Raw genomic sequence first — 63,030 nt, 5'->3', positions numbered from 1 at the left:
AAAAGCAGGAAGCTTGTCAGTTATAAAAATAAAAGCACATCAGCGATTATCTTAGTGGTTAGGGTTAGGGTTAGGCTTGTTGCTGCCTGCCAATGTTGGAAGTGTATTTTGAGTCCACCACTGAGAAACATTATTCACACCTTGAAGACAGGGCAGGACGATGTAGAAAAAAAAGCACATTGATAAAATAGAAATCATATTGACCGATATCGATAATTATCAACAAAGTCAAAACATATATTTTAAGTGCAGCTCTGGCCATTTTATGCTGTTGCTTAGTGTTATTTTTTGGGTACAGAACACACAAACACTGAATTCAAACTCAACCCTTTATTCAACCAACTTTTTACCAAAAAAGAAAGTTTTTTAAAAAGAAAAAGGACTGTGTGCTCTGAATTCTTTGAAGGGGGCGGAGCTTGATTCCTGGGTCTGCATTTGTGATTGGTTGGGAGGCTGTAATGACTGTGATATTAACCTTCATATCTATGAATGCATAAGAAAGGAAAACTGTTCTTCTATTGAACTTTTTATTTTCCTTTTTTTTCTGTCATTGATATTCGTCTATCGATTGAAATATATTGTTATTGAACTATTGTTCAGCCCTACTAGAAGACATGTAAGACAGTTCCCAATTTTTCCTAGGGACAGACATCCCAGCGTGTGCACGCCCTAAGGTTAAATTATGCAATGCTCAGGGAAAATGGCAAAAACAATACAAAGATAAGAGCTTTGTGCCTTGTGTCAGTGTGCCTGGGGCTGTCTCTGCCTTTTTGAGCCAAATCCACCTGTCCTTTGCTCCTCTTGGTCGCCACTGTTCTTGGCACTCTAACATTTGTGTCCCTCCAGCAGAGGGTCACACACACACACCCACACACACACACACACCCACATAACACAAACAAGGTTATTTCTACACATACGCTCAAACATGGTGGTTCGGCAGCTTGCTGTGACTTGATCATGAAGCCTCCTCATTGAAAAAGAGTCAAAAATCTGCCGAACCACAGAATCATGAAGCGGGTCATAACACATGAAAATTATTCCAAAGGCGGCAACAACGCTGCAACATGACGGCTGAAAAATAAAACAATCAATGTGTTGCAATGACGTAGTCAAAGTCCGAAACTCAGCCTGATGGAAATGTTGAACTAGAGCATGCATGAATTAAAGCAGTCAAAAATAAATACTAAAACAAAGTGTCAAAGATGTAAAGAAGCGATGTTATAAAAAAAAAGACCTGATAATGTGTGAGAGACTGCTGAGGAGAAAATCTGTAGGTTACTTCAGGTAAAGGGGGTTTTATACAAGCTATTAAATCATGGAGTTTAGTTTTTTAAAATTTTTACAATTTTCTCTTCTTTTTTTTTGTTATTTTGTCTTCAGTCTTGTACTAATTGGATTTTTTGTTAATCTAAATCATCTTTTATTTATTATTTATGGGTTTTTTTTAAGCTTTTCAATGTGTTACACTTAAGCTTGATTTGGTGTGGTCTGTTTCACCACTTTATTTTATAAAAAACAAACAACATTTAATCCTGTCCATTTTCACTATTATCTTATGGTATGTGACCAGGAATATTGTCGTGTAAGAGTTGGGAAAGTCTATCAGTTTAACTGTTTAGAATATTGACTGCCTCGGTGTTGACCACTTAAAACCTTTGAAAGCCCTGGTGATTTGGCACAGCCGAATAAATCAGCTGGAGTTTGGACCCTTCATCAGGCTACTGGGGTGAATGTTATGATGCACTGGAACAAATACTACTGGTACAAAACCAGAGTAAATATGCAGCGTGTTACTGTGTGTAAACAGACAGACACGGTGACTACAAGTCAACTTTTTTTTTTTGCTCCAAACATTTATACTGTGTTATCAGTGAAGCAAGAAGAGTCTGTTTCTTTCAGTCAGGTTTAAAGGAGTCAAACATATAATGATTGTATAATTACCTTGTAATAAATTACTTTATACTTAGACTTAGACTCAACTTTATTTATCCCTTGGGATTACTCCTTCAGGGAAATTCTGGTTCCAGTATCTTATATACAATACACAGGGCAGAGTTAAAGCAGGATGTCATTAAAGATAAAATACAACAGATAATAAATTATAAAAAGAGTGTATATAGTACAAAAGAGCATAAGAAAAGTTGTAATGTCCTGGAATATGTTTCCTTTAGATATAAAATATCTGCACAGTAAAGAGCACTTGGATTTTTGCACTTGCACTGCAGAGATGTACTTAAAGATAGATAAAGCAAAGGGAGATTAAAACTAAAAACAAAATGCAAAGAAAAAGAGTAAAATTTGAAAAATAAGAGGGGATTATGTTTACTTTATGTAGCAAGGGGAAGTACATATCAATCGACATGAGTAAATGACTCTGTCATGTGAATATGTCAGATTTAGCCACAAGGGCTGATTTTCATCTGCAGTCCCATGGCAGCTTGATGGTAAAGAAAAAGGACATATTAACTGGAGAGTCTGCACCTGTGGAAGTCCACCACCAGCTCCTTTGTTTTGCCAGCATTTAACCTGAAAAGGTTGTGCTGGCATTACAAAGCTTAGGCAGTCATCCAGGATGAGGGTGTCTGCAGCAAATTAGACTGGGTTGGTGGAGGGGAGGGTGGGCAGATCAAACCTCAGAAAGTACTGAATCAGATTATTCACCCCAAACCACCTACACCCTAAGAGTTGTTTGTGACCTGAAACTGTTTTCAGAAAATTGTTTTTCTTTTTCTTTTTTCTTTTTTTTTGCCTTCTCTGATGTTTTCCCCCTGTTCCTTCTGCATAATAAAAGGGGTACTAACGGATGTGGTCGGATGTATTTTCAAATCATTGAAGAAATAAAAAAGAATGTAAAAATTTAATGAAATTTAAAACTAGCAAAGAGGGTTGTTATGTAGCTTTTAATTTGCTTCCTTAAAGCCTGTTATAACAATGTTAATTGAAGCAATTTAAAGTTTAAAGCTAAAAAAAAAAAAAATCTGCACTGGACGCAGGCTTTGGCCCCTTTTCCCCGCAAAGACTGAGACTACTACACATTACGTCTGACACATTTTGAGTTGCTGGTCAAATTGAAATGCTTGGGTAATTTGCTAAGAGTGCAGCAAAAAGGGATAATGTTGAGGTAAATATCAAAATAAGTAGAAATGAGGTCAAGAATATTAGTAAAATATATTTTAAAAAGAAATGGCAGGAACTATGGGATAGAGAAGAAAAGGCAAGATTTTACTATAACATTCAAAGAAAAGTAGGGGAATGTAGGGAAGGTAATAGGAATAGAAAAGAAGAGGATATTATATCCAGATTAAGGTTTGGGCATACGGGGCTAAATAGTACTTTGAAAATAATTAATAAACATAGTACAGGGTTGTGTAATTATTGTGGAGAGTCAGAAACAGTGCAGCATATTTTTCTAGATTGTGATAAGTACAATCGGGAAAGAGAGATATTAGTCAGAGAGTTAAAAAGAAATAAAGTAATTTTAGATATTAAAAATCTGCTGCAAAGGTCCTCTGAAGATGTAATATTTAATAGCATTTTTAGTTATCTTAGGAAATCAGGTTTTATGGGAAGATTATAGTGATAGGACATCTAATCTATACTCCAGTCTGGAAGGTGGCGGTAATGCACCTATAAGTTGTTTGCCAACCGCCAAAAAAACCTAAAAGAAGAAGAAGAAGAAGAAATGCTTGGGTCATCCTGGCTGCTAGGGGGCGCTAGCGGTGGTACTCTATGGACAGTTGCTCTGTTTATTTCCGGGGTATCTGCGCTGCCTGCTTTACAGCGCTTCTCATACGAATACTTGGACTGGGCACGGGTTTTATTTGCTGAGAAATACGTGAAATCCCGCTTATTCCGCCAACTAACTGTATATTCATTCCCACAATGACCGAGGTAAGACTTTTATGGCCTTAATTCTTGGGGGTTTCTTCACCCCCGCTAAGTTGCTGAGGAAAGGTACACACTGCCGGGCCCGACTAATTGCTGGAACAGTTAACATTTATTATGTACATGTTTGAAATAACTTTGTTCGTTCCAAAAAAGTGTGGCTTTTTTTCGCACCTTCGTTTTCTTAAGCTAGTGTTATGTCTTTTTACAGGAAGTCCAGAAGCACTCTGTCCACACTCTGGTCTTCAGGTCCCTGAAAAGGACTCATGACATGTTTGTGTCTGACCATGCTAAGACCATCGCTCTGGACGAAGAAAGGTGAACTCTCGCCTTAATTTTCCCATCCAGCTGCTCATACAATTTGATTTAATCTTTCTTAAATTTCCTTAGCAAGTGGCGATTGTGTCATTCCGTGTTCTCAGTTCTGCTCATAACATAAAAAAAGTTATTATTTTGGGTTATTTGAGGAACACCTCGGTATGGAATAGATGTCAGGAATAATTTTTATTATGTAACTTAGTTTCTAATTGAACTATCAAGAGAGGCTACTTTTAGAGTAACCTAACTCTTTGCTTAAATTTGAGAAACTTGGGCCATTTTTATGTTTTCATTCCCCTTTACTCCAATAGCCCTCATTGAAGTTCAGAGCAACCATTTGATTTGAGAAGTCACCTGAATATTAAATCGAGGCCTACTTGTTTGTAACACTTTGACCTTCATTTAAAGCTCTGTGTAAGTAACCACACATCACCCTGAACTAGGGCTGGGTGATAAATCAATTTAATCGATTAATTTGAATTTACGATTGTTTTAAGATGCATTTTCTTTTTTGGAAAATCAAGATTTTAGTTTTGGCAATGCACTCATTGGGTTTTCATGAAGAGAACAGCATGCGATGCTGAATGTATGTTTAGGAAATTATACGGTGAAAATATTGTAAAGAGGAAACTTTTTGTACCATAATATACTTTAATTTACTGATTTACTGTTTTTTTTAAGTTAGTTTGAAGTTACACCATTGAAATGAAGCCTGTTCTGCTCATTGCGTAATACCATCAGCAGCTACATTGTTGTTATATTTTCATTGTTTACAATTAGGGCTGGACAATTAATCGGAATTTGCAATATAATTGCGATTTTAAAAACTGCTATTTCCAAACCGCAATAACGGTAACAATTAATGGATCAGACGCATCCTTTAGGTGTCGGTAAATATGTTTAAAGTGGGTTTGCTCCTCATGGAAGGGAAGAGAGTTGCAGCAGTGAGATAATCTAATTTTGTTACTTGTTTTACAGTTTATATAATCAATATTTTTTACCAGAAACTTTCAGGAATCTCACCATAGCATTACGTAGCGGTCAAAGTGTTTAATGCATAGACTTGTTTGTTGGTTACAGTTTATGTTCAACAAGGATTGATGTCCAACTCAACAAGCTATTCTCTTGAATAATACTATTCTGATTAACAAAAAAAAATGTCTTGTTTTGCAAACATCTTTATCTAAAGGCCATTTTTGTTGTTTGTGGTTAATGCAGAGGAAAGTAAAAATTACATTGCAATTATGGTAAAAAAAAATCTCAACTTACATTTTTGGCGAAATCGCACGGCCCTGTTTATAACGGCAGGGCCGCCATCTTGTTTTAGCAGCATGTTTCACAGCTTTAGGTGCACTTTGAATTAGGGTCAACTTCCAGATGAAATGCTTGACATAGAAGCAAATCTTTAAAGTAATTTCTTTTTGTAAGAAAGATTTGATTTTTGAAAACTCATTTATAATCCATATACACACTCAAATTCATGAAAGAAAGTTCAGAATTATTTAAAGTCAACAAAACTCCTCCATTATCCCAGATATTTAGAAAAACATATATCTCCTCCATTTTTTTATGGTAAATATTTATATTCTAACATCACTCTTGCTCTAGTCATACTCTTGAAATTATTTACACAATCAGTATTCTGTTCATTATTAATATTATATTCCCTACTCAAGTAAATTGCCATCTTTGCTTGAGAAAGCAACAAAAAAAATCCTCTTTTTTTTTTACTTCTTTCTCTAGTCATTTCAAAAAACAAAAAAATAAGACTGTTCTTTGAAACTTTCTCAGAAAGAAAGAATGCATTAATTAATTGATTAATCTGATTTGGTGTAATAAAATCTGAGATTTTAAGTCATATCGCTCAGCCCTACCCTGAACGGCATCCAAACTGATTAAGTTTGAGGTATTTTGCTTAGAAGAATGAGCCAAAATGGCACTTTACACACATGCAAAGCTGGTAGAAAAGAAAACTGTTTGCAATTCTTGTGAAACTGGCTTCTCCAAAGAATTAAGTGAGGAGGCTGGATGGATACGAGCCACACCTTTCAGAGTTTTATCTGTGTGTATTTTTCATTCCACGTGACACATGTTTGCTATTTTTTGTTGGTTTATCCAATAATATCCCAATAAAATATTGTGTTTTATAAGTTTGTTGTTGACATTACAATATGTATGAAAGTTGAGTTATGAATACAATACAAGAGTTTGTGTTTGGCTGGTCTTTACTCTTGCAATGCTGCGCAGTCACACTCTGAATGCCAGTAGTTTATTTAACCAGTTTAATGGACATAAAGTGATACAGATATCAGTGTGGTCATTTTTCACCCTGTCAGAACTGTTTCTCAGTTGATGACAAAATCTATATTTAGGTGAAGGAACAAACTTAAATGTCTTAACATTAAAAAGCCTCATTTTGTTCTGAATCTGCAGCCACAAATTAAAGATGGGTGTTAAACTGAAAACAGAGTATGCTCCAGTTTTGCACATGCCCGTTCTGAAGGAGGGGAGAGACCGCGTGCCTGGCTACCAGGAAATGCACCAGGGCTACCCTCATCCAGGTCAGAAAGGAGCTGGCTCCTCAACTCATTAATACTGAAATCAAAGCCCATAATAAAACACAATCTTAAGAATATTTTCTGTTTTATTGAAATATGAAGGTGATGAAGCAGAATATCTGATCACTGGGACCCATGCTTATCCCTCCGGACCGGGTAAATATTCTTCCCTTACTGTAACTTCTGCATTTTTAGTAAATGAATCGATATTATTTCATGGCTTTTATTATCATTTTCTGATCATCAGGAGTGGCTTTGACCGCTGACACAAAGATGCACAGGAATCCCAGTGAGGGAGGAGTTCTGTCCATGGCGCTGGCTTTACCGCCCTCACAAGTCAGGTAACGTCTTCAAACGTGCAGTAAAAGTTGGTTCGGCTGTGCATACGCAAAGTCCTGGATTTAAGTGAATTTGTCGTGAAACTTCAGGCAGGAGGCCAGTCGCACTGCAGCCAGTGTTGCAGAAATCCATCGGCATGCAGGAGGAGCTGAGAGAGTTCACCCCAAGTCCACTGCCGTGGTGAGCCACCTTTTTTCTGACTTTTACCTTTTAAAGTTAGAGAAAAGAGATGAACAGTTTTTGCTTTTTATTAAGGTTCAGTGTTTTATGATGGTTAAACAAACCATGGCAATGTTCAAAAGGCAAATTTATCCCAAAATTTCCTCTTCATATGGATGTAAGGAGCTTTAATTCTTTCTGGTTAATGAAACTGAAGATTGTCCCTGTCCAAAAAACTGATTGTTGTGCAAAACCTCCTGTTTTATAACTCGCACACAGATCAGAGTACACACTGACCTTTTTCTCTTCTTTTAATTAAAAAATCCTGAGGTTTTTTTTTTTTTGTTTATTTTAGTCACTGCTGGAGGGCGGCGGCACCAGAAATTCTGCGCTCATGAGGAGAGCACCAACGATGCCAAAACCACAGTGGCATCCTCCGTGGAAACTGTTCCGGGTATCTGCAGTCCACCTGAACTGCTCAGTTATTTGTGCCTAAGACGCCTATTTGGGTTATTTACTGTGGCGTGTGTCGTCTAACAGGTCATCAGCGGTCACCTCGGCTGGGTCAGGTCCATAGCGGTGGAACCTGGGAACCAGTGGTTTGTCACAGGCTCTGCTGACAGAACTATAAAGGTGAGCTGTGCTGATCCCGACGTCAGATTTTCACACTCCAGAAACATTTGATCGTGCAGTTCAACGAGATATTGAGCAATATTGTCTGGTTTCTGCTCTTTAAACTGCAAATTTATAGTCTTAAACTTTCTGCCAGTGTTGTAACCAGGCTAAAGAACATGAAGTGTGATGTTTCAATGTAGGGGTGGACGAGATATCGAATATACTCAATGTATCTCGAGTTTTCCTTGCCACGATATTGAAAATGGCTTTATCACGACCATCGCGTGCAAATTTCCACGGCAAGACTGAGCCGCTGTATTTAATTCACTGTGAGTTTAGTTTCTCCCACATTCTGTGAACGCATCATTCGTTCCGCCTCCAAGGCAGAAAGCACAAACACGCACACACAACAACAAAGCCGTGCGATTTCTTATGTTGACGAGACAGTGGGAACCATGGCGACAGCGTTTCAGGCAGTGGTTTGGATTTCACAAGAAGGATGTCGAACAAAACGCGGTAATTTACAAAACATGCCGTAACACTATTGCCACAAAAGGTAGCAGCACCTAAAGAGACACGGAAATATTTTTGAGATGCTCTGAATATGTAGCTGCGACTGGTCAGTTGATTTTATAGTCACAATACAAGGTTTTGTTTTTGGGATTGTCACATTTTTTATTATACAGATTTATATGTCTTAAGCACAAAAGAGCACCTTTTTATTTGAGGTTTATTTTGTGTCAGATTTTTTCTTGGTCTTCCTTTTGGCTGCTGGGACGTTCTGTTTTTTAAGGTTCCGTGTTGATCACGAAAGAGCTATAATATGACAATATTGTAATTTGTGAAAAGCTTCTATGTGCAGCTGTGGTTAAAAAAATGGCTAAAATATAACATTTTAAATTAATTTTTATTGTGCAATAAATCTTTCAAACAAAAAAATTTTGACACGTTAATATGAGGTATGCCAATGCAACTTTAGGCACTATTTGGCTAAAAACATTTGTTATTCAGGGTTATTTGAACATATCATGATACATATCGTGTATCGCTATATAGCCCAAAGATATCGTGATATTAGATTTTCTTCATATCGCCCACCCCTATTTTAATGCCTCTTCTACTGTGTTATTGATCCCTTTCCTTATTTAACCAATTTAAGTTTTTGTTGGCATAGTTGTTGTAGAACGATTGATATCAGCGTTAATACGTTTGTGTTAAAATGCCTGCGTCCTACTGCTTCCTGTTCGGGTTTCAGCTAATGTCCAAGCTAATTGCCCAGCTTCTCTGCTGTTGTCTCACCAGATCTGGGACCTGGCCAGTGGAAAACTGAAACTCTCCCTGACGGGACACATCAGCACGGTGCGTGGCGTGGCGGTGAGCAGCCGCAGCCCTTACCTCTTCTCCTGTGGAGAGGATAAGCAAGTCAAATGTTGGGACCTGGAGTATAACAAGGTACACTGCGGTCAGAAACACGTTTTTATGGTGGATGTTTTGGAGTTATTTTAATTCTCTGTTAAATATGTTTTGTTCTGTCTGGATCTTTTAATTGGATTATCCCTTTAATGGTTTGGCGGTGGCATGACGCCGTTATTTTTTAATTTGCAGGTGATCAGGCATTACCACGGACACCTAAGTGCTGTGTACGATTTGGATCTGCATCCGACGATCGATGTGCTTGTGACGTGCAGCAGAGATGCCTCAGCGAGGGTAAGCTCTCATTGAGGACGCCTTTGTTCAGTCTTCAACGTGTTGAAATCCGTCCCCAGGTGTAGCAGTGACACCGGCTCTTTTAGCTTTAGCCCCAAATAAAAGGAACGGTTGGCTTTATCACAGCCCTGTTTATTTTTCAGCCTCACTCCAGTAACATAAGTCAGAACGATGGTTCTGATTGGACTTTGAAAGTTGCAGCACCTCCATAAACGGATGTTGAGCTGATTCAGTGCATCAAGTCTGTCAGTCCTCCAGGATGAGCTTGTAGCCACAGTGGCTGATTGTGACAGCAGAGTTATAAGAAGTTTGATGAATACAATTAAATTAGCAAATGGGTGTGCATCAGTAATCTATAATTAAAATGGCTCAAATAAGAACAGATCTTCAGTCTTTGACGTCATTCTGCCTCGGACTAAACGTCCCATTTGCGCTTAAATGCAAATTAGCATTTGTCTGTTTTTGACCTCTACAGAGGAAATAAGGTGGTGAACCATGTAGGCGGTTCTACCAGGAGTAGGAAAGAGCTTTGTTTTTTTTGGTTTTTTAAATGATGCCAACAGCCAGAGGACCGGCCTGATAAAGATGTTGGCTGATTAATATATTTGCAGGTGTGGGACATCAGGACAAAGGCCAACGTGCACACACTCACCGGTCACACCAACACTGTCGCCACAGTGAGATGTCAGGCTGCAGAACCACAAGTCGTCACAGGTGATCATATTAAACACGCTAAATTGCTGCATACTTAACGTTCTTTCAGTCGTTTGTGTTAATCGGCAGCCTCTGATTTTTGCAGGCAGCCACGATTCAACCATCAGACTGTGGGATCTGGTTGCTGGGAAAACCAGAGCGACTTTGACCAACCATAAAAAGTCTGTCCGGACTCTGGTGCTGCACCCCAGACAGTGAGTCGTTTTTTACACAGCTGCTTAGTGTGCAGCACTCCTGTGGAGTCTGGGAACGTGCAACGTTTGAATTTAATATTCTTAAAATAATAGTCCGATTTTTTTTTTTTTCATTATTACTCTTTTATTTCCTCAATTCCATGGTCTAAAATCTCTTTTCTTCTTTCCTTCTTCCTGGTCCTTTCTTTACATCTGTGCTTGTATCCCAACTTAAATTCTCCCTTCCTCCTTCAGGCCCTTACATCTCACCCTCCTTGTTTCCTTCCTTCCTTCCTCTGTACTTCCATCCTTGTGTCCTACATCTCTTTGGCTACGTTCACACTGCAGGTCTTAATGCTCAATTCCGATTTTTTTTTGTGAAATCGGATTTTTTTGTGTGTCCGTTCACACTTCCAAATATATGCGACTTGTATGTCTCCTGTGTGAACTGCGTTCATTCGCCTGAGTGGTCCTGCATGCGCAGTAGAGGACGCGATGACGTCATACGTAGCAAGCGTGCTCATTGTTTACGGAAGTAAACATGGATCGTAATGCTGCGGCGTATCTTGCGTTCTTTACGTTATTCTCCAACCTGAGCCAGCACTTTACAATGCAATGTTTTTAAGAAGATTGGAAAGGAAGAGAGCCAAATTTTAGCGACGTGAGCGGCTTTACTGATACGGACTTCATTCGTAATTTTAGAATGACAAAGGCAACCTTTATGTGCGTCTGAACGGATCTGTTTAGCGCTCTCACGTAAAGACACACCTCTTCGGCCAAAGCAGCGAGTAAACGCGTTGCCGTAGGGCTGAATGGACTTACAACAGGTGTTTGTTACCGCACAATAATCGACCTCCTTGGCATAGCCAGGTCGACCGTTAGTGACATTTGTCGAGTATCGGTGACGTACAGGTCGGATTAATGCGACCCGGCCGTACAGAGACAGGTCACATTTGAAAAGATCAGATACGTATCGGATTCAGAACCACATATCCAAACGGTCTGGGTCGCATTTGAAAAAATCCAATCTGTGTCATTCAGACTGTCATGAAAAGATCGGATCCAGGTCGCATAGCGGCAAAAAAAATCGGAATTGGGTAACTTCAGGCTGCAGTGTGAACGTAGCTTTTATTTCCTTCTGCCTTCATTGTTGGCCCTCCATCCTTTCTTCCTTTTCTTTTTTTACTTTTAAAGTCTCTAAAATATGACAATCTTTGTGCAACGATTGTGCACAATGAAGGAACTTGACTTTGGTTACAGACTCAAAGCATATATATATATATATATATATATATATATATATATATATATATTATTTTTATCAAGAAAAGAAGAATGGTTTTAGTAAATGGCGCTCTGTAGCGCCGACCAGAGGGTAAAAGGAAGACAGTTTGTCTCCTGAAGTCCTCTGTCATCTCGATGGTGTTGGGCAGGTTTAGCTCCAGGTGGTTCTGACCGCACCAGTGGATCCTCCTCCTCTCTGGCTCAGACCCAGTCATCAGCAAACTTCCAGAGTTTCACAGACGGGTCCACTGAGATGCAGTCATTGTGTACAGAGACAAGAGGAGAGAACACACCCCTAGTGGGCGCTGGTGCTTATGGTGCTTGAGCTCAGTTTGCTGGGATCCCTGTAATGTTTTATCTTTTAAATTGAACTGAAAGAACGGAGAAATCTGGAATATTGATTCCAGTAAAGTCTGAAATCCTGTGAATGATTCACAAAAGCTGCTTTCATACGCCTATTTCTGCGTGATAGTCCATCTCTTTATAAATAACTTTTCTATTATTTTTCACGCAGGTACACATTTGCTTCAGGATCAGCCGACAACATCAAGCAGTGGATGTTCCCAGATGGCAGCTTCATCCAGAATCTCTCTGGCCACAACGCCATCATCAACACGCTGGCCGTCAACTCTGATGGGGTCTTGGTGTCTGGAGGTAATAACAAACCGCTTCTCTGTCATCCTAATATCACGTTTACCTGGTGACGCGGCGTTTGCATTCACATTGCGTTTCACTGTAGCTGACAACGGAACCATGCACATGTGGGACTGGAGGACGGGCTACAACTTCCAGCGGATCCACGCCGCCGTGCAGCCCGGCTCTCTGGACAGCGAGTCGGGAATCTTCGCCTGCATGTTCGACCACTCTGAGAGCCGGCTGATCACTGCCGAGGCTGACAAAACCATTAAGGTTTACAAAGAAGACGACACGGCCGTAAGTTGTTCTGCTGCGCTTAAGTCTGATCCTGTCTCTAAAATCTGTCTCGAGGAAAATCCGCCGACTGTGTTTTTTTTTTTTTCTTCTAGACCGAAGAAAGCCACCCGATCAACTGGAAACCAGAAATCCTCAAGAGAAAAAGATTCTGAAGATTTTTCTTATTATTATTTTTGTTTCTCATCTATCAGTTCATCCATCAGTTTTTATTTTGGTCAGGCAAATTTTTTTTTTTTCATTTGCGAGACTTTAACGCAAGCAATCACATCTTGACTTGCATTATTCTAGCAACCATTACTGAATGTTGTCAGAGCAGTAGAAACACCATGGTGGACTGCCAGATACATTGCTAGCTGTACAGGCGTGAAAACTTTCCTCTGTTCCTGCATAAAATGAGGTTTATTTTGCTCCATTTTAATAAAGACCACATTTTTTCACAAAGGGGTTGGCTTTTTTTTTTTTTTATGGGTTTCTGCCCTTGCTGAGGTATGTGTTGGTGAAAGTGTTCCTGAAGTATTTACAATCAGTAGCTAACTATGTAGCTTCAACAACTTCTCACCTGTGAGGTTCACACAATGCATCTCAACTACAGGAATACTAGTCACTGATCAATCTTTGAATCATTTACTCTAAAGATCTCAAATTCTTCAATTCATGGTTCCTACAAAGTCTGGAATTGTATGGAAACATTTATTTTCAGACTTTGTTCCCTGTGATAGACCGGTTTAGTTGGCCTCTCGCCCATTAAATGCCTGAATGAGCCACCGCTGAATGGATTGTGGGTATAAAAACTGGATGGCCTTTATTCGTCTAAATTATATCCTTCTGTCAGTTTGTCCGTCGATCCTTCATTGTGCATGGTGGTTTCCACAGGTTTTATAAAGCCTTAATCTTCATTTGAATATTTGCAGCAAAATCTAGTGGACTTTTGATGTATTCACAGCTCGGCATTAAGTCGCATAATCTGTCTACTCCAGACACCAAACCACCAAAACTGCTGGTTTTACAGCAGTTTTGTAAAGATTTACAAAAATTATATATATTTTTACATGAGGACATGACACTGTTTTTAACACTAGATTTCTCTAGATTTTGTATTTATAAATTAACAATATTATTTCTTATCACTGCAATTTTTTATTTTTCAGCTGCATATGGGAAAACATTGCATTTACATTTGGCAGTAGTTAAAATAAAGTTAGTAAATGGTTGTTAATTTTTTTATGGGTCAATTTGATAATAAAATCAAAACATCAAATTATTAAATGCAAAATTCAATAACGACAATTTAAAGGCAATTGCTATTGTTATTTCAGGATTGATTTAATATTTGCTGTGATGAGCAATTTGATAATTATTTTATAAGGAGCAATCTGTTGGTTAAAACCTTTTATTGAACAGAATGGTGTGGAGTGACAATAGATTGCTGATGTACTACATTGGGCAGATATTCTATATAGTTAAATAATTATGCGTTTTGCTTGATTAATTAAAAATTTCATAAATTATTTAAGTAATTGTTTTTAGTTTCAGTTAATCTGACATGTTTAGCATAAAATGTATTTAGAGCTGAAATAGCTCTGTGAGATGGGTTTGTGTTGATTTCCTCTTTCACCAGCAGAGGGAGCCACATCCACACTTTATAGTCTCTTGCCAAAGCGAAACATCTCGTTAAAACTTGTTATAATCACTCCAGCTCCTATTATTTAATTTGTAAAAAAGTAATCACCAGTTTTCGTCATTAATTTGCAGGTTTGCATTTTTTTTTTCCACCCTCGGATCTCCAGCTCCTTTTTGGGTGAGAGCAGATCAGAAATAATCACCTGGCAGGAGAGCAGAGCGCAGCGTAATCTGTTCTAATTACATTTGAAGCAATCAGGGCCACAGATTGGCGTGGAGGGAGGGGGGGGGTGTCAGCCTGCGGGGAGGAGCCATCAATGCGCAGATTTGACCTTTGGAGGTGCCGCGTAATGTGAGATGTTCCAGCGCCTTTACGCAGCGTGGCCGTTCAGATTCCCGGATTATCAATTTCCCTACAACTCCCAACACAAATGGATAATTATTGGAGTCTACGAAAACGCGAGATAAGTTTTCCCGTCTTGGTTTTTAGAGCCGCTCCTTAGCGCGACTCACTTTGCGTTGGCTCAAAAAAGATGTAGCCTCTCTTCGCCTTTTACTGAGAAGTATCCGCATGTGAAAGGGCAGTCATGGGTCGGCGGAATGCGTCAGCCGCGCTCCTGCTGCCGCTGCTCCTGCTGCCGCTGCTCGGCACGCAGTCGCTCGGACAGGTGTCCAACCTGACGCTGTCGGTGAAGGAGGGCCTGCCCGCTAGAACCATCGTTGGAGACCTGGGAGCGGTCCTGAGCGCACCGAGCTCCGGCTTCTTCATCTCAGAGAGCAGAGACTCGTACGTGCTCAGAGACCTGGAGGTGGACGCGGACACGGGCATCATCTCCACGGCGCTGGTCCTGGACAGGGAGAGCAGGAGCGGGTACGAGTTTGTGGCGGCCACTCTCACGGGAGAGATGATCAGGGTGAGGATAGAGGTGGAGGACGTGAACGATCACTCGCCCGTGTTCCCCAAGGAGCAAGTGGAGCTGGAGATCTCCGAGCTGAGCCCACCGGGGAGCCGCTTCCAGCTTGAGGGCGCAACAGACCGGGACGAGGGGGAGTTCGGCACCCAGGGATACAGGATCAGAGAGATGGAGATGGGAGAACTGTTCCGCCTGGATGCTCGAATAGGCTCCGAGAAGCACCACAGCCTGGACCTCATCCTGAACGGCAAAGTGGACCGAGAAAGACAGGACTTCTTCAGCCTGACCATCGAGGCCTTTGATGGGGGGGTCCCAGCCAGGACCGGGACAGTCCAGGTGGACATCCGCATCCTGGACGAGAACGACAACCCCCCTGTGTTCAACCAGAGCGAATACCACACCTCGGTACGCGAGGATGCTCCCATCGGGTCTGTGGTGTGTCGGGTGCAGGCCAGTGACCGTGACCTGGGTGCCAACAGCAGGATCACCTACGAGATCAACCGCCGGCAGAGTGACCCAAACCACCTTTTCTCCATAAACGAAACCACGGGGTTCATTCACCTGAGCAAGCCGCTGGATTTCGAAACCCATCCGTATCACGAGCTGGTGGTCAGCGCCACGGACGCCGGCGCTCAGCCCGAGCACAGCAGCACCTTCGTGGGGGTCAGGGTGCTCGATGTCAACGACAACAGCCCCACCGTCAGCGTGCTGTTCCTCAGCGAGACCGGAGACGCGGTGGTGTCAGAGGCAGCGGCCGTCGGGGACTACGTCGCTCGGATTTCGGTGTCGGACCCAGACCTGGAGGAGCGCGGGATCGCTGTCTCCCTCCAGGGAGGAGATGGGAAGTTTGCCCTGAAGCAAACGGATGACTTCCTGTACGCCTTGTGCGTCAACGCCGAGCTGGACAGGGAAGAGAGGGACCTGTATGAGCTGAAGGTGCAAGCATCCGATTTTGGAAGCCCCCCTCTGAGCAGCGAGACCCTCTTGCTCCTGAGGGTGTCCGACGCCAACGACTGCCCCCCGGTCTTTGAACGGGACGTGTACACTGTAAGCATCCCTGAGGACGCTCCTCACGGCAGCTCCGTCCTACAGCTCCAGGCCCGAGATGCCGACGAAGGCATCAACTCAGAGGTCAGGTACTCCATCCTGAAGTCCCACCAGGACGGCCTGATCGCCGTCGACCCGAACTCCGGTCTGGTCACCACGGCTGCGGGCCTCGACAGGGAGACTCGGACGGAGGTGAGCTTCCTGGTCCTGGCAGAGGACGGAGGGGAGCCACCACTATCGTCCACAGCTACGGTCACGGTACTGGTGGAGGACGTCAACGACAACGAGCCGGCGTTCCAGCAGCAGCTGTACAACGTGTCCATACCAGAGCACATGGACATCGGGAGCTGCTTTTTACAAGTAATGTTGGAACAAATACGTGCATTCAATGATTGCCTAGTAAAGTCAGTAATCTAATGCATAAGAAGGTGAAGTTATGCCTCACAGTGGCGGCCCACTGCTCCCCAAGGGGATGGGTTAAATGCAGAGAACAAATTTCAATGGAACGAACGTTGCAATGACAATAAAGATGATGATTATTATTATTTTATTATTATTATTAAGATGACAGCTCCAGCAGTTCAGAGAAACCAACTTTCTCAATAATAATAGAACTTTATTGATCTCACAATGGAGAAATTCACTTCTGCATCTTAACCCATCCCCTTGGGGAGCAGTGGGCTGCCACTGTTCTGCACCTGGGGAGCAATCTGGGGTTAAAGGTCTTGCTCAGGGAGCCAGAATGGCAGCTTGTGGGAGTTGAACTCAGAACCTCTGGGACCAAAGCTCTGTGCTCCAACCACTAGGCCACCACTCCCACTCTTTGTTGTGTATTGTATTGCTTTGTATTGCTTTAGTTTTTCAAGTCGGGCGATTTATTTTTGTATCTACATTTTCTAATTCTTAAAAACTATATTTTAAGTCCACTCGTTATTGCTTTTTATTGCAAGATCTGTTGTTACTTTTGTGTGAAATAAATAAGCTGTAGCCCCTTACAGCACTTTTCCCCTCAAGGTTTAAGAAAACTACATTTCCCTCCTTTAAGGCGCTCGCCGCCTCGTCATTAAAATAGTTGCTTTCTAAATAAAGCTAAATACCCTTTTTGTGGACGACAAAGCCATATTTTTTTTTTGCCCCCCCGACTCTTGAGACAAAAGTAGCTCTGAGTCTGTTAACACAAAGGCGTCAGTGTTCTTCACACAACATGCTGGCCTCTCGGCTTTATTTGTGGCCTTCGTATGACGGACGTGATGCTCGGTGCCACCCTCCTGCAGCCTGGCACCAACGTAAACCAATTACAAACGGAGCCTCTTTTACCATAGGTGTCCTTTTCAAAGTGACGTTTGTCTGGGATCAGAACGAAGCAGATCTTCTATTTCTATAAATTAATACAACGTGGGAATCAATTGCAAAAAAAAAAAAAGTCAGGATTACCAACAAAAGTCGTCTTTTTTTTTTTTTTTTCCATAGAGAGGTTTGGTGGTCAGAGTGCTGTGGCACACGTTTCATTAGACTCTGGCCTGATGACTGTGAAACTTGTGATCAGAGTTCATTCTTTCTGAGTTGTTATCGTCTTTATGGCCCGCCAGTGATCTGCCTCACTGTAAATTGGCCTCTTGTGGCGGTCGCCGGCCGACTTGAAAGGCGCTCTATCTAAACGTGTTTTTACTGGGGTGTTTGATGTCTTTTGAGCTACGCGGCGATGGCACACCTCGCCCCTTGACTTCCAGAGACTCGTTTTTATTATGTTGACCTTCTCTAACAGAACAATGCCTCGTTTTATGATTCACGCTTACCGTAAATGTGGAGGCTGACAGTTGGGAAAAGTCTGGCGTAACTGTGCTTGGATAAGAACACAGTAGAACAAAACGAAACAATAATACTTTTTTTTAATGAAAAGGTGAATCGTGTTACTATTATGATTATTGCTGTAGTATTACTCGCTGGTGTAAGGGTGGTAATAAGCTCTGGGATGAAGGCTGCTGTGTTTTAAACATCATCCAACTTGATAGAAACATTTAGGGTGGACTTTTTGAAATGTGGAAAACCTAAATTTGAGTATAAATTATTGGGTCATCTGCTTTGTGAAACACAATTCAGTCAGCTAAGTCAGAACAGACAGCTCTCCTCCTTTCACACCCAGGAAGTCAGATGTCCGTTTTAATTACTTGTTTTACAGATGGCAATATGTCCTTTGGATTGTGCGTCTATCCAAACCATTTTAATATGCTGGTACATCTTCACAAAGGATGTTTTATTCGTTTATATCTGGTATTAAAAGTAAATTCCCTGATTAATCTTTCCTCCTGTTGTATTTAGTTCTATGCTTATAAGCGCTGTCTTATTGAAAAGTTCCAGAGTGCTTATCTCCAGATCCACATTAAAGCAAATTCATGGGATGGGGAGTCATTTTCTTGTTTCTTGAAGAGGTTTTAACTCTGGGTAAAATAAGTCCGGTGGTCTTTTGTTTGAGCACCTGGGAGTACGGCCATTTCCTGGATGACTGAGAGTCTGAACCAACCTACAACAGCTTCTTCTTGCCTTCTGTTGAGATAACGCTGCAGTAAAGCTGCCTTTTCATGTGTTTTTCTGTCTAAAGGGGTCACATCTCTTGAATTTGCTTTAATGGGGGTCTGGAGATAAGCACTCTGGTACTTTTCATTAAGACCGCGGTTATACCCGCAGAACAAAATAATTAATCAGGGAATTTACTTTTCATACCAGATATAAAAAAACAACAACTTGCACAGCAAAAAGGGAAATAAAGTAAAATTTTCTTGAAATTAGTGTATTTTCCTTGATTTGAGCATCTAAAAAAGACCATTTGCCAATGGAACAAGAGTTTTGCACTTACAATAAGAACATTTCATCTCCATCATCTTATTTCATGTGCAGGATATCTAATTATCTTATTTTAGGGGTAAAAGTACTCATTCCACTGGCAAATAGTATTATTTAGCTGCTCAAATCAAGGGAAAATATAAAAACTTTAAGAAAATTTTACTTACTTTTAGTTCCCTTTTTGCAGTGTGCGCACACAAATATAACTTGCAAGATTGTGATGCATCCAGGTAAAAACCTGGGTCAGTATTGACATTGCTGTTATGGTCGATAACTATAATATTATGCATTTTGTGTTTGTACGTTCTACGTTGCTGCTCTGTTTCAGTGAAACACTCCACAATCCTGCGCTGCTTCACTGTCGTCAACACAGGACCTACGGGCTCCATCTTTGCTTAGGGGACTGATACCTATGTTAATGCCGATAAATCGTTGATCCTTTATGAAAAATATGAGTAAACTAGGGGTGGACAATAATTTGATATCAATATATATCACGATACAACTTTATACCATTAAGGTGATATGACATTTCCAATATTACAATATTACATTACAATAATATAGTGTATGATTACAGCATTTGTCACTGACTGACGTTCTGGTTTTTATGTAGTTTTATGTCTTTTTTTTCTTAAGGCAACTATATCTAAAGTGTTATAATGGAGGAGGTTTATAAACATGGTAAAATAATTGTCATAAGTTTCTACAAGCATATGTCATGGATGTTCTTTCTGAGGCTTTTATTTTGTTTATATTGATCTCGTAATTATATCACATCGACCGAAATTAAGAAATATATCGTGATATCAGTTTTGTCCGTATCGTCCAGCCCTAGAGTAAACTGAAAAATGTGTTGTCCTTGTTTTAGGTTGTTGCCACAGACGCAGACAGTCCTGAGTTTGGTGCTCTGCTCTACTCTCTGTCGGACGGCTTCGACAGTCAGGAGAAACATCCTCTTTTCCAAGTCCATCCTCACACCGGAGAGCTGTGTGTCTCCCAGGACATTGATCGAGACATCGGGCCGGTCGTCCACGACATTCTAATCAAAGCGGAAGATCCGGTAGGTGGATTTAGCACCATGATCGTCTGATGATGTGGAGGTTTTACTTAGCCTTTTTTTTTTTCAGTTCTTTCTAACTCTCTTTTTTTTTCTCTTACAGGGAGGTCTGAGCGCTCAAACGTATGTCCATATTGAGATCCAAGACTTAAACGACAACCCTCCAGTGTTCAGCCCTGAAGAGTACACTGTGAGCGTCAGCAGCCATGCACCGCCTGGTACCGAAGTTGTCAACGTTATCGCCACAGACCGAGACTCCGGCAGGTTCGGACGGATTACCTACAGAATTCCTCCAGGAGACATGTCCAGTTTGTTTACCCTGGATAGACAAACAGGTATGGGTATGTTTGCATTGTGCTTTTTAGGAAGTAAAAGTAATTTATCCCAGCCAACGTTTACATTTTGGCCCTAATGGACGAGAAATACATTGAAATCGGGCCCAAGATGATATTGTAGTTTGCATAGAAGCCCCATGTTAATTGCCTATATAGCTTTGATGCAGTTCAACCTTTGGTAATGCGTGTGCTCCACATGCGTACCAGATGTGCTGTACATCTTGGACTGACTTTCCTAATGCCCATTTTATGCTCACCCTGGTTCCAGCCTCCTAACCAGTTTTGCAGATATAGATTGTGTTTTGTCAGCTTGTGGAAAAAAATCCAAATGGAGCCAATGAGCTGATGTTATTTGGGACATTTCACTGGTCTGTTGCATCCCCTCTTCATTCAAACAGGATGTTGTTGAAACCACAGCGCAATATCAGAATGAGCATTTTTACGTCAAGTCGTAGAGAAATCCATGGCAGTGCAACTTTTCTTGGTCTCAAAAATCCATCATGTATTTTTTTTTTTTAAAGTTCAGTCAGGCTAGATAAAAAGCATTTCATAGAAACAGCACATCAAACTCACAAAGATGGCATATACCGTCATATTCAGTAAATTAGAATATTATTAAGATCTCTCATTTCAGTAACTCAATTCACTAATGGAAACACATTATATAGATTGACACAGATATGTGATGTTTTAAAGCCTTTATTTCTGTTAATTATGATCCCCCCCCCCCCCCCCCCCCCCTTCTCCAGCTAATAAAAACACAGCATTTTGGATTAGAATATTGCATAAGACCAATAAAAAAGCAAACATTTTCAAAAAGTCTGGAGTAATGTGGAGTAACAAGCTTTATACCTTTAGCTAACAAAGGCCTTGTAATGGCTTAGATAACATGCCAAATTTATTAAATCTAAGCCGATATAAGAGCAGCCGTCAGAGCAGCCGATATAACAAAGTCTGTTATCATTTCTGATCGATGTGATGCAATATCATCTGCCTATCTAAAACTATTATTGACATTGATATTAACGCAGGAAAAAAAACTAAAATTATATCACTGTTTTATTTCTAAGCAGACATTAAAATATATATTTTTTTAATTTTAAAATAATAATGGTAATAATAATAATACATCACTTGTTCACTTTAGTCTCATGCTTTGGGATTTTCAAAATGAAGGTGCATCTTAAAAATGACATGGATATAGATCGATATTTTAATTTTACTTTGATGTAATTGGATCGTTAAGCGTTTAATCAATATATCGATGTGGATCGATATATCATTACACCCGTAATTGTTAGATTGTCTAGAAAAAGTTTTACAATGGTTCTCTTCCTCTTTTGTTTGTACAGACATGGTCCTTCTGAAACATAAACATGCATTTTAAACTCATTTCTTGTCATCTTTTCTGCTTACGACTTTCAGCTAAACTGCTTTTTTTTCTGTCAACATGGGTTTAAGGAACCTGGTGGTAGTTTTGGACCTTGCATCTTTCTCTTGAGCATCACCTCTATCAGTTGAGCCACAAAAACTAATCGTCCTTCGTCCCCTTTAGGACTCACCTGTAAACAAGGACACATCCCCACTTCTTGTTTGCACCACACTGGTTACCAATTCATTTCATTGTCTATCACATCCCTTAGCCAAGTTTAATGTCCCCCAGGTAACCGTCCTTCCACCGTAGCTATTGAAACTGGATGTGCTTGTTTTTCTCTAAACGTGGAGCTGGCGTTGACTACTTACGCATCTTAGCTCAGCATTTTATGGTCATTTTACTTTTTATTGTTACTAGTTTACAATTTTATTTAAAATAAGTGCTTTAAAATGAAATGATCTCCTTCCTGAAGTGCACCTACAGCTTGTTTAGTGCTGTGTTAAGTAAGATTATAACGGCAGTTCTTTTATTGTCCCTTTTCTTGTTGTTTGGATGGTATTAAAACTTTGTGGCTTTGAAGGTTGACATGTCACACAGATTCACTTGTCTTTAAGTAACCTGTTTGAGTGGCAGTTGTTGTTTCCAGGGATAAACACCTAGTTAACTGGTCTAAATCCCCCCTGATATGATTCCAAGTGTCGTTGCTCAGCAGGGCTGCAGCACAAAGCTTAAAAGCTTTGGATCCCAGTGAGGCTGAGGGTAAGAACAGATTTGTGCAGAGCCACGATACCACTCAAAATGAAATCATTAAAATAAAAAAACGATGCAAAAACGATGTGTTTCTAAGTGCAGATTGATGCCCCATTCCAGCCTAAAGCAGTATTTTTTACTAATGTTCAAAGTTTACGTATTAAATTGAAGGAAAGAAAATCAAGTGTGAAGGGACATGTTAAGTCTGTTACTTTTACAGCTTCCTGATTAAAATTGGCAATGCATACCGCCACACGCCAGTAAACCTGATTGATTTCTTAATATGTTTTGTAGGGATGCTCTTTTTGAACTCCTCTCTGACTCACTTGGGTGCAGCCAGCATGAAACTCCTCATAACAGCAGAGGACGGAGATGGCCTGGCTTCACCGCGACCTGCAAAAGTCACCATCAATGTTGTACAGAGTGCTCAGGCTCCAGCTGTGTTCCAGAGGTCGCGCTACACGTTTACGGTGCCAGAAGATGCACCGGTGGGAACATCTGTGGGGGGTGTGGAGGCCAGCAACCCAGCCGGTGAGTACGTCCTTCCCTGAACCCCAAAGATTAAAGCAGAAGTTGACTGTAAGTGGTGCTAATCAGATTATAGTGAGATGAATGCATGCAGAAAAATCTTATATAGTTATTTTATGTGCAAAAAAATAAAATAAATTATGTTCAACTGCCCCTCTAAACCCAAAAACTTAAACTAATGAATAGTTTTTTGTTAAGGAGTCGAACTAGACCAACCGAAGACAATCAAACATTTCAAAGCTACATGGAGAGAATCATGTGCAACCGAATCAGACTGTAAAGCGAACATCATTAGACACAAGCAAACAAAAATAGAACCTGCTTCTGAAACATTTTCTTAAAGAAAAGTTAAGCATCACATTCTAACCAGGGGAGCTGATGCAGTTTGGACATAATGCAATACTTATACAGACTGCCAATGAGTATGTAAATGATCTGACTCACAAGGAACTGACATCCCGGGAGCAAGTACCGTAAACTATTAGACTTATTCCTTCTGGTGCCATCTATAGACACGGCAGAGCTTCTAATGATTTACAGACCCGTCTCTGGTCTCCATGAGTGCAAAATTACTTAAAGAGACGATAAGCGAAATTTCATTATTTTAGATAGAAAGAACTAAAAGATAGCTATGTGAAGAAGTAAAGGTAATATTTTAGATGGACTATGGTGTGATGTTACACCACATTTCTCCATGTTGTTTTCCAGTCTCTTGTTTATATAGCCGCTCATGCGTGTACGTGCATGTGAACAGTTGCCACTCAGGGCACAGCCCCTCCGTGCCCTAAAATGCCACCGTCAGAGCAGCGCAGATCAAAATGTTCTCTTGCTAACAGCGTTATAAAGTTATGAGTTACTTACTTCTTCACTAGAAATGTTCCTCTGGGAGGTGAAGCTGTTTTGCTGTGTTTTTATCCCTTATAAATATGTGCATCCGAGGCGACGGTGGAGAGGTGAAAGGAAGGGCCCGGTTGCAACTTGTCTTGATCTACAGACACTTAGTGGTAAACAACCTTAATTTAGTTTTATTTATACCAAGGACTTACTTTCATCCATACAGTGACACCTGCAGCAGGCTGTTAGAAGCTCATCCACAGCCCTTAGTCTGGGTTTTGCTGGGTTTTTAAAATCTCTTGGTTATGGTTTTGTGGAGTGAGCAACTTACAAAACAAAAAACAAGAACAGCTCAGGCTGGGGCTGAGCGATAAACCGATTTAATCGATTAATTTGAATTTACAATTTCTAAAGATTTAATGGTTTTAATAAAACCATCTTGTTTTACCAGCATGTTTCACAGCTTGGCTTTTTTGTTCTTTGAATTCAGGTCAACTCCCTGACGAAATACTTGAAATGAAAGCAAGTTTTTAAAATAATTTCTTTTTGTGACGCAAAACGGAGAGGAAAAAAAATCGATTAATCAGATTTGGGATAATAAAATCAGATACTTTATTTTTTACCTATATCGCCCAGCCCTAGCTGTGGCTCTCAACCTAAGGCAAGTTTACATTCATTTCAGAGGCTTACTTAATTCTAGCAAAAAGGTAATAATTTCAAGATCATTATTGTTATTCGACACATATTGACATGCATAAAGTGTTTCATAGCAGCTGAAGGGTCATTAACATTACATTTGAACAATTACAGAAGTATTATCTTCAAGGTGAAAGACTATTTTATCTCAATCTAATGTCTTGGTAAAGGCAGGACAAGTTTTTTTTTTTTATATATAAAGCACCTTTCAGTCATAAGACAATTCGAAGTGCTGTACATTAACGAAACAAAAAAAGAAAGCATTACGGAGACAGAAAAAACATTGCAAAGGAAAGCACATTGCATTGGAACAGCAGCAGGTCTGATACAGTTTAAGACAAGTTGGACTACAAACTAAAACAATAACATTTAAAGGCAATTCTAAACAAATAGGTTTTTAACTTTGATTTAAAGGAAATCAGGCTTTCAGTACTTTTACAGTTTTCTGGAAGTTTGTTCCAGATCAGTGGAGCATAGGAACTAAATACTGCTTCTCCATGTTTGGTTCTGGTTCTGGTTCTGCAGAGAAGGCTGGAGCCAGAAGACCTGAGTGGTCTGGAGGGTTGATACACTGATAACAAGTCTGTGATGTATTTATGAGCTAAGCCATTCAGGGATTTATAGACTAACTGAAGTATTTTAAAGTCTATTCTCTGAGATACAGGGAGCCAGTGTAAGGACTTTAGAACTGGGGTGATGTGCTCTACTTTCCTTATATAGGACATTTTTGACCAATCTGTATAATATGATTGAACTTGATTTTGTAAAGTGCCTTGAGATGACATGTTTCATGATTTGGCGCTATATAAATAAAATTGAATTGAATTGAATTGAATTTCTTAGTCTTAGTGAGGATGTGAGCAGCAGTGTTCTGGATCAGCTGCAGCTGTTTGATCCACTTTTTAGGTAGACCTGTGAAAACACCGTTGCAGTAATCAATGCGACTAAAGATAAACACAAGGATTGTTTTTTTGACACCCTTCTGAGACATTAGTCCTTTAGTCCTGGAAACGTTCTTCCGGCGATAGAAGGCCGACTTTGTAATTGTGTTTAGATGCTTTTGGTAAAGGCCTTTAGCACATCAGTCTTGGTCACACTGAAAGCTTTTTAAATGTTTATATCTTTATACGCATAACTGAGCAAAAAGTCTCCGTTTTGAGATAGTCAATTTAAAGGGATGTGCACATTAGATTTCTATTGCTCTCTTTGAGCAATCCTACATAACAAATCATAAAAACATAACACAGTCCCTAAAATGTTTCTTGGAGGTCTCATACATTTGTAAGTGAGGCAGTTGTTTTTAACCGCCACGCATAGTTAGTCATATTGAGTATTTTATTATTTTACAGGGGACATATTATGCAAAATCCACTTTTTTGTTGTGCACTTGGAGTCTCTAAGAGGGCAGAAAAGTTGAAGCCTCAATTTCTCAGAAACGTTTATATGTCAGCCTTTTTCCAGATAAGAGGAACATGTGTTTAAGTGCAACTTGAACACATGTGAAACCCAATAGAGTACTGAGCAGATCGCTCTGCGACCTGGAGGGGGTGCGGGGTGTAAAGTGCGTCCCTTGGATTTAAAGAGACAGCCCCAAAACGAGTTGCTCTCAGACGCACCTCAGACCAGGGGTAGAAGAGGGGCTGTGGGGTAACAATAATGAATAATTCAGACCAAATTATTGTAGTTCCACTTTATATAGACCACAACTGAATGATTTCAATGTGAAAATGAAGGCATAAAAAATGAGACCTATGTAATGTGTTTGACCTAAGTTTCTAGGATCATTTCTATTCTGGTTAAAATACAGTTAATATACAGGGTATTGTGCAACATTTATTGAGCTGTAAACGACATTTACAGCTTCCAAGGTTTCAAGGATTATCCCTTCAGGGACACCTTGCTGCTCCACAGGCCCCATTAAACAGCTAAACAACTCGCCTACACCAGACAGTCATTTCAGGCTGTCTAATCAATTTAAAGATTAACACTTCAGTTTAAAGTGGAAACAGCAGGGGGTTGGGCACTCTTAAGCTCTTTGCTTGTTTCAGGGGCTTGTAGGCAGTGTGGAGGCGCAACATACACATTGAGAAGATTATAGAGATTATTGGGATCTTCTGACCTTTAATGTAATTAAAGTACCGTGTGTGTGTGTGTGTGTGTGTGTGTGTGTGTGTGTGTGTGTGTGTGTGTGTGTGTGTGTGTGTGTGTGTGTGTGTGTGTGTGTGTGTGTGTGTGTGTGTGTGTGTCTAGTTGCGTTCATCTCAATCGGATGTTTCTGTTTGTTGGTGACTAACTTTTGTAGACCACACACACTGTTATTTTTTTTATTTAGAGATCACCATTTCATAATATAACAGATCTACTGTTAACCAGTAAAAAACCCATTATGGACCAGAAACAAACCTCCTTTATATGATACACTCCTGATCAAAATAGTAAGACCAGTTAAAAATTGCACATATTTGCATTTTGCACCGTTGGATCTTAAGAAGGTTCTAAGTAGAGCTTCGAAATTTAAAAAAAGAAGAAATGGGAACAAGAGACCAAAAGTTGTGAGCAGGCAATTTATTGAAATCAACAATTTAACTCAAACAGGCTGTTCATCAGCTGATCAAAAGTTTAATATCACAGGATGTGGATTCCATGTCCTTTCCTGTCAAGTAATCACACTGTGAAGATCTCTTGATGGCAAAAAAGCTCTCTGTGTTTGATCGTGGTAGGATTGTTGAGCTGCATAAACAAGGCCTCTCACAACGTGCCATCGCTGCTGAGGTTGGTCGCAGTAAGACAGCTATTTTGCATTTCTTAAATGCTAAAAAAACATTATATAGTAGAAAAATATAAACTATAGCCTATACTGTCCCATGCAAAATTAAATATACATATATGTATATATATATATATATATATATATATATATATATATATATATATATATATATATATATATATATATATATTCTTGATAGCCAGGCTTTTAGCAGGTCTTTCAAAATTTATATTAGAAACCAGCTGTTCTCTAAGATAGAATGTATAAATTAATCTAAAGAAATGGCAACAGATTGTGTCTTTGTTACAGGCTGTTTGTAAAAGAAAAAGATGTTTTAAAATTCTCGCTTTTAAAGCTGTTCTGTTCTGTGTAGACACAACACCATTTATTCACTTAACTTTAGGACTTAGCTGTTTGTTCATAGTGTGTTTTTGGTCTTTCAGGCATATGAATGCTTATTTTTCGTTTTCCACGATTATTATTTGTGCGTCAATTCTGAGCCGGTGTTTCACCAAAGTTTCAATATTGTTACTTAATAACAATAAAGACTCTTGATTATTGATTCTTTAGGAGCAGTTTTATACCTGAATAATTGATAGGTCAGAGTTAAGTGGCTTGATAAAAAGTGCTCATGGAAATAGAGTACTGAACAAAAATCTGCTGGATAAATGGATATTTTTCATGATGAAACTAAAACGGGATAAATAAAAACACCAAATGTTTACAGGAGCTTTTTTTTTTTTTTGTCTTTACAGATGCTACAGAGACCGTTTCTTACCGAATCTCTTCTGGAGACCCTCACAGTTGGTTTTCCGTACATCCAAAGTCCGGCGTTATCAGTACCGTTAAACCTCTGGACCACGAGTCTCAGCCATATGCCCTGCTGTTCCTTCAGTCCTACACCGACGCTTCGCCTGTTTACAGCACCACCCAGGTCAACATCACCATCACCGATGTCAACGACAACGTCCCCGTGTTCCCCAAAAGACGAGACTCCATCACGGTGTCTCGAAACACGCAGCCTGGAACGGTGCTGTTCATCGCTCACGCTCATGACCACGACAGCGGCGCCAACGGTGCCGTCCAGTATCACCTGAAAAGCAGCAGAAACGAAATGTTCGCCATCGACCCCAACCTGGGAACAGTTACGCTCAATAAGAGTTTACAAGAGAACCAACAGCAGAGGCACGACCTGGAAATCTCAGCGAGAGACGAAGGAAACCCTTCCCTGAGCTCAACGCTGACCCTCTCGGTTAACGTCGACCACACAGCCGCGGATGACAGCCTGGCTTTTGAGACGCTGGTCTACCAGGTGGAGATAGGTGAAGGCTATCGCAAAGACTCTCGCGTCATCCAGGTGAGGGCGCACCGCACCCGAGGATATCGCACCCTTAAACTCTGGCCTCGCTTACTCCGTAGAGGCCGCAGCTGGGTTCTCTCCACCTCCTTTCCGCGTTCACCCAAAGACCGGCTGGCTGTATCTCTCCAGCAATCTGGACTACGAGACGGAGTCAAGGTATTCTTTCCGGGTGTTGTCCACCTCCAGGGAGGCCTCCCTGGCGAACACCACGGCGACAGCGACGGTGATTGTGCAGGTGCTAGACCTCAACGACAACGCCCCGGTGTTCAGCAGCGACGTGTACTACTTCACCGTGTCAGAGGGATCCTCTCCAAAAGGCCTGGTGGGCACAGTCAGGGCCAAGGATGAGGATTCTGGGAAAAACAGCCAGCTGTCCTACATCCTTCTCTCAGACGGGAAATACTTCCGCATCAATGCTAAAACAGGTAGAAACGGCTCCGTTACCGGCGCCGTGCCGTGCTCACGGCTCCATCCTCTCATCGCTCTTTTCTCTCTTCTTCTTCTTTGTTTAAGGAGAAATCATCAACTGGGTGGCGCTGGACCGGGAGCAACACAGCCAGCACAGCCTGAGGGTGATGGTGACAGACCAGGGTCACCCTCGACTCAACGCCACCGCCGACGTTCACGTCCTGGTCACCGACATCAACGACAACGCGCCCCAGTTTAATCATCTGCCTTCCAGCAAAGAGCTGAATGTTCCTGTAAGAACACAGCAGACGGCAGCACGAGCGACCTCAGCTTAGTTCTGATCGGAGGGTTCGGAAACGTTCATAGCGTTTTTTTTGGGGAGCCTTGACTCTGAAATCCTGTTTGAATTTGATGGTCATTTAAGCCAAAGTCTGTGTTGCAGTGGAGGAAAGGACGCACACCCCTCAGATGCGTGCCTCAGCCATTAGAAGTGCCTTTTTTCAGGTTACTTCAGTTGATCGTTTAGGATCAGAGATTTAGTCAAAGAAAACTAAATCGTCACGGCTAGTGGGGGTCCGGTACCTCATTACACATTCAGTATTTACCCTGCGCTCTCAAACATTCAATCGCTTCATGGAATAAAACAAACCATCCACATTTAAGGTTTTACACTAACAATTTTGTCAATTTTAGATGTTTTTTTTTTTTTTTGCAAAGATTTCAGCATTTTCAGAACCGTACTTTTAGCTTCCTGAGATAAGAGTTTGCTTTTACTAAATCTATGGCCATGTGACGCCATTTGAAATTACCTGCAGCAAGACAGTTCTGTTGGTTCTATGAAAACACAGAAAACGGACCCGAACGTGTCTAATCCAAAGGGTCAAATAGGTGTCTGATACAAAAATAATTCATGGTATAAAGCAGACGTTTATCAAGTATATCTTTTATGTTTTTGTTTTTTTTTTTGTAAGTGAGGTCATAGCTGGTGTTTTTCAGCTAATTTCAGCTCAATCTGGACAAAACAGACGTTTCACAAAAAGCAGGTTATCATCTGAGGATCATTGCCAGAGGTTCACCCTTTCTCTCTTAGACCAACTCTAATGAACACTTTTATAACTTGCACAGTTGCTTGTTGTAATGCTCTTTTTTCTGGTATTTGCAAGAAGAGCTAAAAATCTGCCCACAGGTTTAATCAAATTTAGCTGCAGATTTACTTTTTAACTGCAGGAACTCCCAACCCCTGAGATCTTTCATTTGTTTTAATAAGCATTTTATGTATTAAATCATTATAACTAGTTTTATTTTCTACCATTTGATTATACTCAAGTAATCACAAATTACTTGAGTTTTACTTTTTTATACATATATTTAATTTAAGATTTACGATCCGATACACCCCTATTGTCAGAACTAATCTGATTTTCTTCTTGTACCAAAGCCCTGTTGTTTACAGACATATAAACACAAATGGAGTCAAAAAGGTACACATTGCAAGATTAGCAGATGAAGGCAATCCAGACTGATTAAAGTTCCATGATTCAATCAGATTTTTTAAAATTTAAGTAGTGTCTATTTTGAATTTTAGATTGATTTCCTGTTTTCTCACTAATGTCTGTAACCTTGAATAACACTTTGATTTGTCTAAGAAATAAACTTTCTGTCATTGTTTGTGTTGCACTAGTCTGTATGAAAAAGGCTATTTAAAAAAAACTTGACTGGTGCATGTAATTATCATGTTATGTTTATTGCAGATATGGGCAGGCGTTCCTACAGGATTCTTGGTGACGAACATGTTTGCCAAAGACTTGGATGCTGGGGAGAATGGAACCGTCACCCATTCACTAGTAACACGTGAGTAGGAGATGCGTGCTCTAAATATTATATTATATATATATATATATATATATATATATATAAAATTAACTGTCAATGAGATTCTGAATGTTTTCCTCCTGTCCTTGTCTCTCAGTTGGCTCAGAGGAAGACGGTCTCAGACACTTTGAGATTGACAGTAAAAGTGGAGACATCAGAACCACGCAGCTTTTCAGTCAGAGCACTGAACCGTTTTACACTTTGAGAATAGCTGCCAGGGACGGCGGCGCTCCATCTCTGGAGGAAACGGCAGTGGTTCACATACAGGTACCGCCACAGATTTGGGTTTTTTGAGGTGTCATGGCGAATTACAGTGCCTTGCAAAAGTATTACTTTTTCTTTCCACAATCCATAGATTCTCAATTAGATTTAGGTCTGGACTTTAAATGTGTCATTTTTAACCAAAGCTTATGTTAATCTTTGTCCAGTTTGAATAGTTTTCCCTTTTTCCTCTGTTTAGAATAAAAAAATGTTTTTGATTTTGTGCTTTTCCTTCTGCAGGTTTATGGATTGGAGGATCAGTACGGCAGCTCAGAGCACCAAGCGCTGAGGTATTTCTCAGTGAGGGAGGATGTCGAGCCTGCAACCGTCATCGGTTCTGTTAGCCTTTCAGACAAAAGCGGATTTCAGTACACCATCGCCGAGGGAGACGGGAGCGTTTACTTTGGGATTGACGGCACGTCTGGCGACATCTACGTCAACCAGCCGCTGGACTACGAGTCTGGCACGCAGTACTTCCTGGTGGTTCGAGCTGAAGACGCCGGTCCGTCGGCTGGCGTGAACGTCTCCGTGTTGGTGAGCGTGGCGGTGGAGGACGTCAACGACCACACGCCCTGGTTCCCTGATAAACTGCTGAGGTTCGGGCTGAGGGAAGACGCTGCCGTCGGATCCCTGGCCTTTGGCTTTCACGCCAGAGACGCTGATGGCACCTTTCCAAACAGCGCTCTTCTCTACACCCTGACCTTTGAGCCCGAGGTCAGTGGCTCCCCGCCACACTTCCCCTTCCACATCAACCCACGTACAGGCGCAATGACCGTCGCAGCACCGCTAGACCGCGAGAGCACTCCCACTTTCGTTTTCACGGTAACCGCCACAGACCAGGCGGAGAGGATGGATGAGCGCAAACGGACATCAGTGACGGTTCAGCTCTTCCTGCTGGACGCGAACGACAACCGGCCCGTGTTTGTGTCCGCTGACTCGGTCCGGCTGATGGAGGACACGGAGGCGGGGAGTCTTCTGCATCATTTCGTGGCTGTAGATGGGGATCAAGGAGAAAACGGGCAGATCTCCTACTCCATTGTGGCAGGAAACAAGAAAGGATTCTTCACACTGGAGGAGAAAACTGGTATTTGTTTTTGTTTTTGCATGATTACTTGATCAGTATAAAATAGAAACACCTATTGTTCCCCTAAAACTACATTATTTTAGTATTTTTCTTGAGCCCAAAACATAAACTGTGTGAAATCATCATTCTCCCAAACCTTTTTCTTGTTATTTGGTCATGTTGCAATCCCAGACCCGTATGTATTCAGTTGGCATTTTATGAAAGACCAAAAAGTAAATTGGAAGGGAAACATACATGATTTTTTTTTGCAAACAAAATGTTAAGCATGTTAAAGAACAATATCTAGTTCTCTTCAATCCATCATCTGGAAATGACGGATTAACCAGAGAAGCTGCCAACAGCTCATATGGGAGAGTCTGTGGACAGGAATATTAACCATTTAACCATTATTAAAGGAGAACTCAGAGTAATAAGAGGTCATTTAGTATTTGCTTCAAGCCAAAAGGGGTGAGAGGGCAAACGTAAAAGAAGGGGCTTGTGTCTTCAACCGGGTCAGATGGGACCAAATGTGAAGAGTGATTGAGCTAAATGAAGATATATGCTGGAGGAAAATGTGCTAACAGACTTGGGCCTGGGATGGAGGTTCGACTATAAACAGGAAAACAACCGGAAAGCATCGGTCTCAAACTCCAGTCCTGTTGCTTTTGATGCATCTCTGCTTCCACACACCTCGCTGTAATAATAATTTCATTAACAGGACTCTGTGGAACCTGATTGGATGCTGAGGAAGTAATTAAGCAACTTGATTTAGGTGTTTTGGACCACAGACGTGTCTAAAGGTTGTAGGACCTTGATGAGTTTAAGCCCCCACCCCTAAACTTACACTCGGAGCTACAATGGACCGGCCTAGTCAAAGTCCGGACCTCAGTCCAATCGACAGGCTGTGGTAAAAACGTTAAGATATTGTTCACAGATGCTCTCCATCCAGTCTGACAGAGCTTTGCTGTTTTACACAGAAGAAAGGTCAAAAAGTACTTGTTTATAGACGTATAGCTGGTAGAGTCCTATACCCGCATCCCCCCCCCCCCAAAAAAAAAAAAACGAAACACTCCCCTGCTATATACTTACATTTAATTTGAGCCCTACTTTGTGTTGGTTTATCACGTCTCAATAGAATACATATTTTGTTGTAATGTGACAAAACGCAATAATAAAAAGCTGGAAGACAATGTTAGACTACCTCGGTATAAAAGCCGTATGTCATATTTTAGAAATAAAACCATTTATCATGAAATTTAACAAACAGAGCCCAGAGAAAAAACTAAAATACATCTCATTTAAGATAACTCTGCCATTATTCCTGAAACATTATTTCCCCAGCTGATTGTGAGTTATCTCTTATCATTTCCAGGCCTTTTGTTTCTCTCTGCCCCTTTGGACTATGAGACCCAGCGTGTCCACCGTCTAACTGTCCGAGCGTCTGATCGAGGCGTCCCGCCTCTGTCCTCCAGCCAGACTCTGACGGTGGAGGTGGGAGATGTTAACGACCAGCCGCCTGTCTTCAGTCGCACCACCTACATCGCCAGCGTGGCGGAGAATAAAGACCCTGGAGAGGATGTAGTCAGAGTTTCTGCCTCTGATATGGATTCAGGTAATGATCGTGAGCTACTTACTTACATTTTTCTCTTTTTTTTAATAATTTGTTAGTAATTCATCAATCCAGCCATGCTTTTAAGTGTTAAAAAAGGTAAAAATAAATGGACAATTTAACAATTAACAATTATTTAATTTAGATGAAGATTGTCCACAAATGAGGGGGAAAAATGTTTTGCTCTACTGGTGAAAACTCAGTTTTAATTTAAAAAGTAAAGTTGTTTTTTATAAAAACAAAAAAAACTAAAATTTCAGTTACATTTATTTTACAGAAACTTGTTGAGGTGCCATGCCAATAGGTTTTTAGAGGTTGTTACTGGACTGAAAAGCAGACGACAACTAGGCAGCCACAAGGGGAAGTGGATAGATGATTTAATGAAGAGTTTGGACAGAACTTACAGGCAAGGCTGAAGGTAACAAGGATCAGGAACAAAATGAGGAGAAACCCAGAACAGGGAAAAAAAAACAGAGGATCCAACAAGGAGGAAGAGGAGCAATGGTTTAAATCATGAGGGGAGGCATGGAGGAGAAAGGAGGAGAGCAAGTGGAAGCAATTAGGGAGAAAATTAAGTGATTAGCTGATGGAGAGGGAGTGCAATGACATAGCCGAGACAAAGGGGGAATACACAGAACCTAACAAGAATATAGAAACCACAAAGAATAAACAGAGTTTAAAAGTCAGCTGACTACTAACTGAACTGATATTGGCAGAAAAAAAGATCTAGCAAAAACAGGAATAAAGTAACTAAACCCATAATGAATAAGATTCTAACTAATTGATGACAGGAAACAAGAAGGAAAGGACAGAATCTACAGACTAATAAACAAATCAGTAAAGAGGTGAAAACACAAACAGACTGCGTGAAAAAAATACTCAAAACCTGGGGATAGTGGCAGAAATGGTTAAAAGTAATTTCCAAATGGGGGATAACCCCCCTCCCCATTGAATAAAATCAGAGTTAAGGTTGGGTTTCTTCTACATTAATTTCTACATTCACTGTGAGATTATATTACTGCAATGAAAAATAAATGTATGCTAAGCCTTTTTACTAATCTCTACAAGCAGGCACAAAAAATAACGCAGAGGGGGAACAAACCTCGGGCAGCTGCATCAAGGACTCTGCACCACAAGACAACCCATCTTTGGGTTGTTATTGTTTTTTTTGCAGGGCGGGGGGGGGGGGGGGGGGGGGGTGGGTTGTCTCTTTTTCATGAACTAAGGTTACAAAATGTAAATTTGTATCTTTTTGACAAGTTTCTGGTGTACCTCTTATGCATACTGACATATTCTGTTTTGTTTTGCCTCCTCTGTTAAAAACGATTAGTATACTATAAATATCAAACATATTTATTAATTTGATCCAGTTTTATTTATATAGCACCATTTCACAATAAATGTCATTTCAATGCACTTTACAAAGTCATATTCAATCAAATGACCCATTATAATCAATATTTTTATCAATTTAGCAGCTTTGAAGATGACGCAGTCTGGCTTGAAAAAGCAGTGTTCCTGGCAGGCCGCTAGATGGCAGCACCTTCTTGTGGACTTATAGCCTTAAAGCCAAAGATCCAGCATGGTCCACAACCTGACCCCCAAATCCAACTCTTTTTAAAACACCCAAGTAGCTAAAAAAGAAATATTTTCTGCACTTGCTCAGTTTAATAGTCTAAATGTATTAAAGTTTTGTCTATTATGGTTAAATGTCCAAAACCTTGTCATGTTTGGTTGACTATCAGCAAAACCCTGATTTGAAGTCATGGTTGGCTGTGTTTTAAATCATTTTGTTTGGAGCTCAAATTGATTACAAGGTTTCTCCGTATCCTTTTATCAGAGTTCCTTTCAACCACAATGCTTATTTTTACATCCTACTAAATCAGATCCTTATTTATGGTCTTCACTCCCGTTTATTTTAACATGTTGCGCGCCCGGCCCCCAGCTTCCCATTTTGTCTCATCACTTTGACACTTGGGGTCTTTTCGAATGTTGGAGGTGGAGGGTTACGCGGCAGAAGGTTCAGAAGGTGGGGAGGGGTTGACTTGAGCTAACATTCCTGCGAGTGAGAATTGTCCAAGAACAGCAAGCACACAGCTCCTCTGGGAGATCTGAAAGGTCCTCTCTCGTGATGATTGCCTTAATCCAAGCCATCTGTGCCAATAGGAGCCTCTTTTTTTTCTTCTTCTCCCGAGTCTCCTCAGATCGCCTTGGCTCGCAGTCCTGGCCGCTCTCCCACCATCTTATTTGATTATCGTTTGTGCTGCTGTTTTCCATAAGCTTCCACCAAAGATATCCATTGTTCTGTGCCTGTGATGGTCTCCTTATCCAGTTTCCGCATGTTAAGCGGTCTCAGTTTTTAAGAAGGATGACAGTTTTGTTTTGTTCTGCTTGGCACATTCAGGCTTTGATCTTGATGGGGAATGTCATGTGATTTATTTTATAGGTTGATGGCAAAATGTGATTTATCCTGTGCACGTGTTAAGCTACCTTGAAAGCAGTCTCTGTTATTAGCCGAGTGTCCTCAGCAGCATAAAAATGTGTTGTTTTTGTTATTACCACGCATGTAGATCAGCAAATAATTTGTAAATACTTGTTCTTTACAAACTTTAATTTTACTACTTAAACTTTAAGCAGCAATCTGGACCGGTCCATCAAATCGATTAAAGCGCTGCTTTCCTCAATTTCTTCCATAAAACCCTGATATTCCTCAGTAAGTACGGTGGTTCTGGAAAGTAACCTTCATCTGAGTTGTGCATTCTTATTTTAAATTAAAATTGAAGGTTGCTGATATTTTTAACAGCAGGTTGAGTGTGTTTCATAAAAAAAGGCTTTTGGTGATGTATTGTGGGGTTCGAACATATTAAAACTTCAAGAAATTGTCCTTATTTTGCTGTCAAACAAAATGGAGGAACTGCTGATTCTCAACTCTTAAAAAGCTCTGACGTCTGGTTCTGTTCTGGGGACGACTGTGGAACATCTGGAGACGTTGATGCAAAGAGGGATTTTGCATAAAATCAAGAAGATTATGGACAACCCTGAACATCCTCTTCATGACATTGTCACTGGAAAACAGAGTCTCTTCAGTCAAAGGCTTCTTCCAATTGGTTGTAAAATGGACCACTACAGGAAGTCTTTCCTGCCCACAGCCATCATCATCTATAATAACTCCTTGACAAAATGAGTTACATCAACATTTAATTTCCCTTTGGGATAAAAAAAAGCATTTTTGAATTTGAATTGAACTCCGCTCCACAGATGCTGGGCTTCCAGCTGCTTCGAGACCACAGTGCGGCGCTCTCTGGGCAAAAGAGAGAAGTTGGCATCTGCTTTGTAAACAAAGGTTCATACGCAGATGTCAAAGTGTTACAGTTGACACCATCAGCTGCAGTCCTTTTTCATAGACTAAACCTTTTTATTCAGTGAGGGAGTTCTATTTGTTTTGGCTGGTGTTTACATCCCACCTCAAACCTGCACATCAGAAGCTAACAAACAGCTCACTGAGGCGATACACTTGGAGAAAAGACATCCATCATTGCTCTTAGGAACTTTAGCATCGTAAACCTCTCAAATGAACTTAATAAATAAGGACAGTAAATTAAGTGGCCCACCAGGGTTAAAAACAAACTGGGTCGCTGCTACACAGCTTTAAAATATGCATATTGTGTTTTCACCAGGGCCTCTTTGGGACTTTCTGATCACTGTCTGCTTCATCTGATTCCAGCCTGTAGGAAAAAATTAAAAAAATTCTAAGCCGATGGTCAGGATTGTGAGGAAGTGGACAGAGCAGTCAAAACAAGAACTACATACTTACTTTGACTGCACAGATTTGAGTGTTTTTGAAGCTTCAGCCACTGACCTGAATGAGCTTGCTGAATCGGGGACATTATACATCATTTGCTGTGAGGACAGGTGTGTGCAGACCGAGACCCTTTGCACATGTAACAGCAATAAACCATGGTTCACATTGCATCTGAGGAAGCCGCGTTGGAACAAGGAGCAGGCTTAATGCAGTGGGGACCGGACCCCGAATGAGCCACAAATGAAGTTAAAGAGAAGATCAAGGCAGTAAACAGAAGCCACAGAAAGAAGCTAAAACACAGTTTCTCAGCAGCAGCAGCAGTTTGGAATGCTTTAGGAAACATCACCGCCTACTGTAGCCCATCCCCGCCACCCATGATCCCAATGCACTGACCCTAACCTCCAACCCCAGACTCCATGCCTGCATTTGAGATCTCAAAGGAAGATGTCAATAGACTCTTTTAGTATCAGAAGACCAGGAAAGCTCCAGTAGCTGACAGTGTCTCCCCCTCATGCCTGAGAGCCGACGCAGATCATCTGGCCTCCGTCTTCACTCTGACCAACAAGTCTCTGAATCTCTGAGAGATTCCCTCATAGTTCAACTGCTCCACCATCATCCCGGCCTCCAAGAAACCCACCATTATGGGTGAAACGACTACAGGGCTGTAGACCTGACATCTGTGGTCCTGAAACCCTTTGAGTGATTGATCTTGAAGCATCAGAAGAAGATCACACGGACAGGCTGGCAGATGACGCTGTCAACCCAGGACCACACTTCATCCTGCACCACCACGACCACCAGGGGGCGTACACCAGGATCCTGTTTGCCCACATAAGGACGGCCATGAAAACCGTGACCCACACATCCTTCACCAGAACCTCACCCAGCCCACAGTGCTGGCCTTCACTTGTCAGTGGATCATCAGCTTCCTGACTGACCAACAGCAGGTGAGACTGGGAAGCGTATTGTCCCGCACAAGAACCATCGGCATTGACGGCCCCCAGGGGTGTGTTCTGTCCCCCCTCCTCTTCTCCCTGTACACAAATGCCTGGACTGACCCGTCTGTAAAACTCCTGAGGTTTGCAGATGACGTCATTGTCATTGGTCCAGGACAATGTCGAGTCTGCACACAGTTACTTTTGAAAGCCAGACGTTTACATACACTATATAAAAAGAATCATAAGATTGTTTTTTTCACTGACAGTCATGAAATATGAATAATGCTTTCCTGCCTTAGGTCCGTTAGGATTATCAAAATTATTAATATTTTCTAAATGCCAGAATAATGAGAGCGATCGTTTTTCAGACATTTGTGACCTCCACTTTCTTGAAGGTCAGAAGTACCACTGTCATTAAACTGTATGACTTGAGTCAAACGTTTTGAATATCCTTCCACAAGCTTCTCATAAAAGTTGACAGGAACTTCGGCCCATTCCTCCTGACAGAACTGGTGTAACAGAGCCCAGCTTGTTGGCTGCCTTGATCGCACACGCCTTTCCTGCTCTGCTCCTACAATTTTAATAGGATTTGGATCAAGACTTTGTGATGGCCACTCCATAACATTGACTTTGTTATTCTTAAGCCACTTTGCAACCAATTTGGGTGGATGCTTTGGGTCATTGTCCATTTAGAAGACCCATTTTCACCCAGGCTTCAACTTTCTTGCTGATCTCTTAAGAATTTCCACAAATGTTATTTTCTCATGATGCCATCTATTTTCGTGAAGTGCACCAGTCCCTCCTGCAGCAAAGTAATCCCACAACACGTGGGACTTCACTGATACTGAAGTCTGCTAACTTCTTCACTAATAATAATAATGATGATAGAACTTTATTGATCTCACAATGGAGAAATTCACTTCTGCATTTTAACCCATCCCCTTGGGGACCAGTGGGCTGCTACTAACGGGTTAAGGGTCTTGCTCAGGGACCCAGAACGGCAGCTTGCGGGAGTTGAACTCAGAACCTCTGGGACCAAAGCTCTGTGCTCTAACCAATCGGCCACCACTCCCCCATAAATAGTCACACCAATGAGTGTGATCACTTTTACGGGTTAGCATCTTGGTATGAGCTAACCCTAACCGTATATTACACTTAGGAGGTTTAATGATTCATATTTCAGTGTTAAGCAGACAAACAAACAAACAAAGGGAACATTAATTGGGTGAAAAAGCCGTCAAAGATGAAAGAAAACCTCCGCTAAAACTTCAGGTTACTAGAAGATCTGGCTGCTCGGAGAGAAAAAATAATAAACGAGATTTCCTGAAGGTGCAACATTTTTTTGCATGTACGAGTATCTTGATTTGTGTTCAGAATCAGATCATTGGACTGCTCCCAAATTATTGATTTGTGCTGCTGTTCAGCATTCTACTGCCAAAGGTATAACTCTTTAAATCCATCTCTTGTGTCCTTGATCCAGAGGAGAACGCAGTGGTGTGGTACAGTCTGCTGCCGGGCCCTGGCTATGAGCTCTTCAGCATCAACCCACATACCGGTCTGATCACCACCACGTCCCACCTGGACAGAGAAAAGGAGCAGCATTTCACCCTCAGAGGTACAACACTCAGCTACACACAAACACCGAAGAGTTCATCTTACGGATCTGAGCGAAGCTCTGAACAGAATCAGCCCTTTGAGCGAGATTCAGGAACGGTGCAAACCCGCATGCCACCACTGTGCTCATGAGTCAACTTGTTTTTAAGAAAGTCTCTGCTGATCATTTATTTCCAGGGTGTCGTTCTAGGTTAGCTATGTATTCAAGACAGCTGACAAAAAGGGTTTCTTTGAAACGATAGCGGCACAATCTGATAACATTTCAGCCAATGTGTCACTACCTGTTTCTATGCATTCTCAACACTTATTCGTGCCGGTCATAAAGATTTCTGCCTTATTCACCAGGGTGAACTGATCCTGAAGACTGATTTATATTAAAGGAAACTATATATATATATATATATATATATATATATATATATATATATATATATATATATATCCAGCCTGGACTGCCTGCACCACAGCACCCCCAGTCTTTTGTTTGCTTTCATTCTCATGTGGGTGCACGAGGTAATTACGTTCACCCCGTCCAGCAGTTGTTAGTGATTAAAAACGCTTTCAGATGTTTTATAACAATATTTGTACAGTCACCGCTAGGATGAACAATTAAATGCAATAATAAAATCTAATGACAGGAAAACCCAAATGTGCTGAAATCGTGCCAAAATCACACAGGAGTTGTTGTTGGGTTTTTTTTTCGGGAAATACTAAAATATGTGGTGACAATTATCCCAGCAGGACGAATTTGCAGAGGAAAAAATTTACGTCAGACTGTGTATTAAAAGCTGTCTTGTTAAACTCGTATCTTTTTTAAAATTGTTTCAGTTTCTCTAATAAAGATAAACACCTACACTCATCTCTTGGTCAGCGAAAACAAACTCAGGATGTCTCTCTGAGCTCCAAGTTGTTTCTGCTGCGTTACGCCATACGGTCTGCTAGCTGTCAAATAAACGGGAGTTCATTTGTGATTCCTCTCCGCAGTCCAGGCTCGTGACAGCGGACCTCGCCCTCTGTCGGGGACGGCCACGGTCTTGTGCTCCGTCCTGGACGACAACGACAACCCTCCGGCGTTTATGCAGCCGCTGTTCCAGATCAGCCTGCCAGAGAACCTGTCTCCTGGAGTCATACATGCAGCTCTCGCCTCGGACCCAGATCTTGGAGAAAATGGCACCATACATTACTCTATATTAGGTAGGAAACCCACAAATATCTCAAGCTGGAAAAATGCTGCATCGTAAGTTTCTGCGAGCGGACGGGCTTCCTGTGGCAGCATTGAACCACTGTGCTCAAATGCCTTCATGCATTATGAGCAGAAACTTCAGTTTTATGTGACAGATTAACACATTTAAAGCGGCGTTTAATGGTGCAGTGGAAAGAGAACGATACATGTTTTCCCTTCTGAAAAGTGTGGGGCACATTTCTATTCAGGTCAACCTTTCACAGCTGCAGATGTTAGTTGGGGGGTTTTCTTTGTCAACTTACGATTTAATTCAAAATATCACAAGCTCAGTGGGAAAAGCATCTGTGAACATCAATTTTCAGCTTTTTTGCATGGATTCTCAATTGGATTTAGTTCTGAGCTTTGAGTAATCCACTCTAACATGTCAATACTACATTGATGTAACCTAATTAGTTGTAGCTCTCCCTGTACGTTGTAAGGTTGTTATTGGTTGTAATGTTGCGGAAAGCCTGAGTTCCTTTAAATCAAGATTAAAAACACATTTGTTTAGGATTGCCTTCAACTGTTCTAGTTAACTGAATCACCACTTCTTTGTTCTAATTTCTATCTACATTTTATTCCTACTTGCTTTTATTCTGTTTTAATTTGCTATATTTTAATCATGTAAAGCACTTTGCATTGTCCCTGTACTGAATTGTGCTATATAAATAAATTTGCCTTGCCTTGCCTTGCCTATTGTGCTGAAAAGTGGACCTCCACCCCGGCCTAAAAGGGTTTTCCAGCCTTGCACTGCTTCCCCTCTTGATAGATGAGAGTTTGAACTGTGCTCTGTGAGATGCTGAAAGCTAAGGATGCTTTTGTTTTAAGACCTAATCCGGTTTTAAACTCATCCACATCTTTATTCCTGATTGGTCTGGTGTGTTGTTTAGTTCTCATGATGCTGTTCGCTATTGTTCACCATCAAACCGTTGCATTAATACTGGGATTAAATAGCAGACTCATGGACTATATATTAATTATCTGTCTTCTGAAGGCCAATTGTGCCAATGGTTTTATTTAGAGCTATTGGAGTACATTGGAATACATAAAAATGCTCCTTTTAGTTGACATCTGTGCACTACTTTGTGTCACGTAAAATTCCTCCCAAAAACAACACGTTGGCATTTTTGGCTGTAATGACATTTGCTCCAGTGACTGCAATCTCTTATTAATCTTCTCCAGGCGAGGATTACGGAGGCCGATTCACCATCGACAGCGAAACCGGCGCAGTCAGCGCCATGCGGGTCCTGGATCGGGAGGAAACGCAGAACTACACTCTCACCGTTCAGGCTCAGGACTCGGGTCCCGCGCCTCTCAGCTCCACCGCGCAGCTCCGCCTGGTCCTGCTGGACCAGAACGACAACGTCCCCACCTTCAGCCGCGAGAGCTATCACGCCTCGGTCAGTGAGGGCTTACCGTCTGGAGCGGAGGTCCTGCAGCTCAGTGCCTTCGATCCTGATGAGGGGCCCAACGGGGACGTGGTCTACGCTCTGACAGAGGACAACAGCCAGGGGGCTTTTGCGGTGGACCCCTTCACTGGAGTCGTTCGCACCACCAGGTCTTTGGACAGAGAGAGCCGGGCTCAGTACACCCTCAAAGCTGTGGCAACAGACGGCTCCACTCAGGGCCCGCTGAGCTCTGTGGCATCCCTGACGATTCAGGTGGAGGACGTGAACGACAACGCGCCGACCTGTGACCAGAACCCGCTTAACGCGTGGGTTTCCGCCAGGACTCAACCAAATCAGATAGTGACCACGGTGGTGGCTGCCGACGCCGACCAGAGCGAGAACGGGACGGTGCAGTTCAGGTTGTCCGAAGAGGAAAATCTGTTTGACATCAACTCGGATTCTGGGGAGATTTCGCTGAGAAGGCGGGTCGGAGCGGATTTCTCCGAGAGAAAGCTGCGTGTTCTGGTCTCAGACCGAGGGCGTCCTCCTCTGACCGCCACCTGCCTGGTCTTGGTCCACTTGAAGGGAGAACATGATGGACTTCAGTTCACAAACAAAGTGTACAACGCCACCATCAAGGAGAACAGCAGAGCAGGTGCGTTTTATCCCCTCTGTTCCTAATGTTTTCGAGAGATAACACAGAAAACAGAAAATTTCTTCACTTTCTGCTTCTCAAGGTACTTCGATTGCGAAGGTCGAGGCCAGTGACGACACCGACAGCATGCAAAGGATTACATACAGCATATTTAGCGGCAACGAGAACGGGGTGTTCGCCATAAACCGTTACACGGGTAATAAACAGATTAAAACATCCTTTATTTTCCTTTTTAAAGCTGTTGTTGTTGAGTGCCTTACAAAAGTGTTCATATCACTTTAACTTTCTAACATTTTGTCAGAGTATACCTACAACCTTTAGTGTGTTTTGTTGGTGAAGATTGTCAGTCATCCAGGTCATGATCAATCAAAAAAAAGGTTAAAAAATAAAACAACTGGACTCGTATCCTGAAGCTGAAGATGTTTTGATTCCCATCCAGGAAACTTTCTCCACACGATTCCAGACATTTTGAACTGAGAAAACTTCCTGGATGGGAAGCAAAATGTTTTCAGCTTTACAATATAACTCCAGTTGTTTTATTTTTTAAACATTTTTTTATTTAGTGTATTTTATGTAATAAAACATAACATAATTTTGTAACCAACAAAAGTAGCAAGTAATTAGGGAACTGGAAGGAAAAGGATACATGGTTTTCACATTGGCTTTTTAAAAGATATAATTTCTATCTATCTATCTATCTATCTATCTATCTATCTATCTATCTATCTATCTATCTATCTATCTATCTATCTATCTATCTATCTATCTATCTATCTATCTATCTATCTATCTATCTATCTATACCTACCTTCTCTCTCTCTCTCTCTGTCTCAATATATATATGTGTGTGTATATATATATATATATATATATATATATATATATATATATATATATATATATATATATATATATATATATATATATATTATGCATTCAGATTGAATGGACAGTGTTTGGCATCATATTTTTTTTTTATTAAAGTGTTGCCTCTGAGGCTTAATTGGATCTTGTAGCTGGATCATTCTAGCACAAGAACATTCATTGTGGCTGTGACTGTATGTTTAGTTAGCTGTCATGCAGGAAGGTTAACTTCCAACCCAGTCTACAATCTGTTTCAGCCTCAAACAGGTTTTCTCTAGAATTCCTCCTTATTTAGCTCCCCCGTCTTCCCATCACCCCTGAGCTGAAAAAAAATCACCCTTGCAGCCTGATGCTGCCTCCACCATGTATTACTGCGTTGTTTGTGTGTTCAGGGTCCAGGTGCAGTGTTAGTTTTACTCCAAACAGAGCGTTTAACATGCCATTGGCATGGCAATCTGTGATGGGAACCTCTTATAACTTTCATTCAACAATGGATTTTCTCTTGTTGCTTGTTTTGTTTAGGCCACATTTGCAGAATATGTCTCTAATAGTTGTCTTGTGGTTCCAACACCTGAGCCATGGCTCTCTGCAGTTCCCCCAGAGCTACCGTACTATGACACTGCTTATCTGATCATTGCTCTCCTTGTCTAGTCTGTCAGTTTAGGTGGACGGGCACCGGGACTGGGTTTACTACTTACAGGACTTCTGAAGTCAGAACGGGCTTTTATTTAAGTTTTTTTTTCTCTCTGTAAAGACTCGAAGATTAAAAAAAAACAGTCAATCAATTTTCTTCCAGTTCACAAATACGAACTACTTTGTTTCGGTCTTCTAGCCAATAAAATCTCCATAAAAGTAGATGAAATACGATGAAAAGCTTAAAGGGGCACCGTAAAAATTATACCGTGTTTTCTGATTTATTTCATCAACTGATTGTGATTTTTTTTTTTGTTCATCGCTGTCTTTACGCCCGATTTAGGGGAGATCCGAGTGCAGAAAGAAAACTCTCTGGACTTCGAAGCGAGCCCCCAGATCCAGCTGGTTGTCCTGGCCGACAGCGGGCTGCACACGGCTCACTGCAGGGTCTCCATCACGCTGCTGGATGTTAATGATAACCCACCGCTCTTTGAACTCAGCAGCTACAGAACGGCTGTGTGGGAGGGGCAAATGCGCAACACCTACGTCATGCAGGTGCGGACACATTATTCATCATTTAGATAGCTCCAGTGGGGGCTGTTTGATGATTCTTATCTTCCTGTTTCCTGTATTTTAAATCAGGTGTTTGCGTCTGATGCTGACAGCAGCGAGAACGGACAGGTTGAGTACTCCATCCTGTCCGGCAACCTTAACGAGGCGTTCATTCTGGACTCTGTCAGAGGCATCCTTGCCACCAATGCTCTGCTGGACCGTGAAATAACTCCATCTTACAAGTAAGCCAAGCTTGCATTGACAAGCATTAAGTAAGCCTCCTCTGCTTTCAGTGCTTTAAAATAAAGTTCATTGACATAAGAAGTGTTTATTTATTTTAAATATCCAGAGATTGTTTAAATATAAAAAAATATCACTTCCTGCATGCATTTCAAATGGGTTTTAAATTACATATGCAAACTCATAAAAAAACATTTTCACCCACCTCACCGGTAAAATTTAAGGCTGGGCGAAATATAGAAAAAACGCATTTTGATAAAATAGAAATCATATTAATCGATATCAATAATTAACAATTCAAAATGTATATTTTAAGTGCAGCCCTGATCATTTTATGCTATTTCTTAGCGATTTATTTTTAGATACAGAACACACAAACACTGAATTCAAACTCAACCCTTTATTCAAGCAACTTTTTACCAAAACTGTAAATCAGGAGCTGTAAATGGGAGCTGCACAGTTCAGGAGAGGAAGGACTTAGCACAGGTGGTGAGAACAGCACAGGGGATTGTGGGATGCCGTCTACAGGATTTGGACTCAATTTAAGCAGAACGAGTCCAAAGAAGAGCCAGACGCATCTCCTCTAAACCCACCCAGGCAATGCGCTGTTTGCCCCTCTCCCATCAGGTAAATGCTTCAGAAGCCTCAAAGCCAGAACAAATTAACTTAGAAACAGCTTCTTCCCAAGAGCTGTGAGGGCAATCGCCCCCTGATGGGAGACTGCAGTCCAACACTTTAATGTTATTGCCTATTTGCACACTATTATCTCAGAATATCTAAATACACATACACATACACTATAAACAAAGCCTCAGATCATCATTGTTCAATAAGCACCTTCTTACCTCATTATCTGTCATCTGCGACTCATGAAGGACAACTAGTTCATAAAATGGCTCTAAACCCTCGGACTTTGATACAAACTTTCGAATCTTCATTTTTTATTTTTTTTTTTTATCTTTTAAACACTATAATGAGGAAAAAAAACTGTAGCCCTTGTTCATCACCTGTTTGTTTGTTTGTTTGTTTGTCTTTTATCTGTACTCCTAGCTGGAGTGGCCAAAAAGACAATTCACCACGGTAACACGCCGTGATAATAAGGAATCTTTGAATCATGATGCTGTTTTCTTGCTAATGTTCTCTAACAAACCCGTGAGACCTTCAACAAACATATAACCATAGAAGGAGTCTGTGCACTAGCTGAGTGATTTCTGAAGACAGTTGATTGCACTGCATTTTATTTTGGGGCTATCAGAGTGAAGGAGCTGAATCTAAATGCACAACGCACTTCTCAGATTTTTTTTTTCCTTTCATTGCAGAATTATGCATTGCTTGTTGGTCTTTCCCATAAAGATTAAGCAAAATGAGTACTTTTGCAATGCACCCACAAATGTGTGTCCGCCTAAGCATTACCAGAAACTTTTGCCTTTATATTCCAGGCTGATCCTGCAGGCAGTGGACAGAGGGAAGCCTCCGCTTAGCAGCAGTGCCACGGTTAGGGTTCAAGTGGTGGATGTCAACGACAACAGCCCTGCCATCCCCCCCATGGATCCCGTGTATATATTTGAAAGTAAGCTAAATCTTTTTAATTCAACCCCTTGTCAATGTTTTTTTGTTTTTTTCCAATAGCAGATATCGGACCTCGTTATTCACTTGAAGTTAAAAAGGAGCTGAGATTTGTTTTCTCTCTCTTCAGACCTACCAGCAGGTTATGTGGTCACCCAGGTGACTGCGAATGATGTCGACCTCAGCTCGACCATCACCTACAGTTTTTGGGACAACAGTAGCACCAGGGATCCCTTCGCCATTGACCGCTACACGGGTGTCATCACGCTCACTCGACCTCTGGACTACGAGGCGGAGGCGGAGTACACCATGACGGTGCGGGCGTCAGACTCGCTCCACCACACCGGCGGAGAGGTTAAAGTTCGAGTGCTGGATGTCAATGACAACGGTCCAGTCTTCACAAAGGTCTCCTATCAGGTATAAATAAAAGATGAACGACTTTGGATGGACAATATGTTCAGAAATCATAAGCATGAGTTGTTTATCTGCTATTGCGTCCGGCTGAACCCGATATTCAGCCAGACGCAGAGTTAACGTGTTAAAAGGTTTATTGAAAGAGATGAGTTGAACCTAATTAGTCCAGAAAAGTCCAAACAACGCAAACAAAAACCTAAATTATGACACATTATTCATTTATAAGTAATTTTTTGGCCTCTGGTTGTTTATATTGTTCCTACTTTTCCTAGTTGTAACACTGAAAAAATTAATTTTTTTACTCTTTGATGAAAAGTTTGGTCTTTAGAAAACATTCAGTGCATTAAAATACGTGAATCAGAGTGGGTAGGACTACTTAGGATGTGTACACTGAACTTTAAACCATATTAGATACATATAACCTTACATCAGCAGCAGTATAGTATGTCACTATATCTCTCACGTTAATTTTGAAGTTTGAACTTTGACTATACCATTGCAGCACCTTTTTTAGCAGTGGTGTTGTAGATTTGCTGCTGTGTTTGCGATCATTGTCCTGTTGCACAACACAGTATGGGCCAAACTTCCGCTGCCACGTGGCTGCAATACAAGCTGAAAATCTCCTGATCTACTCCGACTTAATTTGCATTCTTTTAAGTAGGCTGTGAATGAGCCTGAGACCTTTAGAGTCTGAGATTTTTTTTTTTTGTTGCATACTTTTAACTCACCAGAACGTCTCTCCTGAGAAGTGTGGCAATGATCTAAAGTGTCCATGAAAAATGGATTCAGGGATTTGGCAAACAGATTTAACAAAGAACGGCTTTGCCTTCGGCTTGTTAAAATCATTGTTGATAGATTTCCGTCTTGGCATTATGTTAACAATGCCGGCCTAGAAGTGGATCTGATTACCAGCCTGTTGTTGCTACCGAACTTCTTAGTTTCTGTTGAAGCTGCAAAAATACACCTAGTATTTTTCACATACTAGTAAACTGTAAATGTTCTTCCTTTATAATGTAAAGTAATGATACTGTTGTAGGTTATGTGGTTCAAATTAGATCTTAGTGCCCAGTTTTAAGATCTGATAATTTTACAGTTTTCATGGCCATCTCTAAACACAAACTCAAGCATTCTATAATTATTGTTTTTTTTATGTAATTTCTGTTGTATGTTTTCTGTTTCAGGTGGAAGTGTCAGAGCTGCTCTCAGCAGACTCTTTAGTTGTGACTGTTGCTGCTACTGACAAAGATTCTGGTCCCAATGGCAAGATCAGCTACAGGCTGCTTTCATCTCCTCTTAATGCCTTCTACATCCAGCCAGACAATGGTAAGAAAAAATTTAATTATAATGTAGTTTATAAACAGCAAATAGTTATTTATGTGGGTGCTTGTACAGATCTGTGAATATTAATATTTAACTTTTGTATTTGTCTATAAATGTCTTTTCTGACATGTTATCAGCTCGGCATTCAGCACCAGAGGTTATTGAGAGTTTGGATGCTGCCAGCAGCACATTATCAACCTGACTCTACTGAAAATTATTTTAAAACTACTTTAAAATCTATAAAATGCCAGATGGATTTTGTTCTGCAGAGCTCCACATGGCTCCGGGATCTGGGATTGCACTATTAGACATTTTTTTCAGAAGAAGGGGCCTTATCAAAAATCCTTGCAAATGATTGGATAAACCACTTGTCCGTCATCTTTACTGATGTGCTACAAGCTCTTGCCACACTCGGTCGGGAGAAGGGCGAAAACATCGTTTGCACTAACAAAAGCCTTCAAAGCCGTTCTCTGGTGTTCTTTAAAATAATAATTATTCAGTAGACTGGACGACACTGATGAAATAGCAGCATCAATGGTACCGCTTGCTTCCTCGCTGCGAGCCGCCATTGTTGTCTGAATCCAAACAGTCGCTTGTCTGATACGTCACATCTACGAATAATCCCGCCCGGAGATTCTGATTGGCTCGTCAATTTTATGTGGTATTGAAATCTGTCCTAATGGCTGCGGAACAGCATCCATCTACCCAGAATCAGGTTAGCACATTTTGTGGTGTTTATCTTTTCAAGTCTTATGCAAACTGTGTAGCTGGAAAAAGGAGAGACCAAAGAGGAGTTTTGGGAATGCAGCGTCCCAGAAAATCTATAGTTTGGTCTTGTGCCACCTTTAGAAAAAACAAATTATTAAAAAAAAAAAAGCTAAAAGGAAACCATTTCCCGTCAGTCTGGCCCGCCTTTGTTAAATAAAAACAGGATTTATGCTCCTATATCATGTTTCAGCCATGAACTCAACATGCAGTGAGATATATATGCATACATTTATGGAAAGGACCACTACTAGAAATGTGCTGGAACACTAACTAAAGGTTTATGACTACAATCCCAAAAACGCAACATGGTCTTTACCGAGGTACCAAGACCTTTTGTTTTTCTTTGCTCATGTGTTCCTCAGTGAAAGGTCCTGCTCCATGAGGCCTGTGCTCATCATGTGAAGAAGTTTAAGTGGCAGTGAAGTGGAATAAGAAATTGTTTGGTGAAACTCTTTGATGCCACCCCAGAAGAAAATTGCTCTTGCAGTCCGCACATGGTATTCATTTAGACTTTTTCGCAGGACATGAGGTTTCACTGCAACATCTAATGACTACGGCAATTTTGATGCAACTCCAGGAAGACACGGCCAAACATTATCAGAGTTTTTCCTGGAAAGCAAAATAAACCCAGCGATAATCAGCATATCGGGTGAAATCAAATGTTTAAGCTGTTTACAATCGGGTTGGTTTTGTTTGAGTGAAATCAAATATCTGAGTTTTAAGCAGTTGTTTAATATAAAATAAAATTGACTCAAGGATCATTATAAAACTTTTGTGAACATCTGGATCCTATAGAATTAAGGCTGCCCTGATTAAAGATTTGTCTCTACCTGAGTAGTTTAGTAATTGCCATTTGCCAACACCGAGTTTCAGTCCAAAGCTTGTCCTACCATTGGTCAGTTTTGCGTAGGACCTAAATGTAATGCAAAAACAGTTTTTGATAATGATAGCTTTACTTCAAATGTATCTGCTTGGAGCTAAAGCAAAAACGTAATCCAAAGGAAAACAAGATAGCCAGGCTCAAAAAACTTGCAGGTAGGCAACATACTAGCAGTGGCTGACTGCATCAGTAGGGTGATTATGGGACTAATTACCAGAGTGAGAGCAGCTCAGTATGAAACCCGAGAACAACTGAGGAAAATAAAAGAGGGAAAAAGGCTTAAATTAAACAAATGAAGAAGTAAAGCAACCAGAACAGAAAAGGCACAACAAAGAGCACAACTGAATAAGAAAATTACTTTTAAAAAAAAAAATAAGGAGACAAATTCAGTTGCAGGAGTGGCAGTAAACAGGAAGTAAATAAAAAACAATGTAAAAGAAGAGAGATTAGTGAAATAAAACAGAAGCTAGCTCCAAAATCATTATTAAATTAATCTAAATTAGTGCTTCAGACAGTTCACTGTGTATTTACGGCTTTGCGAACATCCCACTCTAGAGTCCTAGTACTTTCTAGATTATCCTGTTTTATCAGTTTATTGTTAGATGTTAGAGCTCCATAGCCCAAAACTAACAAAAACTAATAAAGACTTCAACTGTTCAGTTTAATTACTGTCACCAAAAACCAAAAACAAGCTAAGATGTTGTCATTGGTGGTAGTTAAAAATTGTGCAAAGCAATGCCCAGTGATAGTGAACACTAAATTGTAGTAACAACTTGCATTATGCTAGTTAGGAAACGAAAAGGCTAGCCAGAGTTATTATGAAAGAGAAGTGACTGCCATAGTTAGAACTAGCTTACTGTTTCATTCTGTCAGTCAATACATTATGTATTCAGAAAAAGTAGGTTAAAAATAACTGATCTCTGTGAGAACTGCAGGCCTGTAAAAACTCTGACCAATCCCTGCCATTCGGTGAAAATGATCATAGTTTCGCTGTCATTTCTACCCCCTGCATCGGATCGGAAGCGACGCAGAAAGAGTGGAGTTAGTCAACTCTGTCTCAGTTTTAACCGATTAGACAGGGAAGTAGAGATGTTTTACTTTCCCCGTGATTATCAACGTACTGAGACTGCGTAATATGAGGAGAATCATGTCTGTTTAAACTTCATTCACAACATTAACGCTCAATATTGCACGTTCTAAACAAGTAAATGGCTTAGTGGTCATTCCTAGATTTCTGACGAAAATATAATTTGCTCTGATTGTCGCTCATCTCCAGAAATCCTGTCTGCTGCAACCAAAACTCCACCTTCCAGAGTGGTCTAAAACATTTTGTTTCTAGATGGACCTGCATGAATGGATCAAATTAAACCCAAATGGTAAATGGCTTGTACTTGTATAGCACTTTAATTAGTCTTGACGACCTCCAAAGAGCTTCACACTACAGTTTAGTCATTCACACATTAACACCCTGACGGTGGTGAGCTATGTTAGTAGCCACAGCTGCCCTGGGGCAGACTGACAGAGGCGAGGCTGCCATGCACCGGCGCCACCGGACCCTCTGACCACCGCCAGCAGGCAATGCGGGTGAAGTGTCTTGCCCAAGGACACAACAACAAATAATCACTGAATAAAGTTAAGACCAAAATTATTTATAACTCTGATCGGTCTTCCTGCTGTGTTTACACGAACTGCAGCAGGAATAATTACTGATGGCCACAAGCTGTGAAAGAAGCTGAAACAGCTCCACAGAAGGCGAGGTTTAGAATGAGCTCTGAACAGGCCAGTACTCTGAACGGATCATCCGCAGCCCATATAAGCTTTGTGATTTATTTATTTATTTATTTTTGCGAGGAATGCCATGTGTAGTGTGTCTGCAGTCAGGGAAATGTGTACGTGTCACACTGTCAATGCGTGAGAATTGAAAGGCCTGCTTCTAGTGTTTATGTTTCCGGTTAGCTTAGCGGTTAGCTTCGGTGTTAGCCGTTCGTTGTAGCTCCACTGCTCTCCCCGTATACTTTGAACTTGGCTGAGAGTCGCAATAAGGAAACCATGTATAAGTTTCTGAGAAGAAGTGGAAAGCCTCAGTAGAAACAAAAAAATGGCAGAGTGGATTTGGGAGATTTTTTCACACGATCCCTCCTGAGAAGCTTAAGAGCAGGTAAGACGGTCTTCCGCATGCACAGTTACTCAAAAAGGGACTTGGAGAAACCTCCCGGAAAAATTGCCAGCTCTACCTTTAACAACAAAGCCATCATGTGGCAATAACCAGCAAAAGAGAAGTTTCCATAAATTGTAAACTCAGTCATCATGTTACACCTTAGTAAAATTATTGTAAACTGTTTTAATAACTGTACTAGAGAGCTATAATTAGAACAACCTGAATTAACACAGTTTAATAATGCTCACTGTGTTGTTACAGGTTCTGTTTTCACCAGCAAGCCTTTAAGGACCATCACAAACACCAACCGGCTCCATCTTCTGGTTGAGGCAAGCGATGGGGGCGATCCCGTGCGATCCACAGTCACCTCTGTGGACCTGGTGATTCTAGACTCAAACGACCATAAACCTTTGTTTCACCAGGATGTTTACACGCTCACCGTCCCTGAGGATACTCCCACAGAAACCATCCTGCTCACTCTTTCTGCACAGGACGAAGACTGGAGCCCAGAAAATACCCATTTGGACTATGCCATAATCAACGGAAATGAAGAAAAACGATTCTGTTTGGAAGTGAAAATGATTCCCATTGAAAATCAAATGAAAAACGTTGGCCGGCTGGTTTTGTGTAACTCTTTAGACCGTGAGACAAATGAGTATTATGAACTGACAGTAAGTGTTTCTGATAGAGGAACGCCTCCCCTGAACAGCTCATCGATCGTTAAAGTGATGGTTACAGACTGTAATGACAATGCTCCCGTCTTCTCTAGCACAGAGTATTATGCACAGGTGAGTGAAAACAGCCAGATAGGGACCAGCTTGGTCCAGGTCAGCGCTCGGGATCCTGACCTGGGTGTCAATGGCCTCGTGCATTATGAAATTATTTCTGGAAACAGTAAAGGTCATCTCAAGCTGGACCCCCAGTCTGGTCTTTTGGTGGTCAACCACTCACTTGATTATGAGGAGGATTTAAAATATGTCCTCACCATCAGAGCGACTGATGGGGGCCAGGCATCAGAAAACCATAAAGTGGCTTTTACAGTGGTCTTTGTTGAAGTTCTGGATGAGAATGACAACACTCCATACTTCATGTTCCCCACAGTTACTTGCTCAGTGCTGGAAAACCTCCCTGCATTTACTCATACATGCTCTGTCCACGCTGTTGACAAAGACTCAGGACCTTATGGCCAGCTGACCTACTCAATTATGTCTTCTTGCTTCATGGACTACGGCAGTGGAAGCCCAGAGAGGAAGGAGGCTTTCGCCATTGATGCCCTTACCGGTGACATTCTCACCAGACAAACATTTGATTACGAACGTGAGAGTGAGTATTGCTTCGTAGTGGAGGCTAGGGACAAAGGTGACAAATCAGCCACGGTCAGAGTCCAAGTTGCCATAAAGGGAGTGGATGAATTCAGTCCCATCTTCACACAGAAGCAGTACCAATTCATTCTTCCAGAAAACGCCCAAGACTGGAGAGACAGTTGGTTACGTGATGGCGATGGACCACGATGGAGGGCTGGACGGGCTTGTAGAGTACTCGCTTTTGACTGCATCGCCGTTTTTTTCAATTAACAAAACAATTGGAGCCATCTTTGTATCTGGTCCTGTATATCGCAGGAGAATCAGCCATACCAGTGAGGATCTGGTGGAACTGATTGTGTCTGCAGGCAGTCCCAGATTAGGTTCTAGAACAACAACTTGCTTGGTTTTAGTCAACATCTCCAGCTCAGCTGAAGCACTTATTGGGGTTCAGCTTGATTCCCACATACTTAGCCTTAGTGTGTCACTGTTTGTGTTCCTCTTTGCCCTTGTAATCTTTGTGGGCTTAGTTCTCAGATGTAAAGTTAAAGAAACTGCCTTGAAAAACACTGCTGTCATTACTGCACAGTTGGACCAGGGTACCGACTCATCCAGTGAATCCAGTTGCCAGATGCAAAGTGCTGTTTCCTTGCAGGAGTTGACACAGCCTGTCAGGTTGATTGCAAAGAGAGACGTCTCAAACCCATCAGATTCAAGTGGCCGTGGATCGGCAGAGGGTGAGACAGCTGAAGATCAGGAAATCAAGTGGATCAACGAGTTTCCCTGCTATAAAAGAGATGAATTCAGCAAACAGACATCAGAGATTCCTAACTCTACCTTACCAGTTGATGATATCTCCTGCCACTCTATTGACATAGGACCAGAGCATATTTTATCTCTTAGTAAGTGTTTAGCCAAGGGCATAGCTAGCACAGAAAGTCTCCACCATTTCAAAGAGGAAGGAGGAGGGGAGGGATTACTTCCTGCTATTCTTAGGGTGAAAGATTTAGAAGAGTCCATGGGGGCAAAAGGGTATGTCCCCCTCTCCAGGGCTCAAGCCCCTGCAGATTCTCTAACATCACTGGTGTGCCTTGAGGAACCACTGGAGGGTAGCTACAACTGGGACTTCCTTTTAGACTGGGAACCACACTTTCAAACGCTGGCTGCTGTATTCACTGATATAGGTATGCTGCCCGATGAAGAGCTTCAGGGAGGCCATGAGGACTTTGCTACAGAGTCAAGCTCTCTCATGTACCCGCCACCTCTCATAACCGGAGTGGCTCAGCCAGGCATTCGAACTGTTCCTCCAAGGAAGCCTGGACGAGTACCAACCCTAAGCAGGAAGACGTCCTACCCCAAATATGCTTATTCTCCTTTAGCCAGGAACACAGGACTTACCCCTTCAGCAATGACACCCACTTTCACCCCATCGTTGTCCTCGCTAACCATCAGGACCCCCAGCTCCTCACCAGTTGTCTCGGACACTGGAGTAGGGGGGATCAGACTTGATTCAGGGCCTCACACTGCAAGTCTTTTGGAGGCTGAAATCCAAGTGTAGACATAAACAGTGAACCCAGGACTGCACAGATCATTTCAATTATTCTGGAGTAAGAATTGTTGCCATTTTAAAACGTGCCTCACCATTTACCCAGCAATGTCCAAATGTTTGTTTTCTGTATAACAGTTCTTTGATCAAAAGTGACTTCCATAAGCCACCCAACGGTTTCTCTCTGCAGTGAGCAAAGGACAAGTGAAACCATTCTAGCGTGGAGGTGCACACAGCTCGATGGCACCTGCACAGTCCTGCAAGAACTTTGACATAAACTTGCACTGCCAGTAGACACAGAATATCTATCAAACTGTTCTGGACTGTCATTTGGTATAGAAATAGAGGCAACTTTGAATTGTAATATTTCCCCACATTTTCTGGTCATTGTTTTTTCTTATTTTGTCTCACTGTAGCGAGGGAACTTTTATTTATTTATTTACATATAACATGAAACAGATGCATCATCTAAGTTAATACCACTGCTTCTTTGCAGATAACATATATTATCTGCTTTTTATTTTAAAATCTCTGTCTTTTGTGCTTCAAAACTTGCTAATTCCTGTTGGAAGCTCAGCGCATGTCTCCTTTGGCCTGAAAGCCACATAGTTGTTATTGTGTGTCTGGCCTCAAGGGGGAGATACTGACGACAAGGATTAGTTAACATTATGCTGGTTTCATAACGCACATCTTTAATAAATCCGAACTAATATTTTCTTAAAGCCTGAAATGAAGCCTGTTCTGCATTATGTTCATTAAAGATTCACAATTTAAATACGACCAGATGGTCTTTTTAACCAATTATTGAATGTTTCAGGTAAACAATAACAAAATGAAACACTTCTTGCTCCCGTTCTACTATTGTAATTTTTTCATGATGACTTCAACTTTAACAACCAAAAAGAGGCAACACATTTTGTAATTATGTCTCTCCCTTTAATCATAAAATCAGATCATAACTCCACTCCCTCTTTTTTTTAAAATAAATATTCCCTAAAACATGCCAACAAAATTAAATTATCTTTTTTTTTTCTGATTATGAGTCTACTTTTAATATTTTTCATTGTTGAGGGCAGTTGGAGCATTTAGGTGTATTCAGACCAAGAAAGTACACATTGTACAGATTTAAGAGAGATATTATGTTATTGTTTTATGGTCACTGTTCATAAACTAAGCCCAGATTTTTGCTCTCACACATACAAATCTGTTTGCGTCTCTGTTGCTTGTGTGTGTGCTGACCAAGTGGCACTCCGTTTTGTAAATTAACATTCTTTGTCAATATCCAGCACTTTGTGTATAAATTGTAGATATGTTTTGAATTTGAATATTAATCTTTTTTAAGACATTTCCAATAAAGACACTAAAAAGTGTTAGTGCTTTCTTTGAAGTCCTTGTGAGTGTTTGGGGCCAGCATGAGCACGTTCAGTCGGCCTATTTTATTTAACATTTGGCTAACTTTTTTTGGTTTTACAGATGAAGTCAACTCCTTGTATTTATGTACCTTTCCAACATTATAAAGGGCAACATAGTAAGCTCTTTGGTTGAGAGCACTAAACTTGAAAAGGCTGGTTAATTTGAATTTTATAAAACACAAAATAGCATGATGTTACTCCTCAAAAAGGTGAAAAAATACAAAATCAAGAAATGTTCAATGAGTAATTTATTGACAATTTCCGTAAAATAGTTGTGTCCCTTCAGCTTTTAAAGTATTTAGGTCTTTAAAACTTCCCAACACCAACCCCAACCCTACTGGGTCATTAGCAGACACATCAATTCAAGTGATTAATTCTTTACAGCAGCAGTAGCTAAGAACAAAATGTTTTCTACTAAGATACACTAAGACATATTGACTTAAAGGGTCAGTTTCTGTGAAAATGGCTCTGAGCTTGTTGGAAAGTAAATAAATACTCTTTGTTATAAATGTTTTATCTGATTTTAGCTGGTTTAAGTTATTTAAAACAACTCAACTTTGTCGCTCAAACTTTCAACAAACCTTTAAGGAAAATCATCAAGGTGGTTCTGGGCGAAACTCCAAAAAAAGAAAATGGGGGGGGGAAACAAGCGTAATCTTTGTGGTAAAGCAAGAGGGATCAGAAAAGTTTCAGGCATTATTAACTATGATTTATGAGTTTATGTTGAGCAATACGTAAAAATTGGCACACTCTAGCAGAATATATCTTTTTCTAGCACTGTACCTTTTATTGATGCATTTATTTATGCACTATATAGTGTAAAATTAGTTAACCTTTTGTTCTTTTAGATGTGCGGTTTTGAAATGACTTTATCTCATACAGATACTTAATTGGTATCTTTTAAATCTTCCTTCTTTTCTGCTACAATCCTCGTTCTGTTTCGTGATACATGTTTTCCTGTTTGTTGAGCTATTTTCCTGATATGGAACAGAAATATCCTTTATTGTCCCACAGTGGGGCAAGTCAGGTGTGCCAGCAGCAAAGTGAAAGGCAAATGAGAGCAAGCAGATACACACCAAGGTAAAATAGGTAAAAACAAAAGAATAAAAATTAAAGGCTGTACAGTAGGGGGGCAAATTTACAACATATTAGAAAAAATATTAGAAAGTTAAATAGTGTACCCAAAAGATTTAAGTCAGAGGCGTGATTTTAATTAAATTCATTTGCAAAACATGTATATTTGTGCATAAAAACACCAACAGACTATTAACAAGAATTGAAAAACTGCAAAAAGGCGAGATGAAAACACTTATTGAGTCTGTTGGGAGCAGTGATGGTTAAAGTCTAGCAGCTGCTGGGAGGAAGGATCTGTGATAAAGCTACTTTGTGCACCCGGGATGCAGCAGTCTGTCGCTGAAGGAGTTCTCCAGTTCAGCAACAGGTATGGGGTAACAGCATTTCATTATCATGTGTTATTTGTGTCAACTTATATACATTCATTGGTCACTTTTTTAGTTACACCTGTGCAGTTGCTTGATCACACAAATCACACTGAATGCTTGTAGGCATCTAGAAATGGTGAGGATGACGTGCAGAAGTTTAAACCGAGCATCCGAATGAAGAAGAACAGGGACTTTACTGATTTTGAATTTGCCGTTGTTATTGGTGCCGGTCTGAGTGTTTCTGAAACTGCTGATCTACTGGGACTTTCCCCTCACGATCGTCTCTCAGGTTCACAGCGATTGTTCTGAGAAACAGTCGATATCCGATGAGTGGTTGTTACATAGATGAAAAAAACCTTGTTGATGTCCAATGACAGAAGGGAATACAGAGTGTCTTGAGATGATAGAAAGGCAGAAGTAGCACAAATAATTAGTCATTACAACCAGTGTATGGAGAATACCAACTCTGAATACCCACCATTTAAGCAGAAGAGCTACAGCAGCGGGAGACCACAGCTCAAAAGGACACAAAGCAAACACGCTTACATTTTGTGGTCATATGAGCCAATAAACACTTAAATCTGGTTCAAATAAATCCGGTTCTATATGTCAAAGTTTGAAGATTGATGCATTTGACAAAGTATCGTCATCCAAACCACGGGATTACCGGCTGTTGAGAAACTGAAATGTCTTCAATGGAGAAATCTCACTAAATTCTAATACTTTGGATTTCTCCAAAATACTTAAAATATACCAGTACAGCAAAGGTTTCTTCTCTTGTGTTTTTAATTTGTTGCAGATATTTCATCCGAATTAGTGTTTTTTCAGGAGCAAAAGACGAAAAACAAAACAGAACGATGCAGCTTACTGGAAGAAAAAATACCACTGCTGCTTTATCAAACATTTTTTTGTTGTTGTTTTTTATGAATTGTGCAGCATGGAAGTTGAAGCAATGAAGGACTGTAATGCACTTTAAAAAAAAAAAAGTGTTGTGTATGAAACTGCCGCCGTGGCAACAGCTGATGAATCCGTAAATATTTCTTTATATCCTGTCTAAACACAAAGCCTTTAATTATGAAAAATGTAAAGTTTAATTTAATATGATTACAGCGGTTTGATGTTGGTTTTATTGCTTCTTTTGTGCCAAATACAACTTGTGGATGTGTTGCAAGTTTATGGCACAAGATTATATATTCCATCTGTTGCTGTTAGGGCAGTGAGTGGCTGTTCTGAAGCTCTCTTACATGAAAGATGGTAGAGATTATAGTCTGAATGGAAATGGGAAAATAAAAACAGTATGCAGAAAGAAATTGTGCAACTTCAAAGGATATTTTCTCCATGTTTTACACACATTAATCTTTCTGAGGTAAGGAAAACAACATTTATTTTAATTTCCCCAGCAGGAGTTCGTCATTGTGCAACTGATTAAATTTCCTTCCAAAAATATTGCTCTGTTTTATAACAACTTGTTTTGACGATCATGTGTGCAATATAAAAACCATGCAAAACTTTGCATTGTTTTTTTGTCGCTTTTGAAACGCGAGTAGAAAATCTATTCCAACGCGAGCCTCGGAAAAATGTAGTCATAACTCAGTGTCACCACTGCTGATATTCTTCCCAAGCCCCCGCAGCGAAAATCAAATTTTATTCTCATGCAGTCTGTCAGTGTGGTGGTTTTTATTTACTGAAAGACATTGTGAACCAGTCAAATGGCCATTAGGAAGACTGAGCGGAGCTGTTTTGCATTTATTTTTCAGACTATTTTTTTTTTACAACACAAATTAAAAAATAAATATTTCTTCTCATGAGGCACACTGGCCATTATCGGTTGAAACACATGTGGTTTGACACTTAATTATGTCATTTATACATAATTTTTTTTTCTTTTTTCTTGTATGTTTCTTACAACATTTAAATAACTCACCAAAGTTTTACAATGAGGTTAGGACTTGATGAGAAGTCTTTTCCGCTCTGCTAACACGATTTGACACAAAATGCATAAAAACTCTCATTGGGCCTCAACAACAGTTTGTAACCCTGCTATTCTATTAGACCAGACTATAAATTGTCATTATACTTCTCGGTGGCTTGCATTGATGCCAAACTCAGAATCAGAATCTGCTTCATTAGGCCATGAGTATCTGCACAAACAAGGAAATTGACTTCAGATACAAATCATCTCAATTTAAAGTCAACCCGTTCAACTCAATTTTCCTCAAAGGTGAATTTACAGATTCATCACACACAAATTGATATTTGACTTTATTTCTGTTCATTATGATGATCACCGCTATCAGCTTATCAAAACATTTTACTAATGAATTATATATCCTAACACCAATTTTAAAAGGAAAGCTAAATACAGAAATGTTGTGTCATGGTGATGTAAACAGTAACTGACACCCTCCACAAGGCGGATCAGCCACAAAAGATAAGATAAGATAAGATAAGATAAGATAAGATAAGCTTTATTGATCTCACATTGAAGAAATTCACTTGTCACATCACCTCAATAGTCAGTCAATAGTCAGAAGAAGGTGCCAAAAGTAGGAAAAAAAGGTATTTTTTGCAGAAGCAGCTGTTCACAAAGTGCTGTATCCAAACATATTAACAGAAAGTTGAGTGTAAGGAAAAAATGTCCAGAGGAGAGGTACATAAGCAACAGGAATAGCCTGTGGAGGATTTGAAGTTTGTGGCAGATTCAGAAGCCATGGACCGCAGCTGGAATCAGAGCCACTGGGGCGACAGTGGTGCAGGAGCAAGAAGTTTGTCCTATAAATGGTGGGCTGCTAGTTCAAACCCCCCTCTCCGTCCGTCCCAGTCGTTGGGTCCTTGGGCAAGACACTTTACCTGCTTTGTCTGCTGACGGTGGTCAGAGGGTCCGGTGGCACCAATTGTATGGTAGCCCCTCTTCTGTCAGTCTGCCCCAGGGCAACTGTGGCTACGATGTATCTCACCACCTTATAGATAGATAGATAGATAGATAGATAGATAGATAGATAGATAGATAGATAGATAGATAGATAGATAGATAGATAGATAGATAGATAGATAGATAGATAGATAGATAGATAGATAGATACTTCCAATTATTTACAATATTCTAAAGAATTAAATCAGTATATTCTGTTTAATCCAATTAAGTCAGATTCAAATTAAAATCCATAAAAAATGTAAGGCAATCAAATGTTGAAGATCACACTATGCCAAACAATGAAAGCTTGTCTATATTAGAACACAAGATGATTGCATCTTATCTTCATGTCAATGCAACCCTTCACCCAAGTACAGGGTGACAATGGGGAGGAAAAACATGCCCCTCAGCTGGAAGAGGAATCCGAAAAGAGATGCAAACAAAACAGAGAAGCACTTTTTCATAGGGACTTTCTGTGGGAAAGAAAGATGAAGAGAGAATACAGTTAGTGGCAGTAATGATGGCAAATGCAGCAGAGAGAGGAAAAGTGGTCACCAAGTCTTCTAAGTTCCTGGAATCCATAGAAACAAAATTATAGAAATAGCTCAGGATAATAAAAAGTGCATGGGTTTTTAGGTATTTTTTTTTAGTGTACTGTGTTTGAAGGTTCTGGCCAACTGGTTTTAATTTGTTGTTCTACCATATGCTTTTTGCGCCCTGTTTACTTCGTCAGTCTTTTTCCCTAATCTTCTACAGCACCTGGTTCTGAGTCATCACACCTGTAATGTCTGTCTAGTTACCTTCCCTCAGTATTTAAAGCACCTGGTTTTCTGCTGATCCTAATCAGATCACTGTGTGCAACTTCTTTCCCATGGAGTTGCTCCCCTTTGTCCATTTTGTCTATGCCATCTTGGCTTCTCTCGTTTTTTTGTTTCGGGCTTCCTGTTTACTCCGTGTTACCTTCGTCTACCCTGGGTGTCCTGCAGTTTGGTCCTCTTCTAGCAAACAGACTGTTCTTCAACGTAGAGGCTGTTAACTGGTCCCAGGTTTTTTTTTATTTCACAACACAAAAATGACTCCAGAAAGGGATACCGCTAGACTTAAAGAGTTATATTAAGTTTACAGAAGCACCTGAAGTTCCTCCTGAAACTCAACAGGCTAAACAAAGAGATTAAAGAACAGAGCAGGTCTGTGCAAGAAAACAAATGTTTCAATAAAGTTCCTCTTGCTAGGTTTAACCTCAAGCACCAAACCAGTTTGATGTTAAAATTCATACACAAATAAAACCCGTTGGTACCAAAAATTTATTCTTGTACTGGTACCTATCTGGAGGTAATTGGTTAAGAGGCAGAGACTCAAAGGACAAACAA

General features: G+C 40.7%; 2 protein-coding genes across 2 annotated transcripts; both read left to right on the top strand.

The window, feature by feature from the left end:
• The first annotated feature begins 3,739 nt into the window (after positions 1 to 3,739).
• On the top strand, positions 3,740 to 13,129 carry plrg1 (pleiotropic regulator 1). Its single transcript, XM_036137470.1, has 15 exons — positions 3,740 to 3,894; positions 4,100 to 4,206; positions 6,640 to 6,767; positions 6,867 to 6,920; positions 7,012 to 7,105; positions 7,193 to 7,283; positions 7,618 to 7,716; positions 7,803 to 7,895; positions 9,180 to 9,329; positions 9,483 to 9,584; positions 10,196 to 10,298; positions 10,384 to 10,492; positions 12,270 to 12,409; positions 12,495 to 12,688; positions 12,781 to 13,129. Exons 1-15 carry the CDS (start codon positions 3,886 to 3,888, stop codon positions 12,838 to 12,840), a joined length of 1,533 nt encoding a protein of 510 aa, XP_035993363.1. The 5' UTR covers positions 3,740 to 3,885; the 3' UTR covers positions 12,841 to 13,129.
• Positions 13,130 to 14,634: 1,505 nt separating this feature from the next.
• dchs2 (dachsous cadherin-related 2) lies at positions 14,635 to 57,262 on the top strand. The gene is given in 22 exon segments (XM_036137469.1): positions 14,635 to 16,629; positions 19,982 to 20,173; positions 20,274 to 20,505; positions 22,925 to 23,161; positions 28,214 to 28,847; positions 28,849 to 29,243; positions 29,332 to 29,519; positions 30,978 to 31,077; positions 31,196 to 31,365; positions 31,600 to 32,443; positions 33,795 to 34,034; positions 40,252 to 40,386; positions 41,370 to 41,579; positions 42,790 to 43,650; positions 43,733 to 43,846; positions 45,491 to 45,702; positions 45,790 to 45,941; positions 47,379 to 47,509; positions 47,636 to 47,922; positions 49,101 to 49,242; positions 53,307 to 54,511; positions 54,513 to 57,262. Coding segments are annotated over 22 exon segments (9,807 nt in total). The 5' UTR covers positions 14,635 to 14,895; the 3' UTR covers positions 55,905 to 57,262.
• The last annotated feature ends 5,768 nt before the right edge of the window (positions 57,263 to 63,030 follow it).

The sequence above is a fragment of the Fundulus heteroclitus genome, chromosome 5, assembly GCF_011125445.2.
Source record: "Fundulus heteroclitus isolate FHET01 chromosome 5, MU-UCD_Fhet_4.1, whole genome shotgun sequence".
NCBI classification, from domain to species: Eukaryota; Metazoa; Chordata; class Actinopteri; order Cyprinodontiformes; family Fundulidae; genus Fundulus; species Fundulus heteroclitus.
Note: the sequence above shows the minus strand (reverse complement) of the source record. Positions and strands in the feature narration are given on the sequence as shown.

Excerpts from the sequence above, each read along its gene's own strand:
- plrg1 (XM_036137470.1), top strand. Across the intron at positions 7,106-7,192 it reads TTACCGCCCTCACAAGTCAG|GCAGGAGGCCAGTCGCACTG; the intron begins GTAACGTCTTCA and ends GTGAAACTTCAG. Across the intron at positions 12,410-12,494 it reads TGGGGTCTTGGTGTCTGGAG|CTGACAACGGAACCATGCAC; the intron begins GTAATAACAAAC and ends GTTTCACTGTAG.